The following is a 72,089-nucleotide window of genomic DNA, read 5'->3' on the forward strand; positions in this document are numbered from 1 at the left end:
GTAGACCTGCTCCTGTCTCTGCCATTCCCTCTCTCCTTCCTCCTGTAGCCGTAGCCGTCTTGCAATGACATAGAATGCCGCCATTGTGAAAAAACGTATTGCATTTTGGGTCCTTTTTTATAGGCTGCACCTGGTTACCACCTGATTTCAATCCATGGTAAATACAGACTCTTAAATACCGAATTTCAAGCAAATTCTGTATTTAAGAGCTTACCTACATCTCAATATTCAATTTTACCAGTTCTTATTTACCGATTCGGTATATTTACCGATTCTGTAAATTTACCGATTCGGTAAATTTACCGATTTGCAAACCGTTGCGATTCGGTAAAATTACTGATTCTGTAAATTTTCCGATTCGGAATGTTTACCGATTCGGTAACTTTACCGATTCGGTAACTTTACCGATTCGGACGATTTTCTGGCCCCTACATCCCAAATGCTCAACACCGGTCGGAAACGGGCGAAAATCGGTATTTTAGGCCGTTTCCGACCGGTATTGAGCTACCTACATCTGGCCCAAAGTCGGGTATATCGAAACCTCCCTTATCATATGGTTGGGTCAGCATGGACCACCGTAGTCGCTGGCTCTTACCCCCCCAAAATAAACGACAAAGTTCTGACTTCAATGTTTTGAAGAAGAAGGCACCCGGGTAATAAGGGATATTAAGGAAAAGATAAAGAAAGCGAGGGGGCACCACCATCTTGATAAGTGATGCCCTACCTGCCATGGAAAGAGGAAGGGAAATCCATCGATCCAATAGCGCGACAAGCTTCGTGACTGCGACTTCGTAGTTTAAGCGTAATGTTTCGTCTTTAGCACGCGAGATTTGGATACCCAGGTATCGGAGGTCTGAAGGGCACCATTCCAAAGGATAGTCGAGAGGGAAGTCAGCGACCGCGTCCGTGAGCGGGTACAATTGTGACTTGGTCCAATTTATATGCACACCAGAGAGTCCACCGAAAACAAAAATTCCCTGAGTAATGGATTCAAGTTGCATGCCGGGTCTTTGACGAATAGTGTCATATCGTCAGCATATAACGATACATCAATCTTGCGCCGGAAGCAGCGAATCGCGCTTTCACGGTGCAGCTGACGGAGCCTACCGGCCAGCGGCTCGACGGCAATTGCGAACAATAGGGGGGACAATGGGCATCCCTATCGGGTGCCCCTGGAAATGACAATAGAGGCTGAAAGGCGACCGTTAATCAGGACTTTTGCTGTTGGTTGCGTATACAGCAATTGGACCCAGGAGATGAATAATTTGGGGAATCCCATACGCGCTAGGACGGTGAACAGGTATGGCCATTCGACCGAATAGAAGGCCTTAGTAGCGTCTAGAAATACCGCTGCGACAGGGAGGTCAGGATGCACCGTGTGAAGTAGGGAAAACAGAGTACGCAGGTTATGGGAGGTAGATCGACCCGGGAAGAACCCAGACTGGTCAGGTAATACAATCCGGGTCATCAGAAGAGACAGTCTGGTAGCCAGCACCTTCGCCAAGATTTTAACATCACAATTCAAGAGCGAAAGCGGACGATATGAATCTCGAGCGGTAGGATCCTTGCCAGGCTTTAACAGTGAAGTGATTACGACCTCGCGCATTGAGCTGGGGAGGACCCCGTCAGCCAGTGACTCCTCAAAGACTTCACGGAGGACAGGGGCAATAATGTCTACGTATGTTTTATAAAATTCGGCAGGGATGCCGTCCAGGCCGGGCGCCTTACCGTTTTACAGCGACGTAATAGCATCCCGGATTTTGTCCAACTCAAAAGGGGCGGCTAGGAAGGCCCTGTCACCATCACTAAGCCAGCAGAGAGCCACATCACCAAGAAAGATATCATATGGTACATCGGAGGTCGCGGCTGTGGTGTATAGCGCATGATAATGAGAAACGAAGGCAGCTAGTAGGTCATCAGAGTCTCGGACTGTGTGCCCCTGATCGTTCACAACTTCCAGAATCGTGTTATGATTGTGCTGGGTACGCGTCAGCACTGCCAGTGCCTTGCCCCGTCTGTCTCCCTCACAGTATTTTCTCGCCTGCCAGTTCTTCCCTCTAAACTTTACCTCCCTGTTAGCTTCGTCCTCGTATCGTGTCAGTTTATCCCTAAATTCTGCGTGGATGTCAGCACCATCTCCCTCTACCATCTGAACCTCCAAGGCTTTCAGTTCGCTATCGAGTGTGCAAATTGTGCGTTAATGTCGCGCAGAACCCGAAGCACTTTGATATGCAATATCCCCTGACCGTCACCTTGAATGCCTCCCAAATGTGTTCGACAGAGTCGACGGAACCCTTATTTCTGGGGAAGAAAGCGGCAATTTCCTCACCGAGTTCAGTGCGGAACACAGTGTCCAGTAGGGCCGCTGGCTGTAATCTCCAGTGGGGTCTGGAATTGTCCTATCCAGGCACCTGTAGGTGCATCAGGACCGGGCTATGGTCAGAGTATGTCCTCGGAAGGTGCACCACATCAGCCACCCCTGCGCAAATCTCTCTAGACGTGAAGCTGTAGTCCAGTCTTGCCCATGTACCTGTCAGTGATGTGAAATGTGTGCCCTCCAATCGGAGAGGGTGTAGATAGCGCCATCCATCCACCAGGTCTCCCTCCGAGATCACTCCTCCCAGAGCCTCCCTGGACCTAGGTTTGTAATGCGTCACACCGTCCGCCCTATCTAATTGGGGCACTAGAGCTAAGTTAAAATCCCCACCCCAAATAACATGTCGCGACCCTGCGTCCAGAATTTTGCCCCAGAGTGTAGTAAAAAATAAAGGCATATCTATGTTAGGTGCATAGCAATTTACGAAGGTGATAGTGTCACGGCCTAAACGTCCCCACATCAAGGCAAAGCGGCCCTCTGCGTCCGTTAGTTCACCACACGCTTGAAACGGTACAGTGCGTTTGATTAGGATAGCAACTCCTCTCGCATAGGTAGAATAATAAGAGAAAACACGAGCACCAGCCCATTTGCTTGCAAAGGTAGGACGTGTCTGCGGTGATATGTGTGTTTCCTGCAACAGGGCAATCTGAACGTGATGACGATCTAAGTATGCAATCACATTTCGACACTTTTTGGCATTGTTAAGACCCCTTATATTCCATGACATACAACTCAATCGTGTATTTAGCCCCAGACCCGCCATAAAGTAGGGTACATCATAGAAATGTAGCATGCCATAGTAGATACAAAAAAAATCTGCCCTCAGGCGATACCGACCAGCACAGCGAGCAACCAGCCGCCCTGCCTCCCCGCTGAACCAAACTCCCTCCCCAGAAGAACTCAACCCCCCTCCCACTACTGCATCCCAATCATGCCAGCAGCCATCCATCCCCATGCCTCCCCACAACTTCCAGAACTTGTGCCTACGAGTGGGGTATACCCGTAGGGGAAACAACATCAAGAGCGCACAGCCACTTCTCCCTCCGGTAGCCTCCTGTACTGTACCACCCTCGGTGGAGGCCAGGGTAGGGATAGTGGTCCTTGAAATAATTTACCACTGGAGAAGTCAATTAGTCCCATTCTGCAGCATGGTGTTCAAGCCATTTGGTTCAGCGTCCTGAGGGTCAAGCCCCATGGGACAGAAACCCAAACACACCAGACCTGGAGGGTCACGTCACATTAAGTGCCATCGTCCGCCAGAGGTGGGTCATCCTCGATGTCCACGTTGCCACCCCGATCTTCCCTCTGTGCCCTGCGGAGCGTTTTCAAGTATTCTTCTGCTTTTTGCGGGTTAGTGAAAAATCGCTGCTTTCCTTGGTGTGTCACCCGTAACTTTGCCGGGTAGAGCAGGGCATAGTCCAGCTGGGCCTCTCGCAGTTTCTTTTTGACAGCCAGGAATTTGCGCCTTTCCTCCTGCACTAAGGGAGTGAAGTCAGGATAGATAGAAAAGGTGATGCCATTGTAATACAGGTTTTGTTTGGTCCGAGCTGCTCTCAGCGCAACGTCTCGATCGCGATGATTCAAGAGGCGAGCGATAATCGGCCTATGCGGCATTCCAGGTTTAGGGACGGGGGCCAGCGACCTATGCGCCCTTTCCACGATAAACTGAGGTGAGAAGGCATCTTCTCCCACCGACGCTCTGAGGAGCTTCTCCACATATATTTCCATCCTGCCAGTGTCTGTGGACTCCGGAACGCCCGTAACGCGGATGTTGTTGCGTCTGCTACGGGCTTCCAACTCCTCGTTCTTGGCAGCTATTACTCGTAGTAGATTGTCTATGCGGGCTAGTTGAGATGTATGGGAGGCAGCGATGTCGTCGTTGTCCGAAATACGCTGCTCTGTAGCCGTTATCCTCTCCTCATGCTGGTCTACTTTATGCACCACTGCGTCCATTCTGGAGGACATCCTGTCCACTTTCTCCACCACAGTGGCGAAACCCTGTCGCATCTCCTGAAGCAGACGGTGCATATCCAATTCTTTATAGGGAGAGGCTGCCGCAGTAGGGTCCGCACCGTTAGGACCCGACTCGGTTGGCACCGACTTCGACCCCTTCTTTGCGCCATCAAAGTTTATCTTCGTCTGGCGATTTTCAATGCGCACCATCGTGTTTTTGCGCCTCTCGCGGCCCGCTGCCCTGGGCTTCACTGATGTGATAGGGGGTGACTCTTGGCCAAGCAATGCGTCGCGACTCCCTCTAGCCAGTCTCTGAGCAGGGGGCTTTTCAAAGATTGTGCCTCGTGACCCTTCACACCAATGTGGCCTCGCGAATTAACGAGCTGCACAGCGAGATATCAAGCCAGTTCGCAGGTATAGGGGAAGCGATTCATTGCAAGCAGCACTCCTAGGTCTCAGGCAGAATCCACCAGGGCCCGAGTGCAGTACTGAGCAGTTAGGCACAGCACGTGGATGAAGACACATCAAGCGCGACGTGCTGATAGCGCCCCCGCGGCCGGCCAAGCTGTGTGGTCAGAACCCAGGAGTATTCGGCCTCTCCAGTACCATAGGCCGCAGCGCCATCCGGGGCCAACAGAGCAGAGCCTCGCAGATAGCCCCGCAGTAGGTAGCAGCCGTACGCGGGGCCCACCCGGCGCCCCCACCAGCTCAGGGCAAGCTGTTCTCGATACTCTGTCAGGGGGTCGGAGAGCCTGCACCTCCTGTGATCTCCTCAGCGCCGCGCCGATCACAGCTGCGCAGCAGGCATATGGTCTCTCGCCGTGCACTACCCCTGGTAGGACCGGGAGACTCCTCTCGGCAGGGTCGTCCCTCGCGGCCTCCGGCAGCAACCAGCCCGAGCCGCCGCACCTCCAAAGGGAACAAGGAGACGGTTCCTGCTCCCCGCAGTGCCCAGTACCTGCACTCCACCGGCGGGGGTCGGAACAGTAGAGTCGGCGTCCCCAGTGGCGGCCGCCTCACGCAGTGAACCGCACAGGTGCCTCCCGGTCAGCTTCAGACCTCCTGTCGGGTGTGGGGCCTCAATCACCGCCGGATCTCTGGGAGGGTTCCTAGCGTGCAGGGGAGGGGGCCGATCGCTGGAAGAGTAGCCGGGGGTACAGCAGTCTCCGCAGCTGGGGCCGCGCCCGGGGCCCACCGCCTCGTGGCAAGCGCCGGTCTTGCGTAGCAATCGGCACCCGATCTCGCTGTCCAGTCAGTTCCAGGGGCACTGCCGGTGAATATTGAAAGGATGGTATCTCGGTCCCGGTCACCTCTAGAGACCCAGGAGTTGGACTGAGTATGGGCGATCCCACCCAGCGGCGATGCAGCTACTTTTAGGAGAGTTGACCCTCCAGCAGTTAGGATTATGTAAGGATCAGTGCTTCAGGGAACGGGAGCCACGCAGTTAGGCGGCCATTCCGTGTGTGCGCCTCTAGATATTTCTAGACATGCAGGCACTGTCACCTAGCTCGATGCGGATCCAGGTGTTGGAGGGCAGTTGAATAATGGACTTCGGAAGCTTTGTGGGGAGGCACCATTTCATTAGTTTGGATCAAAGAACCCCCATGGTGCATGGTCAAACGACGCATTAAAATCAGCAAAACAGCAGTGCAGCAGGGCGTGCGCAGACATTGCTTTATCTACTAAAATTGATATTACTAACAGGTTGGATGATGATCCACATTTTGCAGTAAAACCAGTTTTTGGGGGGGGATGAGTCGCTTCGTCTCTACCCACTGCTGTAGGTCCATCAGGAGTAAACTGGTGTAGAATTTAGCTTTGTTATCAAGAGGCACAATTAGTCTGTAATTGCTTGGATCTGATCTGGAACCCTCTTTTTGGGTAGGATGTACTATGGCCAAACGCCATGATTCAGGTATTGTCGAGCTACTCAGGCAGTAGTCAGTCAGTCAGTCAATAAGTCTTTGTTGCGAATTTTCATCATAAAAGACATACTATGCAATGCAAAAATCCATACAAAACATCCAAATTATACAGAGTAACATTGTTTATTCCTAGTATGTAAGTACATAAAAATATAAATTGATAAAATGTTAAAATAGATGCTAAAAAAGTATTAAATGTGCAAATAGCAAAAGACTTTGACAGCTAGACGTTAGCTAATAAAAACTCCAATCAATCAAAACCCCTAACCCATGTGGGGTTCCTACTTCCGCTAGGAACTACCGAAGATGTCATATACACCACATAATTAGGAACTAATCTTTCGGGTCCGGAGTACCCAGGCCCAACTCACAAATTTAGCTCCGCCTATAACCACTGGAGTAGAGGTGTCAGATTTCAAGATTCTACTTGCAGCCTGCGCGGATCTGGTTCCCATTAACCGGCAGACATGTCTTATCCACAACCGTCTGGGTTGTCGATACACCGGGCATACAAAAAGGAAGTGATCAACCGTTTCGACCTGATCCAAATAAAATGGACATTTATCACTTCCTGTGTTATTCCATCTGCTGGTTAGCCAGCGTAGTGGTAGGGTACCTACTCTAAACTGGTGGTACAGTTTACGGTCTAGTTGCTTCGTTATGATGTCCCAATATTGTTCTGTCGTGTATTTCTATAGGTTCTGATTCGATCCCCCTATTCCTGACCCTATTCTGGTTAAACTTACTAGCTAGTTAACTAACAGTCAGCCCATGAGGCAAGAAATCCCCCATGATGCAGATACCGTTATCTGACGCAGTCACACTACGGCACAGGAACGTGTTATCTGATTAGGTCATAACGCTTGAGATCTAATTAGACAAGCAATATTCCTCCAGCCCCTGATAAGGCATACGACGTTCTCATAACAAATCAAACCTATGACAACCTGGATAATCCGTGCGGCCATTGTTTTGATTTCACAGAGAACTTTAGTAAAGAATGTGCTAACGAGCAAGTCGTATGACATCTTTATTGACGTACCTATGTCCATCCTTACGTCAATCTCGGCACCTTTAAGGTATAAATATTGCCGACCTTGCCCTATGCAAACACACGCGTGGTGACAAGACGGAGCAGCCATACTTGCCGAAGCCGAGAGCAGAAGCAGACCCCGCAGGCAGCAGCCCCGCCTTCCTGACGCGCTGAGAGACGCGCTGCTATCTCAAGCCGAGAGACCCAGCACCGGCGCTTCTGGGCAGCCCTCGCAGGCAGCCTGGAATATCGAGAGCAGAGAAAGAGATACCATTCCTCATTCATCCTAAATTCCAGGTACAGAACTGAATAACCCCTCCTAGAGAATTCTTTAGTTATTCACTTGGCAAAAACAAACTTAAACTAAACTGTAACTTTCTATTCCCGCCCACGCATTAGACTTAGGTCAGGTACACGGGGTAGGCGTATTTAGAAACACCAGTTGAGTACGTTTAGTCAAATGTATATGTGTATGTAAATATATTTTAATCATTTTAAACATCATATGGCTCAGAAACCATATCAATGTTTTTACAGTATTATTTTATACTATTGCTTCTAATGTATGCACTTTACTTAACTATAAGTATTGCAATAATATCGATCCATTTCTCTTGTACGAGAAAAGAGACTGATCAATAAATAACATCTTTTATTGAACACGCCCGTCTCTTCCTTTTCTCTACATTCTGATGAGACTAAGAATGCACGTACTGACTGAGTAAAATAATTGCCTTGTGCTCACACGACTCTCGAGATTGACTCTTGATTAGGGGAGAGCAAAGTTGTCATGTTCTATGGTTGTCAGAAACTAAATCCCTTCTTGTCTAATCAGGGGAGTTCATCCTTCCTTGAACATTCGAGAAAGTTTCTAGCGAACTCTGAGCTTAGCTGGCAAACCCAAAAATTAAGTCTAGTTTCGACAGTAGTAGACCTAGTTAACGTCTGGCCTAGGCCTTTACTGCTGTAGGTACTATTCCAATGCGCAGAGCCTATTGGGAAAATAGGAGCTACACTACATGGCGCCCAACGCGTTTGGAAAGGGCGATAAAACTAACGTAAGACATTTAGAGTAACTCAGTCGTGCTTTCTCACTCAGACCCCTTTTCCCAAATACTCCAAAGACGTCTGGAGTGGGTGAAAGGTTATTATATCCTCCAAAACCTCGCAGGAGGGAACTCCTATGTACGGTTCTTGGTCTAGTCAACGTTGAAGGATAAAACAGTTCCAAAATATTGTGCACCTAATCTCTGTTTCCATAAAGAAACCTGATCTGCAAATAAAAATAATACCATCCTGTCAGTAAAATGGGAGACAGTGATGGAGAAAGAGAGGCAATTAGATTAGCTACTGAAATAGCAGATGCTGATGCTACCATGCAAACAGCAGACCCGGATATAATACTCATCCAGGTCGCCAAAAGGAGATCTATAACCTTAAAACTTATAGAAAATGGACTGACACCTAGAGGTGGCACGGTCATATTCGTAATTGAGGCACACGAATATCGGCAGACAAAGGTATACTATACATGGATACATTTTCCAGCAGCAAATGCTGTAACAAAGTACTTCCACTATTACAAAGTAGAGGAACCTCCTGAAACGTACACTCCTTTCGAGGAGGTGGAAGTACCACTCAAATTCCAAGAGCATTTGCTCTTATTTGATGGCGCCCTAAAACATAATAATCACATTACAAGGCTCGGTCCTTTAGGAAGACCAGGAGCAACGTGGCCGGTCTTAGCCGGATACACACCACATCCAGACATCGACGAGATGACTGCACCAGAGCTATTAATACAGCTAAAACAACTACTAAAAATTCACAGACAATTAGTTCAGTATGTAATGCGGACTTCAACAATTCAGCCAGCGATTAAAATTCCACAGCTGACCCCTCACCAGGGGAACACAAATAAAATCACACCACAGAACATCCAATCCTGCCTAGGTAAAGTTCCAGCTAAACGGGAACAGATACCATTCTGGTTGGCACAGAAAATCACCCAAATAGAGGCGGTGTTTCCTGACACCACCCCATTAGAAAAGCACAGGATTCTGACTATATGTCTCCCAATGGGAATCGCACCACACATTGAGGACTGTGACACTTGGGGTACGGTCTTTGCTTCAATCTACACAAAAACGCACGGTGTTCCATCCATTTCGGTAATACCAGATGTGCTAAAACAAATTCAAGATGAATACGGTCCAGAACCTGCTTTAACTCTTGGTATGAAATTACTGAAAGACTTCAAGCAGGTCTCGGCTATATTACTAGCCAACATAAAGGGTGAAGCAGCAAACGTGGCGATCCGCCAGAGGTTAAAAGAGACAGATATAGCAGACCAACCAGCTGAAATTGCCAGAATCATAGAAAAATCCTATGAAGAACTAGGCAGAGATAGTCTAGGTGGAATACCAGTAAAACCGCAACTGACTACAAGTCCAGAAAAAATATTTTTTAATAATAATTCACCAAAAAAGAACTGGGATGGAAATAAACAATCCAATCCTAAAGAAAAGAAATTCCAGTCCAGAGGAAGGTCTCCTAGGCGAAGAGAGAAATCTCCAAACCCGAGACAAAGGTCACCTCAGAGTGAACCCTCTGGGAATAGATATAACCTTAGAAATAGGGATAATATTAAAAAACCTGATAGATATCAAGACATTGATACACGTCCGTCTCAATCTTTTCAGAATTCCTCGCAGAAATCGGAAAGAAGAGGACGATCAGAAGAGCACGCCAAGTCCAAAGACAAGGAACCTGCTCAACTGAAAAAGAAATCACAATTTCCAAAAAAGAAGGTAGCCAGTATCAAGGTAGTTAACAATGCCGAGAATACTGAGGACACAACTGAAAAACGGAGAATGGGCTCAGACAATGCTAGACAGCGCAGCAGAGGTGAGCATAGCTCGTAAAGTCCTTATGAATCATCTGGAGACAGTGGACACGAATGAATACCTTCAAGTGGAAACTGCAGATACCAGAGTTAGCAAGCCCCACAAAATATACGAGATAACATTACGTATAGAGGGAGATAAGACTAGGAAAATAAGGGGACTATTTTGGGATAACCTATCCAAGGGCTATGACATCCTTCTAGCTGAAAAAGACTGGCCACCGGAGTTTGTCAGGGAGTGCCCTCATGGCGAAGAAGTAATTATGCCTGCCTTCTCGAATCAAATACCGATTCATAAAAAATACACACTTGCTAGAAAGTGGGCAGTGGCCTTAGCACCTGCTTTATATAAAAATCACGTAGGATGGGATGAGGATTCTCCTCCTCACAAAGTCCAGTTAAAATCACAACCTACTGCACAAAGCCAGTACCCAATTAAGCAAGAAGCTAAAAAACAAGTAAATGAAATACTAGATCAGCTAGAATACCAGGGGGTGATTGAAACTTGCACCTCACAAATGAACAATCCTTTGTTTCCGGTCTCCAAACCAGACAATTCGTACCGTCTAATTTTGGATTACCGACACCTTAACACATGTTGCAAAACTTTTGCAGTGCAAAACTCACACAGTGCTGCACTAATGAATAACATAGTGCGCAAAAAATACAAAACAACCTTGGACATCTCCAATGGATTCTTTTGTCAAAACATAGCACCAGAGAGCAGATATTTAACTGCATTTTCAGTAAATGGCACTCAAAAACAATTCTGTCGGTTAGCCCAGGGGTACAAGAACAGCCCGGGGGTATTCTCAGCGAGAGTAACAGAATTACTACAACTATATGATGATGAAGCATTATCTTATGTCGATGACATTTACTTAACAGATGATGACTTGGAAACTCACTTGAAAAGAGTGAACACCATAATACTTGGTTTCGCTGCAGAGGGTTACAAATTCAACTTCAAAAAGTCCAGAATTGCCCATCTGACGGTCCTATTCTTAGGATATGAGTTATCAAGTGAAGGCAAAAGCCTGGCAGACAATTTCCTAGAGAAATGTGCCGTAATCCAAGCTCCTAAAACACTAAAAAACCTACAGTCAATTCTAGGCTTCCTAAATTTCGGAAGAACTTACATTGCAAATTACGCAGAAAGGGTCAAACCCCTTTACGATCTAATTAAACCAGACTTTAAAAGATCCAGTTGGACTCAAGCACACACAGAAATTTTGAGATCCTTACAAACAGACATGCTAATTAAAACAAAATTAGAAACCCGTGATAATACACGCAACCTTGTGATCCGAGTCATCCCAGGGAGATGCGGATTCACATACCTAACCTCTAATGAGGGAGATAAGGTACCAATTGCATTTAAATCGCACTTGTACACTAAGGCTGAAATGAAATTTAGCCCAACGGAAAAAATTCTTACAGCAACACAGACAGCTATAGCAAAAGAACGAGCCCTGGCACAAGGTAAACGAATAATAATCGTGACACCAATACCAGCCTTAGAGGCGGTAACAAAGGCAAGCATTCCTAATGCGAAAGCACTCCATCCGAGATGGATACAATGGGCTAACTCTCTTGCTGCAACAGACGTGGTGTACGAATTTGATCCTTACTTAAAAACACAAGAATTTCTACAATATGAATTCGAATGTCCTCTGCCAACCGAAATTCTGCCTCTAGACCAATACGGCTGTATAATATATACAGACGGATCAGCACAACCCGCAGTAGGGGGTAAACAAGCTTACAGTGCTGCGTGCGCGATTGTTAAAGGTCGTTGGCACGAAGGGAAATTTAAACCAACCCTAACTAAGACCCAATCTCTAGGAGATTGCACAGCTCAGCGAGCTGAATTACTAGCATTCAAGATGGCGCTTGAAAATACCGATCGAGAATTCCCCACACTCATAGTGTGCGATTCGTATTATTGCGTTCAATCTTATAATGAATACTTGCAGATCTGGCTTCAAAATGGTTTCAAGGATGCGAAAGGAGGCACAATCAAGCATAAAATGCTATGGGAACAAGTAGCTCTTTTACAAAAAGAACTACCAAAGACTCACGTGATACATACACTGAGTCATCAACGTGATGGCGTTCACGTTGCAGGGAATTCATTGGCTGATGAGGCCGCGAAGGCAGCTGTGCAAACGGCTTCCGTAGCTGCCATCACCCGGTCAAAAACAAAAATAGACAGCGAAATATTACAAGCTGTCAGCGCTTCTGAAAAGGATTCGATAGAACCACTCCCGAAAGGCTTTCCATTAAAGTACTCATACATAACAGATGAAAACAATGTTCCTTTTGCTCAAATCCCTGGAGTGGGGGATAGGGCAATTCCAAACATGGAACACAGATTAGGACTAATAATAGCGGCACACGAAGGGCTTGCTTCTACCCATGCTGGCGTCTCAGCCACAGTATCATTATTAAAACAGAGATACTGGTGGCCGCAAATGAGAAGACAAACAAGGAACTATGTTCTAGCATGTGAAATATGTCAAAAAATGAAAGTATCAACTGTGAGACGTCCAGCACAGACGCCCCTTCTAATCTCGGATAAACCATTAGCCTGTGTTTATCTAGACCACTGTGGTCCCTTACAAAGGGACGGTAACTATAAATATATCTTGGTCGCAGTGGACTCATGCACGAGATTCATATGGATGTGGCCCCAGCGAACGGCTGACGCCAGAACTGTTATAAAAGATTTGCGGGTCTTTATCGGCACATACGCAATTGGCATTCTGCATTCGGCCAATGGTCCTGCTTTTAGCTCTCGGGCTTATAAGGAGGCCATGGTCAGCATGGGCGTGCAATTGCGGTACTCTTGTCCATTTCACCCTGAGGGGAACGGAATTGTTGAAAGAAAAAACCGTGACATAAAGCAATCTATAACGGCAAAGGTATTAGGTTCGGGAGCTGGGTGGGTCAAACATCTAATAAGTGTCCAACGTAGTCTAAATAACTTGCCAAGAAATTCTCTGAAGGGATTCAGTCCGTACGAATTATTATTCGGAACTAGGATGTTGATCTCTGACCTTGATAGTCAGACTTCAGTGGTAACAGAAAAAAGCTTTGATGTCAAAGACCGTTTGGCTATTTTGCAGGACTTAAACAAAACAAGAAAAGACCTGAGCAACATACAGTTGAAAGAACAGCCAACGACCACTGAAGAATCACCACCTGTCCCAGCAAGACCTGTCTGGATTCCAAAAGTCGGGGATCTAGTCAGGGAGAAGATCGCGGTAAAGAAGGAATTTGGGCCTTCTTACAGAAAAGCAGTTCCTGTATTGTCTGTCAACGGGACAAGATCAGTTGTACTACCGCCACTTGCTGGAAAAAAGGAGAACCGAGTTGTATCCATCGACCTGGTAAAACCACAACATGTGGCCGATAACCAACAGTAGGCCAAGTGGACTCCCAATAAGTAGCAGAACACCAAGGTTTGCTACCAGTACAGAGGTCCTATCAAAGAGGCTCATCACATTCGAAACGCCTACAGAAGAACAACAAGGACTATGCAACAATGCAAAGAACTTAGACCTCTGAAAACCCAAATAAAGACATTTAGCAGAGACACACCAATCTATACAGAAGTACCAAGTGAAAATGCAAGAAACAAAAATCCTGAACCAATTGGAACAATTGACAGAACTGCATCCGGTTACTTCATCAACTTCGATGATTCCTCTGAAGGCTTCAGCGAACAAAAGACACAGCCATCATCAAAATCCTTTAAAGGCAAAGCGAAGGAACTTTTGAAACAACTGAAAGAAACATATCTAGTTTCTCCATGGATTGAATTTTGGGTGGGTTTTGGTGCATTTATCCTCATACTTTGGCTCATCATGGTATTTACCTTGGGACGCTTCATTGAGGGAAAATATGCTAAAATGGACACAGCAAGTCAGAACATCAACTTGGTCCTCAAACCACACACATCTTCACATGTCGAGAAACGAGAACTTTCTTCAGAACTTTCTTCAGCCAACTTCACAGCAATTCCAATATCTGGTGGGGTAGCCTGGGACAACACTGACTATGAAATTTATGGTCCGGTCGAGATCCTGAAATATCCACACCAAATCAAGATCTCCTTGAGTGACTTTGCAAAACCAAACTCATTTGCTGATGATTGGGACTTTGAAAGTATAAACAATATGATGTCTGACTTAGTAATGTCTGCTAAATTTACAAAACATGATTATTTGCAGGGTTCTACAAATTATGACAGCATGTACTGCTATAACCATTATGGTAACCATTTCTTGCATAAATCTGCACAACCTAGAAATGTTTTAAATTTTAATCAATGGGAACATTGTGCTACACCTCCAAAAGGGAGCTCTAGAACCGTGTATGGCAAATATTCATATTTTTCAGGTTTTAACATAACTAATGCTGAAACATTTTATTACAAATTGTCAAACAAGACAGGGATGAAAACCATGATAACCAACACAAAATTGATATATTCAGATTCTTTCTTTGAAAAAATGAATACTTTTGGATTTGATTATTGGGACAAACATGTTGATTTGAAAAGTGTTTGGGGTACAAAAGAATGGCAAGTACAGGGTATAGAAGCTTTGTTTAGAGCCTGCATGATCCCAGAACAAATGATATTTTTAAATGACACCGTTCAACAAACCACCTGTCTTGGCTTAGCCAAAATCAAAGATTTAAATAACCTGTCTATTCCAAAGCCAACAATGTTTAGCAATAACTCTGAAACAGATGAAGAAATAGACATAAACCATATACTTAACCAAAACAGAACACATCCTGATTGGAAACAATGGTTGATCTGGCCCACAGATACAAATAACTGTCAAGATAGATTCCTGAATAAAACACAGGGTTTCAAAATGAACAGGCCAGACCCTAGATATCCCCAAAGACATCACCCAGGGATAATAACAACCTACAGTGTGGGCAAATTATGCCTTCAATGGCTACAAACTTCCACACTGCCTGAAATTAAGCAACACCTAACTTTACTTACTGATGGTGCTGACTTGCGTGATTTCATAATGGGACCACGCAAACAGCGTCAAAAGCGTTTCATAGCAGCCTCTGTATATGCAGCATACAATGAGGCCTGGAAGGTTACTCAAATTGAGACAGCAGAAAGAATACGGGAAATTGACCGTATTAATTTGGAAAAATCACTTTCTGTAGTGGACAATGGGTTAATGACTCTGTCCTCCAGAATTTTTTCATTGGACAGCATTGTGTCTTCAGCAATCGATATATTATCGCAAGACTTACTGTTATTACAACATGGTCAGTCACAATTGCGTTCTATTGTACAGCTTGGCTGGACGTTACAAAATCTGCGTTCAGGCTATGTGCCTTGGCGTTTAATCAACACAACGTCACTATTTCAAATCTTTAACCTTACTGATAGACAAATCGGTATGGCGCAGAAGGGTGCTGATTATACAATCTTGAGCATTGAAAAACTAGAAAGATTACCAATGACAATGTCAGAACGACCTGTCAGTGAATGGATAATCCACGGAATCATAAATATTCCAATCTCAACCTTCAGGTTTCAATACTGCCAAAAATATATACAGGCTGGCATGTACGAGAAATTGGGAAAGGGGTACCTTAAAACAACATGGAACCTGCCCTATTCACATGCATGTGTCAGTAACAAAGGACAGAAAGTGTTTCTTAGTGGCATCAATTGTGCTATGTCACTAAGCGGCACGCTTCTGTGTAACGGTATTAGTTTGCACGGAGCCTGTGAAGGGAATTCATACAACCTTTCATGTCACCAGCAAGGCGCACCTGCAACTGAAATAGAACCATTCTTTCAAAGACTCTATAATGGGAGTTACATTCTTATTGTAGACCGCAGATGCTGTAGTCTTATGCCCGGGACTCCTTATCTCGTCACTACGACGGCGAAGGTCAAGTGCTGTGGACGTTCTTTGTTCCCCAGCTCCTTTCCAGACAGGGAGGCGAGGGCATGGCCCAGTTTGAAAATTACTTCTATTCGAATAGACACTTTAAGCAGAATGAAAACAGTGCTTCTTCAGACGCCTACAAGGCTCACGTCATCTAAAGAAACGTATGATCTACAAGTCGCAAGGACGACTGCAGAGATACATACATTATTATCAACTAATTCCCCCGTACATTTCGCAGAAATCCTGAGCGAAATCTTAAATATTTCTGATACCACAGGGGTCTCAAAGGTATTTAAGACAGTATTTTCGATGGCATTAACACCATTCAAAGCCATACTGGGTATTTTTCCAGACTTCGTCCATTCGATTTTTGGCGGACTTCCCCTGATCCTAGGACTAATTGCGGGAATCCTATTCCTAGTCCTTATTTTTCGTTATGGCAACCCATGTCACAGATCAAACTCTCGCGACAATGGAAGATACGATCCTAGCCATTGGATACCGGGACCGGATATCAAAAATCCTGGGACTATCCCGGCTTAGAGACCTAAACATGACTTGGTTTCTATCATTTCGACCAATGTGGCAAAGGTGTGTTTTACCTGTACTAAGGTGTCTGCTATGCGGAGAAGAATGCGTGTTAGACACCTGTCTGACGCTACAATCGGATGCGCCGGTGGATGCAGATACACTGTTGGTTCCTACCAAGGTTCACGCACTGTGCTGCCCTCAAAGGCTGCCAATTCTGATGACGGCATTCCTGGAATCTTCACCACTGCGATTGAAGAGTAGTGAAGTTCAAGATGAAAGCAGCATCGAACAGGTACGACCTTCTGTCAGCAATGCAAATCAGAATGTCAATGGAGACAATCATGCGCATGAATGCATGGTTACCCCTATTTCCGACTTAGAGGAACTTTCCCATGAAGCTGTTGACAGTTTTTTCGAAAGCCTGAATGATATGATGTTCTCTCCGGAACAGAAATAGAGACTTTTGGGTAAACTCGCACACGGCGTTCCCTGAATTCGGCCTTCAACTTTAAAAATAAAGTCACATGAACAATTACAATCCAGTTCACGGACAGCAACTTTTTTCAGCAAGCCCCTAAAATATTTTTCTATATATTTTTTCCCGGGACACTGATTTTCTGCTTAAAGTAAGAGACTATTCCTAGAGAACTAAGATTTCTATTTTAGATACTTTATAGACTTTATAGACTTTAGCTGCCCACTGGTATGTTCGCAATAGATTTTATGTGATGAAATGGTTTCGACTTTTTTTCTGTATAGCCATATTAAGAGCCATTTCATGTGTATTTCTCATATACCAACAATCAATAATGCATAACAATGCGTGTTCACTTTTGCATCTAATTCATAGCTTAAGTGCATACAATATATATGACTGCAATTTTTCAGTATATTTGAAAATTTCGAAATGCATTTATGTATTTTGGGGTGGTAAGGTATACACTATACTCTATAGTATGTTGTACTATGTTATACTATGCATAGATTAGTAGATATGACCATAGTTAGCGTGGAGTGGGTGTCGTGTATTTCTATAGGTTCTGATTCGATCCCCCTATTCCTGACCCTATTCTGGTTAAACTTACTAGCTAGTTAACTAACAGTCAGCCCATGAGGCAAGAAATCCCCCATGATGCAGATACCGTTATCTGACGCAGTCACACTACGGCACAGGAACGTGTTATCTGATTAGGTCATAACGCTTGAGATCTAATTAGACAAGCAATATTCCTCCAGCCCCTGATAAGGCATACGACGTTCTCATAACAAATCAAACCTATGACAACCTGGATAATCCGTGCGGCCATTGTTTTGATTTCACAGAGAACTTTAGTAAAGAATGTGCTAACGAGCAAGTCGTATGACATCTTTATTGACGTACCTATGTCCATCCTTACGTCAATCTCGGCACCTTTAAGGTATAAATATTGCCGACCTTGCCCTATGCAAACACACGCGTGGTGACAAGACGGAGCAGCCATACTTGCCGAAGCCGAGAGCAGAAGCAGACCCCGCAGGCAGCAGCCCCGCCTTCCTGACGCGCTGAGAGACGCGCTGCTATCTCAAGCCGAGAGACCCAGCACCGGCGCTTCTGGGCAGCCCTCGCAGGCAGCCTGGAATATCGAGAGCAGAGAAAGAGATACCATTCCTCATTCATCCTAAATTCCAGGTACAGAACTGAATAACCCCTCCTAGAGAATTCTTTAGTTATTCACTTGGCAAAAACAAACTTAAACTAAACTGTAACTTTCTATTCCCGCCCACGCATTAGACTTAGGTCAGGTACACGGGGTAGGCGTATTTAGAAACACCAGTTGAGTACGTTTAGTCAAATGTATATGTGTATGTAAATATATTTTAATCATTTTAAACATCATATGGCTCAGAAACCATATCAATGTTTTTACAGTATTATTTTATACTATTGCTTCTAATGTATGCACTTTACTTAACTATAAGTATTGCAATAATATCGATCCATTTCTCTTGTACGAGAAAAGAGACTGATCAATAAATAACATCTTTTATTGAACACGCCCGTCTCTTCCTTTTCTCTACATTCTGATGAGACTAAGAATGCACGTACTGACTGAGTAAAATAATTGCCTTGTGCTCACACGACTCTCGAGATTGACTCTTGATTAGGGGAGAGCAAAGTTGTCATGTTCTATGGTTGTCAGAAACTAAATCCCTTCTTGTCTAATCAGGGGAGTTCATCCTTCCTTGAACATTCGAGAAAGTTTCTAGCGAACTCTGAGCTTAGCTGGCAAACCCAAAAATTAAGTCTAGTTTCGACAGTAGTAGACCTAGTTAACGTCTGGCCTAGGCCTTTACTGCTGTAGGTACTATTCCAATGCGCAGAGCCTATTGGGAAAATAGGAGCTACACTACAGTTCCAGGCATGCATCATCCTTAATAACTAGAAACGTTGCAGGCAAGGAGCTACCTATCATGGATGCATGTCTCTTGGCTTTGATCCTTTCCCAATACACGTCCCTAAAAAAATTTGGGGGAGGAAAAACAGCTGTGTCGGGGTTTGCCCATAGTTCCCCCATCCCCATGTCGGTCAGTATTGATTTTATTTCTACCAACCAAGGGATCCTGTGGGAACCACCCAACCCTTTAACTTCCAGTAAGGCCTTGGCATAGAGGGATAGCTCCGGTGTAGTCCACAGACGTCGCCAAAACGCCAGTTGTCTGTACCGTGCTACATCCACAATGGGCTGACAGCCTAGGTCATACAATAAGGGTATATGAGGGGTGGATTGGGGTAGCCCTACAGCAGACGTAAGGAATGTGTTCTGTGCAACCCTTAATGGGGACAGGTTGCTAAAACCCCACTGTTCTGCGCTATACATGACGGCTGGAAGGATCTTGGAGTCATACATTTTAACTAGGGGGGCCATCGGTTTGGTTAGGGAGTGCCTATGTTCTTTGAGCAGGACTCCACCTAGTTGGTTATGTTTCAAGGCAAGCAGATCTATCTGGGGTTTCCAGCTCAGTTTATCGCTGAAGGTAACCCCCAAATATGTAAAGACAGATGTCTGTTCCAGAGTGGCTCCTCCCATGTGTACCCTTGCACTAACTGGTTTTGACCCATGGAGAACCATAAACTTGGTCTTCCCCACGTTTACTTCCAACTCATGTTCGTGGCAAAACAACTCAAAGCGAGACAGTGGCAATTGTAATCCCTGTCTCGTTTGGAAATTAAAAAGGTGTCGTCCACGAACATGAACAGGGGGACTTTCATGCCAGCTAGGGTTGGTGCGTCTGTCAGGTGGTTGGAAAAATACTTAACCACCCCATTAATAAACAAGGAAAACTGGGTAGGGGCCAACATACTCCCTTGTCTTACACCTTTGGACACCTCAAATCTTGCAATTACCTCCCCAGGTTTACCCCAGCGAACCTGTGCATAGGTGTGTTCATGGAGGTTGACCAGAATTGCCACCAACTCCTTAGGCATATCCAACTCCAAGAGAACTTCCCATAATTTAGCCCTACGCACAAGAATAAACGCGGTTCTTAGGTCCACAAAGGCCGCAAAGAGCATGCCTCTTAGGTCCACAAAGGCCGCAAAGAGCATGCCTCCCCAAGAAATACTTCCTTCCAATACAGAAGAACAAATCTGAAAGCTTGGTCCAGGGTCCCTATATGTGACCGAAAACCCGCCTGGAAGGGCGTTAAAATGTCAGTTTCGGACATCCAGCTCTGAATACGACCCAGTACAAGATGTGATATGATTTTTTTTTACTACGTCAATAAGACTAATCGGCCGATAATTGCCTGGGGCAGAGCGATCGCCTTTCTTATAGTTCGGCAATATCTCTGCCCCAAACCAAGAATCAGGAACCGAGGCTCCACTAGCAATGGCGTTGGCTAAGGTGATTAAATAAGGGACCCACAGGGCTTGTTCATCCTTAAATAAATCTGCAGGGATAGTCTGGCCCAGGGGCTTTACCACACGGAATCATTTTTAAAACGAACTCCACCTCACTGGGGACAAATTTCAGGGGCGCTACATAACTAAGGCACGTGTAACTACTACATTCCTATCCATGATCTTAAACTCCTTTTTTTTAAAATAGCTTACCCACTGTTGTGGCTCAACATGAGTAGTGGGAGTCATAAGTTGCAGGCACTTATCCCATTTAAGTTGGTGCCAGAAATGAGTCATGTTCCGACCTTCGCATGCCTGAAGTAACTTCCTCCAACGATCCTCATCCCAGTTTTTCTTGGCTTTGATCTGTGCAGCTTTGTAAGTAGCCCTACAACTTTTGATGGCGTTGGGTAATCTAGATTTAATAGCTGTAACCAGGGCTCGTTGGGCCTGTCTACAACTATTGCCATACCAGGAACATGGTCTCTGCACTTTCTTTTTGTTGGAGTTTGGAAGATTTTTAATAACAAGCGTTTTAAGCCCCAAAAATAATTCATTGTGGATACCCAGCATTCTATCATTAAGCACCTCCTCGGACTCACAGCTACTTAGTTTGTCCATGGTGCATCTAACCATATCTCTTATGGCGGTCCATGATCTATCATTTGTGGCTATCTTTGGCCACCGAATCCTTCTTTGGTCGTTGGTAATGATTGCTTTCTCATGTATAAGGGCATCCTTACCTATTGGGGAACTGGTGAAGCTGTCATCAGTTATTGTCATAATCAGGGGATTATGAACGCTTCCCGGTCTATTCACCACCACCATATTTACGATGGCCGACCACATTTCCACATTAGCTAAGATATAATCAATCCGACTCCCAACTCTGCCATTGTCAAAGGTAATTTCACCTTGGCTGTCAGACATCATTCTAAAGTTAACCGCCCTCATACCCTTGTCTAGGCACAGCCCCTTCAGTTGCAGGGCCGCCCGGGCCCATTTCCTTATCGGTTTTAACTCTAACTGCGGGACACCCCACAATGCGTCCTCGGCTTCGGTACGTTTACCATCATTCTCATCCAGGGGCTCAAAGAATGTATTAAAATCTCCCGCCACTACCCGACAACCAACATTCTCCACTGTGCTGAGAAGGCCCTCCAGAAGTGAGGTGATTGGAGAGCACCTCCCTCCCGGAAGACCCCTTGCATAGATGTTAACAATGAGAATATTGAGGCCCTTCGTGGAACTGACCCTAATAGCCATAATATCGGGGCAGTCAATCGGGACCTCTACCACAGAGACCCCCTCGCTCTGACGTACCAAGATGGTCAAACCACCAACTGGTCTTCCCCTGTGGCCCTTTACTGCAGGTTTGGAGAAATTCAAGTAACCTAAGCGGAATATACCTTCCACCACCCATGTTTCTTGAAAAGTCGAAATGTCTATTTGATCAATGAAACCAGTCCAGCCCAGTCAGGTAAATATAGCTTTGACTCTAACCCCACTATATTCCACGAGGAAACCAAAGTAGAGGAGCTGTTTATACGTGGACTTGCCACCAGACAAGCCACGTTACTGGCAGTGTTAGAATGCTGAGCTGGGGGCACTCCGGGGGAGCCTGCATTGATGGAGGTTGTTGCCTGTACAGAATTATCTCCTAGGCCGTGCAATGCAACAGTGTCCCAGCCTAGTGTTGCCGAAAATCGATTACTAGTCATGATGGGCTGGTCTCTGAGGTGCCTACCCCACTGGGGTGTTATCTCTCTACTGCGATGGTTGAATGCCCCCCCCCCCGCCCCATATCTCCCAAGTATCGGCTGTGGGCAAAACCAATCTCCTCCTCCTAACTCCACAGACCCTCCCCTGTACATCGCACCTCGCACCCCCCCTCTTATTGTTCCTTGGTGGTCAGTCCTATCTTCACCAATCTGTAAATTACACCAGTTACCCGCAGAGATTTTGGGTCTATAAAAGTAGCCCAGGTCTTGAACCTGGATGCGAGTTCCCTGTTGTGACCAGTTACCTCTGCAAATGTGATCTGCTATCTTAGGATCACTGAAGTTGATAACAATGCAGTCACCATCTATGTCTTTTGTGCTCCCACCTATCCAGTCCACTCTCCTTACATGAAGAATTTTGCATTTTCCGTCTCTGGTCTGTTAATATTTAACCAGAAGGTTACCTTATTTTTCAACTGGTCATAGGTTTCAATTTTACCATTCTCCAGTGCTGGGACACCAGTCAAGACCACCACATACGGTGTGCAATCTGGAGGGAGGTCTAAGATTTGGTGCAAATTCTTATCTGCACCTCTAAGCCTTACCCTGTCGTTACTGCTTCTGGCCACACCCTCGGGTAGTGGTACATTCCTACCATTTCCTTTCCCGCCCCTAGAACCTTCTGGGCGTTCTCGAGATACTTGGGGCACAGATGGAGTTGTGCTTGTTGATGTGGTAACAACAGATATGGGGCATGCAAGCAAATCCCTCCCCACCTCACTCCTTTCATCATTTAACAAACCAGGGATCACTATTTTGTTTTCAATCCCCCCCAAGGCAGACATCACCCGGCTTTCAATTTCTGCAAGTGTGTTTTCAACAACTAACAGACTTGTCATTAGGGGTTCCAATGAGGCGGTTATTAGGGCCCCTAGTTTCTGCCAGTATGAGTCCTCCATTATCGGTGGGCACCTAATGGTGCTATCCTCATTTGTAGTAATTATTGCACTGACAGACCCGAGTGACTCTTCCCCCATGGTGGGCGCTGCTTGAGATAGTTCTTTATTTCCTCCCAGCTCAACAGTCTTGGGCTTCTTGCCCTTTTGCTGGTTGCCTCCTCGCGTCCCTCCTCGTTTCCTTTTATTAGTAGCCCCTCCCTGCATGGGAGTATGTAAGTTGGGGGGATCAGCAGGCTGCACATGAATATCTACTACAGTCTCACCCGCTCTCTTTAATTGATGTGACTTGCTGCCATCTTGTAAATTAGCTCCCTCTGCGCGTTCGCCCGAGTCCATTAGTGTTGGCGAGGTTGGGTGTATAATTGTTGCGGTTTGAGTAGAGTCCATATCAGGAGTAAGGGGACGGATTCTTTCCGGTGTGCGTGCCTTTGAGAGGGCCCCCATAGACGACCGTTTTGCAAACAGCGGCTCCAGTGAGAGACGCCGCTCTGTGACAGCGATCTCGCGGGCAAGCACTGATGTCGCCCTTGTTATGAACTGGTCAAGTGTACCAGCCACATAATCAACACCCGTTACTTTCCTTCCCCTTCCTCCCCGTGCCACCATTATGGCTATATACTGTAGGAAACAGGCAAATAAAAAGATCAAAGTGGCTCACCCTCTTGTGCAGTTCAACAGTCCATTAGCAGGGCGATAATCTGGCCTGTAAGGGGGGTGGCCCAGCCCGGCCTCTCCGGTCTTGAACGGGCTCAAACTGGCCAGCCCTTTGCCCGGGCTTAGCCCGGCAACGCCTACGCGCGTCCCGCGCCATCGGAGCCCGCGGCAAAATTTTAACTCCTGCCCCCCTCCTCCTATCGTGAGACCGCGCGGCACTGCCTCCTGGGTAGTGTAGTTTTGGCAGGCGTCGGTCCACGAAACTCAAGGGGGCAAGGTGGTGCTGAGGGGCCAGTGGTGAAGAACAAGTCCATGGAGCAGGGCACAACAGAAGTCCTCTCTTCGGTGACGGAAGGCACAAACAACAGGTCCCACACAACTAGTAAGGGCGTCCAGGCAGTAGTCAAAAAGTGACGAAAGCCTGCCTGCCAAGAAGAGAATGTCCTGTTTGAACAGGGCCTGGGGAGACCATTGGGCCGAGTGGCATTCGTTCTTGCCTTCAACATTACTTGTTCCAGCCGGCTCGTCAGGGATGGCAAGTCCGCGACGGAGAGGACGGGCGATCTTAGTCTTGGGACAAGGCTAAGATGGTGATTGCATATGAGCTATGGGGGCCCTTCTTATTTGCAGACTACATCCCCACTTGATGAGAAGTGCCTGGAGTGGAAAGATGACCATTCTGGTTCATAATGTCCACACAGTCAGGCCTACCAGGTCCGTTCACATTCCTATTCACCAAGGCCCAAAAGTTCCTGGAGTTAGCTTTCTTACTCTCACATAAGAGGATCGCCCAGAAATGGTTCTTAACTTCTCTGCATTACCTGCTTGCATGTAGTTTTTCTGCACAAACTTGAAATCTATGATTAGCTCTTTCATCCTAGGGTTTTTATGAACACCCCTCACAGTGTTGTTGCGGACAATCTTTAGGTGCTGAATCATTGTCGAGGTGATAACGGCTTGATAAGGCTGCTTTTTTTTATTCTTGGTTCTCAAAAGAGACAAGAGGCTGGGAGTTATATTCTTGCAAAGACAATTGGATACCTTGTTTCGGGCACCAATTCCTGTATATTGCCCATTCAACATTTAAGAGTTTATTAAGGTTATCTCTGTACTTCTCCCTTCATAGATTTTTGTCCTAATCCTTGGACCTCTGATATTTGCCATTAATACATTCTGTAGAAATATCTTACACCTATTTGTTCACTGATACCGTGCAACAAATGGTTCGCATATCATAATCTGTTGTCGTGACCCATTAGTGCAATCTAACTTACATATAAGTTGTGCAGTTCTGTACCAATCAGTGCAGTCTGGTGGGACTGGGGTACCCACTTCAATCATATTTCCCTCCCCGCAATTACAATTAGTATAAAAAGTAATTGTGCTTGTGACTTCTTCAGTCTACGATCACTCCCATCCCTCTCTAGGATGCCAAATATGGCCAGAGTCAGGCATACCTTTATTTCTCTATTCATTGTGTTCATTAAAATCGTACCTTCTTCCTGACAATAAATGTGAACATCCGGACACTGTCAGAACATGTGAAAATTGTCTGTATTCTCTAGGCCGCATTTAGGGAAACACCTCTTCTTTAGTCCTCCCTTCTTCGCAAGTTTCTTCGGGGACCACTATGCCCGGTGCAATGTAAATAAGTGGTTTTTCTCAGAAAAAGAAGTGCGGATTTAGCAGTCGCCCAAAGTGTAGACATTGAGACTTGCCATTAGTTTATTAGCTCCATTGAGGGCAGATCCATTTTCCACAGTGCTTCTGGCAGAGTAAGGGCCCATACTCTCTTAACTCTATCATCCAGTACCATTTTGACACTTCTTTTTTCTGATGAAGTGTGCCTTGTGGCTTCTCTTCCCATTCTGTTTTCCCTTCCATGAAGTCCCTTTGTGCACTTGCCCAACTTGCTAGATGATCGAATTTGAACATAGAAAGTTTGTTGTCCATGAACCGCAACAGTGTTTCCCATGTTAGCAGAGTGCCATTTTCTATCAATTGCCCCCACTTCATAATTCCTGCTGCTTTTAGGGGCCTAGCTAGTCTATCCTGCAAACAGTCTGGTGTTCCCGGAGAATTCTATATAGAGGTAAACTCAATGTAATATGGGTCTCCCAGCACTCGCTTAACTAGAATCCGCACCTTACATGCGGCCTTTAGGTCGTTAGTCTGATCTTCCTAAACAATTTTGGGTGACCAAACTTTAATAAGAAATAGTCCTCATCTTCCTGTAGATTTCTGGTAAGTGCTTGCTGTAACAGGCGAGAATGCTGTAAGCCACCCCTTAGAAGTCCTTTTATATTTTTCAATTGTAAGGCCCCTTAATATAGTTTGTTACGCTTACCTAGCTTTTTCCAAGTAATTCTTGTACTTTTGTGGGGCCATATGAAGCTACCCAGTTAACCTTGTAATTTCTTTAACCCGTCCGTGCTAAGTTCTAGGGGGTATTGCATTAAATATAAAAGTAAACTTCAGCAGTAATATCACTTGTATTAAGTTTGTTATAATTAAAATTGATAGGAGGAGATATGCCCAGGATTTCAGAAGTTTGTTAGATTCTGACCTAGTTTTGTTGAAATTCACCTGAGCCATCATATCCAAATCCTGTACTACATGGATTCCCAAGTACCTGATTTCCTTTTTATCTAGGAGCTGACAGTTTTTGCCGGCTCACTAAAAAGGCTTGATAAGGTTATGTGACTGAGCAGAGTTTGGGGCTGATCGTGAAAATTTAGCAAAGAGTTGGTGATAAGGTTTGTCTACTCAATGATCGGCGGCACGTCTCCTAGGTCCACCTGTGCAGCAAATTTTGTGGAGTCAGCCTTGTTACCCCTGGTAGTAGTGCTCCACTTAAGGTGCTTGAGGTTTTCGGTGTGTAAAGCTTGGAGCCATAGCCTACAAATCTCCCTTCTTGCCAAAAGAATTAGGAACAATACCAACTTACTTTGAAGCCCCGGGAGCCCCAGCACCCCTTCAGGCTTCAATATAATACCAAAAAGAATAAGAGAGGGGCTTACCTCAACCTCCATGCCCAGCACATCAGACAAGGTCTTACCCACACTGCCCCGAAATTCCTTGATGATGGGGCAAGCCACAAAAATGTGAACGTCATCCGCTTTCGGGACTCCGCATCTTGTACACTTAGCCTCTCTATTACCCCTTATTTTGGCAAGCTTCACAGGCGACCAGTATATCCTGTGAAGTGTGAAAACATGATTCTTCCTGAGTGCAGCAGATTTAATCAATGGATATAAAATTTCTAAGCATACTTGGCATACATTTTCCAGATCTTCACCCGGCAAGCACCTCTCCCAGACCAGGTATGGACGCTCCATTTTTCTATCCGCTGCCACAAGAAGATGATGGTACCACCGTCCTAATTCCTTTTTCTTAACAGTTGGGTCTTGCAACTCATCCTCCATGGAGGTATCCTCGGACATTAACCAACGTTGGCTCTTACACCATGAAGAAATTTGGTAAAATTTAAATCTGGAGAGGGCTCCACTAGTGAGGTTTCACCAAACTTCCCAGGGGTAACAGTTATTGCCATCCATTATATCCTTCCAGTGTGAGACTCCAGCCTCCTTTAAGGACTGAGCTAGAGCGTCTATGAGACATTCTGGTGTTCCTGGAGAATTCCACACTGAAGCCCATTCGCTGTAATAGGACAGTCCCAAACATGTCCGACACTCCGTCGGTAGCTTAGCCGCCATAGATAGTCTTCAACTTAATTTTTTTTAAATATTTAGGGGCTCCAAATTTCTACATAAAACCTACCTCATCTAGATCTAAAAGCATAGCTTTAAACATACTGCCAATAAGGGAGCTATCTGGTTTCAAAAGTAGCATCCTGCAGTTTTTTAATTGATATGCCCAGCAGTACAACTGAAGGTCCGGCAAACCCAAACCTCCCTTAGATAGTTTCCGCCTTAGTTTCTTCCAGGACAACCTGATCCATTTAGCTGCCCGGAAAAATGAGGAGATCTTATCTTGTATTTTAAGAAGGTCAGTTTTATCAAATTCCAAGGGAATATTATTAAAAAGGTAGGCGTACTTAGGAAGGACACACATATTAGTCAGATTGACTCTCCCGTAATGGGATAACGGTAAGCTCTGCCATCTCTTCAAAAAAATCTCCACCTCCCACGAAACTTTCTCTAAGTTTTTTTTGGGGATCTTTCCTATGTCCTGGGTTATTATTACTCTCAAGTATCTTAGCTCTTTAGCCAGCCTCACCCCCTCTGCTGGGGTGTTCAAAATCATAATCTCGTTCTTATCACTATTTACTTGATGCCCCGACACTTTACCAAAAACCTGCACTTCAACCAATAGCTCAGATAACGTGGGGTTGACATTAGAGGAAAATAAAATAAGATCGTCCGCATACAATGCTACCTTCCTAGTAAACCCATTAACTTTAAAAGGGGAAATGTTGTCATTCTGCCTTAAACTTTGGGCCAAAAGCTCGATGTACAAATTGAAAAGAATGGGGGATAATGGACACCCTTGCCTTGTGCCTCGCTGAATTGTAACTGCTGCAGTGAGATTACCATTAACCAAGATCTGAGCCCGAGGGGAATGGTATTTTTTTAAGGACCCCCCTAAAATTATCTCAAAAAGCAAAAGCCTTTAGGGTGTTATTTAAATAGTGCCAATTAACTTGGTTGAAGGCTTTTGCAGCATCAACAGTAATGATGGAGAGGTGAACCCCTTGCGTTGTTGCCAGATCGACCAAACCAATTAAGGAATAAACCAAGTCCAGCATTTGCCTGCCCGGTATAAAAACCCTTTTGATATTGATTAATTATTGACCCCACTATCTTACTAATCCAAGCATTTAATATACCTGCAAAGATCTTATAATCACAATTTAGTAGTGATATGGGGCGACAGGATTGAGACTGAGATGGGTCCTTCCCGGGCTTCAAAATAAGGGTGATAACAGCCTCACTCCATGAATCCGGCAGAGATGAACTCCCTCTAAGGATCTGATTAAACAATCTCAGCCAGATCGGAATGATTTCCTCAGATATTAGCGTATAGACCTCTATTGGAATTGCATAGGGTCCTGCTGCTTTTCCTTTCTTAGCTTTATTTAAAATTGCATGTATTTCACTCTCCTCTATATCTGGGTGAGATTTGTTTGACTAGCCAAATCCAGTTTTGGTAATTGTTTCTTAGACATCCACTGATCTATGACCTCATACTCGACCGTTAACTGCTCGCTATACAAGTCTTGAAAGAATTGCACAAAAGCTTTCTCAATGGCCCTTTTTTCCTCCACCATTTGGGAGCCTACCACAATCTTGTTGATGAAATTATGTAATCTATCAACTCTGCTTTTTAGGTGAGTAGTTTGCCTCAATTCTCCCCCTGGTCAAAATCACTCATCTTACTTGACTTCCACTCTTGAAGCATAATTGCTTCAGTTTTAAGCCTAAACATCATCTGTAAATCCTCAACCCTGGCTAGTAGAGTTTCTTTCTCTTCTTCAGCCACCTGCCCCCTTTTTAGGGCTGTCTCTGCGAGTGCTAGTTGCTTTTCTAAATCTACAGTTTCGCTTTTTTCTGATCTGGCCCGACCAGCAACTGCACCCTTTAAGGTCCCCCTAAGCCAAGCCTTAAAGGCATCCCACACTGTATGCAAAGGGGCCGAGTCTAGGTTGTATTGAAAAAAGGTAGCTGTTTCTCTCTTTAGTAGATCAGGGATCGAAGGTTGCAAAAGAAATCTCCTATTCAGGGTCCACCATCTCAAGATTGGCTCAGAGGGGAGTTCTAATTTTAAAATAATAGCACCATGATCCAAATGTGAAACGTTAGATATTCAATCAACCTTACTGATTCTAACTCTGAGAGATCAATAAATACATAATCAATTGTGGAATAATGGCGGTTCTTTTTACTATAGAAAGAATATTCGCTCACCTCACCCATTTTTTTCCGCCAAACGTCACAAGATTGAATTTTATTTACATTGTAACTAAATAAACTTTAACACGTGGTACCACAATCTGAGTTCTGGGGGAGGATCTGTCTAATTTATTATTGAGCAGAACAATAAAATCACCACCTAGAATCAGGGGGGCTTCAAAATCCACCAAGGATAAACATAGATTGTTCAGAGGATCGGTATCATCCTCATTAGGGCTGTAATAATTGGCTAAAGTATAGCTGGTACCGTGGCATCTCACCTCAGCTATTACCCACCTTCCTTTATCATCTATCTGTGAATTAATAAGCTCCACTCCTGCCTTTGATTTAATAATTATGACCACTCACTTTGAACAACATTGTGTGTCAGAAGCTACAACCTTCTCAACCCATTTTAGCTTCCCAAACAAATCCTTACACTCTGATTGCAGCAAATGTGTCTCTTGAAGCAATAGAAACTTAGCCGCATTATCCGTAAGATGTGCAAGACCAATCGCTGCCTTCTCTTAACTCTCAGACCGTTCACATTCCAGCATAACATCTCAAGGAATTCATCTCCCCCTAACCCGGGTCTACCCCCTTTCATATTCCTTATTCTTCCCCAAACTATAGCTACAGATAAATATTAAGTCACATGAGGTCATATTTAGGATATTTTTTTTTTCCCAATGCTCCCCATCCGCACACGTGAAACACCCCTCTACCCTCCCCCCCACCTTTGGGAACCATCCCTGACAGTTCCTTGGCAAGTACATTTTGCCATTTTGGGCCCAATCCCACTAACCTAAAAAAAAAAGTAAGAAAAATATAACAGCTGAACTCCCTTCACTAACCAAATACTTCAATTTCAGCTTGCTTCTGATTTCTTATGTGTCAAAAAATTGTCCAGCTCTTCTGGTGAACTACAGTTATGCATCTTGTTTTCCAGCATGACCTTTAGGAGTGCCGGGATCCTTAACTGAACTTGCGCACCTAGTTCTTTTAAGGAATCTAACCGCTTGCCTAGTTCCCACCTTCTATCCTTTGTAATGCGAGAAATATCAGCTCTTATTCTGCAAGTCGAACATTGTAGCTGGATAGTTTTGAGATTCAGAGCAGCCCCAAGTAGTTGTTCCTTAAGAGAATATGATTGGATACACACCAAGATGTTCCTAGGATTTTTCCGTCCCGAGTTTAGCTTAAATGGGTCCTTGTGGAACTGTTGAATCTCAGCTTCCCAGACGGACGCTGAGGCAACCTGGGGGAATGCTTTAGTCAGAATTTCAATATCAAAGGTCTTGATGTTATCCCCCTCCATTCATTCTGTTAAATCCAGAATCCTGATATTATTCCTTCTGGAATTATTTTCAAATCTCTCCAGTCTTTCCGAGAGGTCTCTCTCCTTTTCCTTTACCCTATTTACTTCTTGAGCGTTATCCTTCACATCTAAACTAAGCTCGCTCACTTTATTCTCAAGCTCCTCCAAACAATACATTAGTGCAGAGATGCTTTCCTCTAGATTAGTACATGTATCCTGAATCTTTTTCTGGTTTACTTCAGAGATAGAAAAACATTCCTTAATCTCTAGGGACAGCTGGGACAGCATCTCCTGTATGGAATCTGAGCCCTGTGTTGTTATCCCCTGTCCCCTATCTGTGTTTTCATTCCTTATATCAGGACCACTCTGATGAGGATTTCCCTCGGCTGAAGTGCTTGCCTCAGTGAGAACAGCGTATCTATTTGGTGAAATGATGGCAGCATCTGGTGGCGTGATGTTCTGAGCCGAGGCTGTACCCTGCTTTACAGTTTCCCTATTACTCTGCATTTCCAATTTAAAGTAAGACCTAAGGGATGGAGTCACCCTTGCTGGCGGCAAGGTGGATTTCTTCTACCGCTCCTTAATGGGAGTCCATTTCCCGGCCTTGTCGACTCGAATCCTAAGTCTGTGCTTGTTAGGTGCGACTTCTAAGACTTGACTAGGGAATGTGGTTTGGCGTGGGGGGAGCTCTTTACCTAAAAAAGTGCTTGATCTCACTGTCAAGGGTTAAACTAGCAGGGAGACTGGAGGTGAAATTCTGTTGCCCATGGGGGTCCCCTTTATATGGTTGATTCTTCTCCCCACTGTGCTGAGGGACTAACTCCATGGACCTAGATCTACTCCTGGAGACTGGGTCATACCTAAGCTCGTCCTCCTTAACCTCAATAGGGTGGTGATATACGTCTGAGCAACAAAGTTTCCAAATAACCAGGGGGCCAGAGTATTCCTCTGTCAGGGACCAGCTTGCCCTCTGCACACTTACTGATAGACAACATGCATAGTGTGTGCAGGCCCCTCCTGGGGTGATCCGATAACAGGGGGTCAACTTGGTCAACTCGGAATGGCGGGACCGGGCTCGGCATGGCTCACCAAGCACTCCGGCAGCCCTAAGACAAGCAAAAGCTAGTCCACCACACATCCGGTACTGGGGCCAAAAGAATAAAATAACTGGGTAACACAGGGTAACAAAGCTATATGAAACACCACCCCTCCTGTCGTAATAGTAAACTTATTTCCTCCTATAGACATGGGGGAACGGCACCCTAAAACTCCTACAAAAGCTTTCCTATAACTGCTCAGGGACAGTCCCAAGTCCAAGGTCCAGAGTCCAAACTATTTTAAAAGGTCCCAACAGTCCTGATAATCCGGCAGTCCAGCTGTTAGAAATGGTGATTTCCGGTTGGCTAAAGCTTGCGCCAAAGCCAGGCAGAAATGACCATTCTAGTCAGGGCAAGGAAGTCACCCGCCAAGATAACCCTTGCTCACCCCCTTGGTAGCTTGGCACAAGCAGTCAGGCTTATCTCGGAGGCAAGGTGTAAAGCGTTTGCGCGCGCACCTAGCAACAACACCCAAGTCACATACCAAAGCAAAAAGTTTAGGGGTGAACCTGCCAGAAGGGCCAAGTCCAACACCAGCAGTCTGAGAAAATTCCACCGAGTTGCAGCTAACTAACTGCATCGCATGAGCAGGAGATCAGCTTTCCAGGTGAGGTCAATGGAGCTCGACCCGCGACCGGCAACCTAGCTGGCCACCATGTTCCATCAGGTCTTGACCAGTTTGGTGGAATGCCCTGTGGGAGCCGAACATTTAGTACCTTACAGCCCACACTGTTGAGTTGGAGGACCAGAAATTCCCCTGACGGTGTTCTAGGGCAGCTCTTTGGCTTTGTTTGTTTAACAACATTCTGGGGGCTCCTAGGGGGAGTCTAATCAGAATCCTCATAATGATCTTGGAAGAGGTGTGTGTTGAAGTCTCCTGTTATCATACAATCGGCTAGAGGATGCTCCCTGGTCAGATCGCACAGGACCAGTATTAGATAGTTACGTTTTGACCACTTCTCACTTGTACTTAGATTGACATAGATGTTAATCAGCCGGAGCGAGCGCTGCGATCTCCAGTTGCTATTTTGAACTCCTTGCAAACAGCTCTCTTTGAATGTTATTATGTCAATAGTCCCTTGAAGTTTTACTGAAATGCAAAAGGACAGCCCTCCCTTTGATCTGCCATACTTGTGCTTGCTGGAAACCAGCTTCCTCTGCTCAATTAAGCCCATTATCGGACGGCTTTACTCAGCCAATGTTTCCTGCAAGGAAAGGATATCAAAGCCATTCAAGAAGGCTATTTGATCAAGAGACTGGAATTTCTGCGAGAGGCCGTTGATGTTCCAGGAGCACAAAGATAGCAATAATAGCTTAGAGCGCAGACGCGCCATAGAATTGATTCAGGCAGAACGTCTGCAGGACAGAGCTGATGGCGACCAGTTCCAGTCGTTTCTTGAGAGGTTGTTGGTTGCCACTCTTTGGTCGCTGGTGGTTGTGATAGTACGACCCAGGTAGTTTTTTTTAATTGAATAAGGCTCCTTCCTGGGTTGCCCTGAAGGTGTCTGGGGTTTTGTTAGGACCACTAGGTAGCCGGTTATTTTGAGGGGACTGATCCTAATGCCCCATGCATTAAATGTCTCAGATCTGGATATACTTAACTTGACAAGAGTCAGCGAGGAGCAAGTTGCCAGTGTGGCTTCTAAGATTCGATTTGTGTTGAGTTTTAACTGATTGCTATTCATCCAGTCTCTTGTATATAACATGGCATTCTGGAAGAACTCCATTGGGTCTGATGTATCATAGATGTTAAAGATCCACTGGGTATCTTTAGTGTAAATGCATATTTTCACCTTCTTCTGCTGAAGAGTGTTTAGGAGAGGATGGATATAAAGATTGTAGAGATGGGAGGGATTGAGAGGATCCCTGGGGCACTCCACAGTTTAAATTAACTTTAGCTCAACAGTAAGGAAAGAGGCGAACTTACTAGGTGCAGTCTTTAAAGAAGGATTTTATCCAGTCTAGGGCAGTCCCTTTTAAGTCTGGTGCTTCGATTCGGTCGGTCAGAATCCTATGATCCACTGTGTCAAATGCCGCAAATAGATCTAGTATAACCAATGCCTTAGTACTACCTTCGTCTGCTTTACCTCTCATGTCGTCCACCACCGAGAGGATGACTGATTTGGTTGAGTGAGAGGGGCAGAAGCCTGCCTAGTGTGGATTGAGGTATTTTGTCTCCTACAAAAATAAGCATAGGTGTTTTGCTACATGAGCCTCTAAGATTTTAGCTGGGTAGGGAAGAAGGGAGATTGGCCTATAGTTTTTTAGCAGCCGCGGATCCTCGCCAGGTTTTTTTGTAGCGGGATTACCACCGCTTTTTTAAACAATTGAGGGGCACTGCCTTACGTAAGAGATTGATTCATGAGTAATAAGACAATTTAATTTGTGGGGGGCATGCATCTTTCGGGAAGCCAGTTTTTACTTTTGTTATTAGTTTCACTAGGTAGTCTTGGCTAATGTGGGGAAGGTTGAGATGGAGATGTAATTTCTGTTTTCTGGTGCAGTCTTTGTGTCTAACATACTGGTGGGATAATGTCTTGTATGTCCTTCATTTTGTCCACAAAGAAAGAGTTTAGATTATTGCATAATTTTTATGTTGGGGTGCCTGGTGATATAACTCAATATCGTTTGATATTTTGCCCACTATATCTAAAATGTCTTCGGTTTTATTATTGGAGTTCATGACTTTGTTTGAAAAGTATGTTATTTTAGCCTCCTGTACAATAGTTTTTTTAATAATCTTTCATGCTTTGTACAAAGAGCTCCATATTTTCCGTCAGATACGTTCTTTGCCATTTCCGTTCTGCATGACGTGTTTTTATTTTGCCTGTCTCTAACTCTTCTGAGAACCATTTGGACACCTCATGGCGGCAAATGTATCAAATTTTGTGGACGGTGCATGTATATTACTGGCCGTCCTTTGCCAATTTGAGATTGCTTCCTCTAATTCAGCCTTTTTCTCTGTGATGGGGGGGGCAGATTGGATGTCAGATGGACAAGGAGAGCTCAACAGTATGAATTGGTTTTGACTGACGACTTGGGGAGCTCCAGGTCCCGTCACTTGGAGGGAATCGTCTGTGACGTGGGCAAGATCACTGTTAACCGGGACAGAAAGCCCAGGTTGGTCAACAGGACAGTCTGGGTTTGTCGTCAGCTCAAGCCCACACGAGCCAACATGGGTGGCCCTCGATGTTATGTCTTCTGGATATGAGCGGGATTGTCTTGATGGTTGATATAGCCTGTTGCCGGTGGGCCCTGCCATTGCATTTGCCTCAGCGGACACTGGGCCTTCTGTTTGGGTCGAAAATTAGACATGTGTTTGCCTGGTGTGGGCCATTTTCTTTGCTGTTAGGCATGGGGGCTTTCTTATTTTACTTGGGAACAGCGGGAACAGACTGCGAGTGGCAGAGGAAGAGTTGCTACTGGTTTTATTTAGCTGCTTCTGAAGTCTCATCCATTCCCTCATGCTGAGAGGATGTGATGGCTGAGTTCCTTCTAAGTCAGTGATCCCGGTGGCTGGCTGGAGCAGAGCGCTATAGGTCGCTGCTGAGGGAGGCTGGTGTGGTGCACCTGTCTGCTCGGGACTCAAACTTATTGACTGAGCATGTCCGTTTGTTGGGGGACAATGGACATGGAAATGTAGTCAATCCTGGAAAGGCTATAGTGTGCACCCGAGTGGAACGTGTATTGATTCTGAGCCAGATGCAGCAATCTCCAACAGTCCACCAATCCCAGTGTATGGGCAACCAGCTTATACCCTTTCCGGTTCATAGATCGACAAGTGTTACCGATCAAATGCGTTTCCTGCAACAATACAACATCAGGGGAAAGCCTTTTCAACAGTTGTAACACAACCCCTCCTTTTATCCTGTCCCTCAACCCATTCACATTCCAACTCATTAGTCTAAATCCCCTACCCCCCATCCCGAAAGTAAAAGCAGATCCAACCACCCTTGGAGCTCAGCATCCAATTCAATGACAGAACAATATGTTGCCTTGTACAAAAAACCAAACATACCCAAAAGAACACCCTCCCACCCCCAAACCATAAACCCGTGACAAACCCCCCCACCCTACACCTCTGCTGACTAATTAGCCACCCCAACTTGCAGTGTGCCTGTCGCCCTGGCATCAAACTAATCTACAAAAAGAGCCCCAGAGGAGGAAAGAGTCTCATCGAGCGCCCGCGACCCCCGGGTATGACACATCAAATCACACAATAAAAATCATCGAACCACAGTCAGGGCTATCAGCAAAGTTCAGAGTCCGGAAATCATACTCCTATTCCTGCTCCATTGGGCCGCCCTCCGCTCCTCCAGAATGTTCCTCCCGGCCACGCTGATGAGGCAAAGTGGCGAGCCAGTCTCCCACCACCTCTGGACGATCAAAGAAATGTGTCCGTTCCTCGAATTCAACGCGCAACTTGGCTGGAAAAAGCATTGCGTATTTCAGTCCCATCTCCCTCAGTCGCCGCTTGACACCCAGAAATCCTAGCCTTTGCTTTTGGACTGTCTGTGTAAAGTCCGGGTAGAAACTTACAGTAGTGTTTTCGTATTTCATGTGTCCACACACCCGCGAGGCCTGCAGGATAGCGTCTCTACCTCTGAAACGAAATATTCTGGCAATGATGGGCCGCGGCGGGGCACCCAACTTCGGTGTACCACCCGGTACTCTGTGGGCGCGTTCAGCTGCGAAGAACTTGCTCAGTCCTTTTGGTGCGAGGTGCTTGATTATAATATCTTCAACAAAAAGATCAGCCGCCGGATCCTCCGACTTCTCCGGGACCCCAATAATGCGTACATTATTATGCCGGGCCTTACCTTCAATATCCTCCAACCGGCGAGCAAAAAAATCATTGGAGGTCCGCCGGTTACGGACCACCGTCTGCAAGTCGGACACATCACCCGTCAGGCTCGAAGTCTTCAGATCCAAAGATTTGACCCTCTTGTTAGTCTTTGATAAATCCGTGAGGATCAAATTGACATCAATCGAAACAGTGTCCAGTTTGTGGGCAAGAATCTCAAATTGTTGGCTGATGTGTAGTGTGTTTATCTAGGAACCTGAATCGATATTTCTATTTTGTGCCCTTGTCCGGTTATAAATCAATAATATCCATACAACGGCATAAAAACTATATTCATAATTCAGTCGTAGCACATGCTGTCACATTAAGCAAGCCTACTCCTCCAGCCCCCTAGAAAGCAGACCGAGTTCTCTAAACAAACCAAGCCTTCAGCAACCTGGGAAATCCCAATTGCCTTTGTTTTGATTTCGTCCGAGAACTCCTGTAAAGCACTGTAAGAACGACCAGTTCTTAGTGACATCTTTATTGACGTCTTATGTCAAGCCTTACGTCAAACCCGGCACCTTTCAGTTATAAATATACCAACGCTGCCTTAAGCAAACACACGGTGGTGATTCTGGAGCAGCTATCTACTTGCCCGAGAGCCCAGCTGATGCGAGAGCCCACGGACGCTGCCCCTCCTTTTGACGCGCTGAGAAAGACGCTGTCTTTTCTCCTGCCGAGAAAATCCAGCTCCGGCGTTTCCAGCCTAACCTTGCGGGTGACTGGGATATCGAGTCCTGAGAGAGAGATACCAGCCCTCCTGCTTTCTATTACCCAGGTACTGAGCTGACTAAACCCTAACAGATAATTCTTGAGTCAGATTCTTGGCAAAACAAACTTAACTTAAACTGCTACTTACTAACTCCTTCCCACGTATTAGGCTTAGGTCAGGTACACCGGGGTAGGCGTATTTAGAAGCGCCAGTTGAGTACGATTAGTCAATGTATATATGTATGTATATATTTTATCCATTTTAAAGTATCATATGGCTAAGAAACCATATCAATGCTTTTACAGTATTATTTTATAATCCTGCTTTTACTGTACGCACTTTACTTTACTATAAGTATTGCAATTGTAGTAATTCATTTCTCTTGCATGAGGAAGGAGACTGCTCAATAAATAATACCTTTTATTGAAAATGCCCGTCTCTCTTTTCTCTGCAATCTGGTGAAACTAAGTACGCACCTCTGACTGAGTGAAATAGCTGTCTTTTGTTTTCACACGACTCTAGAGATATACTCTTAATCAGGGAGAGCAAAGTTGTCATGTTTTATGGTTGTCAGAAACTAAATCCCTTCCTGTCTATCCAGGGAGGTTAAACTCCTCCTCGCTTATTCGAGAACGTTTCTAGTGACCTCTGAGCTAGCTGGCAAAAACTTAAGTCTAATATAGTCAGTAGAGACCTAGTTAACCTCAGTCCTACGTCTACACTGCTGAATATATTATTCCAATGCGCAGAGCCTATTGGGACTATAGGAACTACACTACATGGCGCCCAACGATTGGTAAGGTGATAAATCTAACGCAAGACGTTAGAGTAACTCAGTCGTGCTTTTTCACACAGACCCTTTCTCCCGTAAATACTCCAAAGACGTCTGGAGTGGGTCAAAGGTTAAAATTCGCCGGAACTTAGTAGGAAGAGATTCCTATGTATGGTTTTTGGTTTATTCAACGTTGAAGGATACAGTGTTCCAAAATATTGTGCACCTAATCTTTGTTTCCTTGAAACTTGATCTGCAAACAAAAACCTTTCTGCCAGTAAAATGGGGGAAAGTGAAGAAGAAAGGGAGACAGCTAGAATAGCAGCTCGTCTCCTAGAGGATGACACAAGTCTCCTACAGAGTGACCCGAATGCTATACTCATTCCGGTCAACATAAGAAAAACTATAACTCTTAAACTTATAGAAAATGGACTGACATCGAGAGGTGGTACAGTCATATTCGTAATTGAGGCACATGAATATCGGCAGACAGAGGTATTCTATTCATGGATAAACTTTCCAGCAGCAAACGCTTTCACACACGAGTTCCACTATTACAAAATAGAGGAACCTCCGGATGAGTACACTCCTTTCGAGGAGGTAGATATCCCATTAAAATACCAAGAGCACCTGCTCTGGTTTAAAGGCGCCCTAAAACATAATAATCACATCACCAGGCTCGGTCCACTAGGTAGACCAGGAGCAACGTGGCCGGTTCTAGCCAGCTACACACCACAACCTGACATTGATAAAATGTCTAGCGAAGAACTCTTAGTTAAAATAAAAGAATTAACAAAGGCATATAGAGAGTTGGTTCAATTGCCAATGGAGGATATAACTTTCCTCCAGAAATTGAAAGAAACAGATATAGCAGAACAGCCATTTGAACTTGCCAGAATCATAGAAAAATCCTATGAAGAACTAGGAAGAGATAGTTTGGGTGGGAAACCAGTAAAACCCCAACTAACTGAAAATCCTGAAAAAATATTTATTAAAAATAATCTAAATACTCTAAAAAAGAGCTGGGATGGAAATAAACAATCCACTCCCAAAGAAAAAAGATTCCAGTCCAGAGGAAGGTCTCCTCGGCGAAGAGAAAGATCTCCGGACCAAGGACACAAGTCTCCCCAGAGGGAGCCCTCTGAGAAAAGATACAACCTTAGAAATAGGGATAATCTAAAGAAACCTGATAGATATGAAGATATTGATACACGTCCCTCTCGATCTTTTCAGACTTTCTCGCTGAAATTGGAAAGAAGAGGACGGTCAGAACACAGGGAAGAGCACGTCAAGTCCAAAGACAAGGAACCTGCTCATCAAAGTAAAAAATTACAATTTCTAAAAAAGAAGGTAGCCAGTATAAAAGTAATCAAACATGCCGAGGATCCTGAGGACACAGCTGAAAAACGGAGAGTGGGCTCAGACAATGCTAGACAGCGCAGCAGAAGTGAGCATAGCTCGCAAGATCCTGATGAATCATCTGGAGACAGTGGACACGAATGAATACATTCAGGTGGAAACTGCAGATACCAGAGTTAGCAAACCTCATAAAATATACGAAATAACATTACGTAGAGAGGGAGATATGACTAGGAAAATAAGGGGTCTATTTTGGGATAACCTTTCCAAAGGCTATGATATCCTTTTAGCTGAAAAAGACTGGCCACCAGAGTTTGTCAGGGAGTGCCCTCATGGCGAAGAAATGATTATGCCTGCCTTCTTAAATCACATTCCAATTCATAAAAAATATACACTTGCAAGAAAGTGGGCAGTAGCCCAAGCTCCTGCATTATATAAAAATCATGTAGGATGGGATGAGGACTCTCCTCCTCACAAAATCCAACTAAAATGTCAACCAACTGCACAAAGGCAGTACCCAATTAAGCAAGAAGCTAAAAAACAGGTCAGGGAGATCTTAGATCAACTTGAATACCAGGGGGTGATTGAAACTTGCACCTCACAAATGAACAATCCTTTGTTTCCTGTCTCCAAGCCAGACGATTCATATCGACTAGTTTTGGACTACAGACACCTAAACTCATGTTGCAAAACTTTTGCAGTACAAAACTCACACAGTGCAGCACTAATGATTAACATCGTGCGTAAAAAATACAAAACAACATTAGACATTTCTAATGGATTCTTTTGCCAAAACATTGCACCTGAAAGCAGGTATTTGACCGCTTTCTCAATAATAGGCTCGCAGAAAAAATTCTGTCGACTCCCACAGGGGTTCAAGAACAGCCCAGGATTATTCTCAGCAAGAGTAACAGAGTTACTACAAATGTATGATGATGAGGCATTATCTTATGTCGATGACATCTATCTAACAGATGATGACTTGGATACTCACTTGAAAAGAGTGAACACCATAATACTTGGGTTCGCAGCAGAGGGTTACAAATTCAACTTTAAAAAGTCACTAATTGCCCATCTAACTGTCCTGTTTTTAGGATATGAATTATCAAGTGAAGGCAAAAGCCTGGCAGACAATTTCTTAGAAACATGCGCTGTAATCCAAGCACCAAAAACGCTGAAAAACTTACAATCAATTCTAGGTTTCCTGAATTTCGGAAGAACTTACATTCTAAATTATGCAGAGAGGGTTAAACCTCTCTACGAACTAATAAAACCAGATTTTAAACCAATCAATTGGACTCAAAAACACACAGAAATTTTGAGATCATTGCAAACAGACATGTTAGCTAAAACAAAATTGCAAACCCGCGATAACACACGCAACCTTGTAATCCGAGTCATCCCAGGAACATGAGGATTCACGTACCTGACCTCTAATGAGGGAGAAAAGGTACCAATAGCACACAAATCACACTTGTACTCACAAGCTGAAAAAACATTCAGTCTCGCGAAAAATGTTGTAAATGCGGTTCAAACAGCTGTAGCAAAAGAAAGAGCCCAAGCCCAAGGCAGACGGATTACTGTTTTAACAGCAGAATCAGCCTTCGAGGCATTAACAAGCCCATGTAATTTAACTACCGTGGCATTAGATCCGAAATGGATACAATGGGAAAATTCTCCTGCTACAGACAAAGTGAAATACTATTTTGACCCGGAAATGAAAAAATTGAAATTTCTAACATATGAAAAAGAATATCCTCTGCCTAACGACATTCTGCCTATACAACAGTACGCCTGTGTAATATATATAGACGGATATGCACAACCCTCAGTTTGGGGAAAAAAAAGCTTATAACGCTACGTGCGAGGTTGTCAAATGCCGGTGGCGCGGAGGTAAATTGATGCCACTGGTAACAATATCACAATCTGTAAAAGACAATTCAGGTCAACAAACTGAATTAATAGCTTTAAAAATGGCGCTCGACATTGCCGATCGTGAATTCCCGACACTAATAGTGTGCGAATCGCATTCTTGCGTCAAATCATACAATAATGACTTGCAGAAATGGGTTCAAAACGGTTACAAAGATGACACAGGTGCCACAATCAAGCAAAAATCGCTTTGGGAACAAGTAGTTCTTTTACAGAAAGAACTACAAAAGACTCATGTGATACATACACTGAGTCATCAGCGTGATGGCGTTCACGCTGCAGGGAATTCATTGGCTGAGACAGCCACAGCGGAAGCAACTAATCCGGCTTCCGTAGCCACAAAAAAGCGTTCAGAAAAATACGTAGACGGGGAAACCGTGCTGGCGGTAAAAACGTCTTCAAAAGGCGACTGTGCAACACTACCCGGGACTTTTCCACTCAATACACATACATAATCGATGCAAACTCCGTTCCTTTTGCACGAATCCCTGGAGTGGGGGATAGAGTGATTCCAAACACGACCAGGAGAAACCTATTAATAGCAGACGCACACATGGGTGAAGGTCTAGGGCATCGAGGGATCTTGAAATCGCTGGGAGAATTACAATCAGAATACTGGTGGCCAGGAATAAGCCTGCAAAACTACAAATTTGCATTTAACTGTCAGAACTGCAACAGAGATCGCAGTGGCGAACTGCCCAGAGTATTGCCAGGACCCTTCTTTTAGATAGCATAAGAATATCAATACGAAATACCCAGAAAAAATGCGTCCCATTAATATTATTTAAGACTAGATTCACTTAAAATGTAGACACCAGCGCTCGGCTGACGCCAGAACTGTTATAAAAGATTTGCGAGTCTATATCGGCACATACGCAATTGGCATGCTACATTCTGACCCGGGTCCCGCTTTTAGCTCTCGAGCTTATAAAGAGGCCATGACCAGCATGGGCATTGCGTTGCGGTAATCTTGTCACTTCCTTCCTGAGGGAAACGGGATTGCGGAAAGAAAAAACCGAGACATAAAGCAATCTATAACGGCAAAGGTATTAGGTTCGGGGGATGGGTGGGTCAAACATTTAACAAGTGTCCAACGTAGTCTTAACAATCTGCTAAGAAATTCTCTAAAAGGTTTCAGTCCGTACGAACTATTGTTCGGGACTAGAATGCATATCCAGGACCTTGATAGTCAGACTTCAGTGGTAGAAGAAAAATGCTTTGATAATAAAGATCGTTTGGCTATTTTACAGGACTTAAATGAAACAAGAAAAGACCTGAGCAACATAAAGCTAAAACAGCAGCCAACAGCCACTGAAGAGAAACCACCTGTCCCAGCAAGGCCTGTCTGGATTCCAAAGATTGGGGATCTGGTCAGAGAGAAAATCGCGGTGAAGAAGGAATTTGGGCCTTCTTACAGAAAAGCAGTACCTGTCTTAGCTGTCAACGGAACAAGATCAGTTGTACTACCGCCCCTTGCTGGTAAAAAGGAGAACTGAGTTGTATCCATCGACCTGTTTAAACCACAATCATGTGGTCAATAATAAGTAGGCCAAGTGGACTCCCAAGAAATAGCAGAGCGCCAAAGTTTGCTACAAAACAAGAGGTTCAAACTGAGAGACTAATCACATTTGATAAACCTACAGTGAATAAACAAGGACTATGCAACAAAGCCATGGTGTAGTGTAGTTCCTATATTCCCAATAGGCTCTGCGCATTGGAATAATATCTTCAATAGTATAGACGTAGGACAGAGGTTAACTAGGTCTTCTACTGACTATATTAGACTTAAGTTTTGTGTGCCAGCTAGCTCAGAGTTCACTAGAAACTTTCTCGAATAGGCGAGGAGGAGTTTAACCTCCCTGGATAGACAAGAAGGGATTTAGTTTCTGACAACCATAGAACATGACAACTTTGCTCTCCCTGATCAAGAGTATATCTCTAGAGTTGTGTGAAAACAAAAGACAGCTATTTTACTCAGTCAATACGTGCATACTTAGTTTCACCAGATTGTAGAGAAAAGAAGAGACGGGCGTTTTCAATAAAAGGTGTTATTTATTGAAATGTCTCTTTTCTCATACAAGAGAAATGAATCGCTACAATTGCAATACTTAGGGTTAAGTAGAATGCATATAGTAAAAGCAGGATTATAAAATAATACTGTAAAAGCATTGATATGGTTTCTTAGCCATATGATACTTTAAAATGGATAAAAGATATACATACATATATACATTGACTAATCATACTCAACTGGTGCTTCTAACTATGCCTACCCCGGTGTACCTGACCTAAGCCTAATACATGGGAGGGAGTAAGTAAGTAGCAGTTTAAGTTAAGTTTGTTTTGCCAAGAATCTGACTCAAGAATTCTCTACTAGGGTTTAGTCAGTTCAGTACCTGGGATTTAGAAGGCAGGAGGGCTGGTATCTCTTTCTCAGGACTCGGTATCCCAGTCACCAGCGAAGGTGGGCTGGAAACGCTGGAAGCTGGATTTCTCGGCAAGAGAAAAGACAGCGTCTTCCTCAGCGCGTCAAAAGGGGAGGGGCAGCATCCGTGGGCTCTCGCATCAGCTGGGCTCTCCGGCAAGTAGTCGCTGCTCCAGGTTCATCACCACCGTGTCTCTGCTTAGGGCAGCATTGGTATATTTATACCTGAGAGGTGCTGGGTTTGACGTAAGGATGGACATAAGACGTCAATAAAGATGTCACTAAGATCTTTCCTATGTCCTGGGTTATTATTACTCTCAAGTATCTTAGCTCTTTAGCCAGTCTCACCCCCTCTGCTGGGGTGTTCAAAATCATAATCTCGTTCTTATCACTATTTACTTGATACCCCGACACTTTACCAAAAACCTGTACTTCAACCAATAGCTCAGATAACGTGGGGTTGACATTAGAGGAAAATAAAATAAGATCGTCCGCATACAATGCTACCTTCCTAGTAAATAAATGGGGAAGGGAGTTAGAGGGTTAATTAGCTAGGCTCGCCCTCCAATAATTTAAGTCAAACAAAAAAGGTTTCTGTTTCCAGATCCCTTAGAGCCTTGCTAGAAGAAAACACAGCCAGCACTCACTGGGGTTGACTGTAGGGATTGTGTATAATGTATATAAAAAAGGAAAAGTTGTTCCTTTTTTAGGTGTCCCCTCACTCACCGGGGTTGCCCCACAGTGACATGCTTCATCATTGGGGCCATCCCAGTCCTCTACGGGCTGGGGCGTGCTACGACTTGCGAAGTTACGTAGGAGCACTTTTAAGGACTATGTGTGGTCCATGTGTATTTGTGGGGAGTGGACTATGTGATGTGGGTTAAAAATACCTGTCCAGTAGGTTTTCAATAAACTTTATTCTGACCTCTAGGTGGTAATATTAAAAACGGGGTGGGGAGATAGGCTGCCCTAAACTTAATGTGTCCAGATGTGCCTATCAACTCCTAAGTCGACATGTTTCGTGCATACCCCAAGCACTTCTTCGGGACTACACAGGGACCAGCCCTGTGTTCGCCACTCCTTAGCTCTTTCACTGAGATATTTATAGAAAAAGACTTTCAACTGCAGCAAACTCTACTAAGTGCATGCATTAATACCTACGTATTTTGTTCCAAAAAACACGTGGTTCCTGAAAGATAAAAAACAACTTGAAAGGTCACGGGGTGATTAGCCCCATATGTTATCACACACAGTGTTTATGCAGAAAATGTGATGGTTTTCTGTGATCCGAAGGCGGACTTATTGGCCGTGGTTGTTTTCATGCACAAAAACGTGATTCATTTCGTGCATTTTTGAACGTGATTTAAAAACACCTCGCTCAGTGACACACCCAAGCATTCCTCAGTCATACACACTCATACATACTTTTCACGAGACCTAACTGGGCCCCATTGCGTGATCCCTGATGAAATATCAGGTTTTTCTGCCAGTCATAGCTAATTAATTAATGGATGTGAGAGATTATAAGTAACCCAGAGGGCACCTGGTGTGTCAGATAAATTCTTAATAATTTTCTGACAACTTTTTCGAATTTATTTCCCAAAAATAACCTGGCCAATTTATACCCTGATAATACGCTGAATTTTATATACAACACCCCAAATTACTTTTGAGGTGTGCTTATGCCCATAAAAGTCCCAACTGAACACTTTTTATAACAGAGGACGAAATCGGTACCCCCCAAGATGGCCGCCACGTAGGCGTGAAACAGGAATGGAACCACACGCTCTAGTTTGCGTAAGGGCGTTCCCACGCCAGCATTAACAAACCGCGAACGGCATCTCCTTATAAACACCACTGAAACCCCTAGTCCGATAACATCCGGACCGGAGGGAGACAAGTAGGTGCCTGAATGTAGGAGGTAACCAGAGCACAAGTAAGTGAAAACAGGGCACCAAGGACCGCCAATGGGTTTTTCGTAACATCGCCAAGAAACGCGCATTGCTGGTTGATTTAACAACTCGATTTCTCTCCCATTAGAGTTGCTAGGATACCGATACCCCTCCGACTCCATGGGGCCCAGTTAGGTCTCGTGAAAAGTATGTATGTGTGTGTATGACTGAGGAATGCTTGGGTGTGTCACTGAGCGAGGTGTTTTTAAATCACGTTCAAAAATGCACGAAATGAATCACGTTTTTGTGCATGAAAACAACCACGGCCAATAAGTCCGCCTTCGGATCACAGAAAACCATCACATTTTCTGCATAAACACTGTGTGTGATAACATATGGGGCTAATCACCCCGTGACCTTTCAAGTTGTTTTTTATCTTTCAGGAACCACGTGTTTTTTGGAACAAAATACGTAGGTATTAATGCATGCACTTAGTAGAGTTTGCTGCAGTTGAAAGTCTTTTTCTATAAATATCTCAGTGAAAGAGCTAAGGAGTGGCGAACACAGGGCTGGTCCCTGTGTAGTCCCGAAGAAGTGCTTGGGGTATGCACGAAACATGTCGACTTAGGAGTTGATAGGCACATCTGGACACATTAAGTTTAGGGCAGCCTATCTCCCCACCCCGTTTTTAATATTACCACCTAGAGGTCAGAATAAAGTTTATTGAAAACCTACTGTACAGGTATTTTTAACCCACATCACATAGTCCACTCCCCACAAATACACATGCACCACACATAGTCCTTAAAAGTGCTCCTACGTAACTTCGCAAGTCGTAGCACGCCCCAGCCCGTAGAGGACTGGGATGGCCCCAATGATGAAGCATGTCACTGTGGGGCAACCCCGGTGAGTGAGGGGACACCTAAAAAAGGAACAACTTTTCCTTTTTTATATACATTATACACAATCCCTACAGTCAACCCCAGTGAGTGCTGGCTGTGTTTTCTTCTAGCAAGGCTCTAAGGGATCTGGAAATAGAAACCTTTTTTGTTTGACCTTCCTAGTAAACCCATTAATTTTAAAAGGGGAAATGTTGTCATTCTGCCTTAAACTTTGGGCCAAAAGCTCGATGTACAAATTGAAAAGAATGGGGGATAATGGACACCCTTGCCTTGTGCCTCGCTGAATTGTAACTGCTGCAGTGAGATTACCATTAACCAAGATCTGAGCCCGAGGGGAATGGTATTTTTTTAAGGGCCCCCCTAAAATTATCTCAAAAAGCAAAAGCCTTTAGGGTGTTATTTAAATGGTGCCAATTAACTTGGTTGAAGGCTTTTGCAGCATCAACAGTAATGATGGAGAGGTGAACCCCTTGCGTTGTTGCCAGATCGACCAAACCTATTAAGGAATAAACCAAGTCCAGCATTTGCCTGCCCGGTATAAAAACCCTTTTGATATTGATTAATTATTGACCCCACTATCTTACTAATCCAAGCATTTAATATACCTGCAAAGATCTTATAATCACAATTTAGTAGTGATATGGGGCGACAGGATTGAGACTGAGATGGGTCCTTCCCGGGCTTCAAAATAAGGGTGATAACAGCCTCACTCCATGAATCCGGCAGAGATGAACTCCCTCTAAGGATCTGATTAAACAATCTCAGCCAGATCGGAATGATTTCCTCAGATATTAGCGTATAGACCTCTATTGGAATTGCATAGGGTCCTGCTGCTTTTCCTTTCTTAGCTTTATTTAAAATTGCATGTATTTCACTCTCCTCTATATCTGGGTGAGATTTGTTTGACTAGCCAAATCCAGTTTTGGTAATTGTTTCTTAGACATCCACTGATCTATAACCTCATACTCGACTGTTAACTCCTCGCTATACAAGTCTTGAAAGAATTGCACAAAAGCTTTCTCAATGGCCCTTTTTTCCTCCACCATTTGGGAGCCTACCACAATCTTGTTGATGAAATTATGGGATCTATCAACTCTGCTTTTTAGGTGAGTAGTTTGCCTCAATTCTCCCCCTGGTCAAAATCACTCATCTTACTTGCCTTCCACTCTTGAAGCATAATTGCTTCAGTTTTAAGCCTAAACATCATCTGTAAATCCTCAACCCTGGCTAGTAGAGTTTCTTTCTCTTCATCAGCCACCTGCCCCCTTTTTAGGGCTGTCTCTGCGAGTGCTAGTTGCTTTTCTAAATCTACAGTTTCACTTTTTTCTGATCTGGCCCGACCAGCAACTGCACCCTTTAAGGTCCCCCTAAGCCAAGCCTTGAAGGCATCCCACACTGTATGCAAAGGGGCCGAGTCTAGGTTGTTTTGAAAAAAGGTAGCTGTTTCTCTCTTTAGTAGATCAGGGATCGAAGGTTGCAAAAGAAATCTCCTATTCAGGGTCCACCATCTCAAGATTGGCTCAGAGGGGAGTTCTAATTTTAAAATATTAGCACCATGATCCAAATGTGAAACGGTAGATATTCAATCAACCTTACTGATTCTAACTCTGAGAGATCAATAAATACATAATCAATTGTGGAATAATGGCGGTTCTTTTTACTATAGAAAGAATATTCGCTCACCTCACCCATTTTTTTCCGCCAAACGTCACAAGATTGAATTTTATTTACATTGTAACTAAATAAACTTTAACACGTGGTACCACAATCTGAGTTCTGGGGGAGGATCTGTCTAATTTATTATTGAGAAGAACAATAAAATCACCACCTAGAATCAGGGGGGCTTCAAAATCCACCAAGGATAAACATAGATTGTTCAGAGGATCGGTATCATCCTCATTAGGGCTCTAATAATTGGCTAAAGTATAGCTGGTACCGTGGCATCTCACCTCAGCTATTACCCACCTTCCTTTATCATCTATCTGTGAATTAATAAGCTCCACTCCTGCCTTTGATTTAATAATTATGACCACTCACTTTGAACAACATTGTGTGTCAGAAGCTACAACCTTCTCAACCCATTTTAGCTTCCCAAACAAAGCCTTACACTCTGACTGCAGCAAATGTGTCTCTTGAAGCAATAGAAACTTAGCCGCATTATCCGTAAGATGTGCAAGACCAATCGCTGCCTTCTCTTAACTCTCAGACCGTTCACATTCCAGCATAAAATCTCAAGGAATTCATGTCCCCCTAACCCGGGTCTACCCCCTTTCATATTCCTTATTCTTCCCCAAACTATAGCTACAGATAAATATAAAGTCACATGAGGTCATATTTAGGATTTTTGTTTTTTTATTTTTTCCCAATGCTCCCCATCCGCACACGTGAAACACCCCTCTACCCTCCCCCCCACCCTTGGGAACCATCCCTGACAGTTCCTTGGCAAGTACATTTTGCCATTTTGGGCCCAATCCCACTAACCTAAAAAAAAAGTAAGAAAAATATAACAGCTGAACTCCCTTCACTAACCAAATACTTCAATTTCAGCTCGCTTCTGATTTCTTATGTGTCAAAAAATTGTCCAGCTCTTCTGGTGAACTACAGTTATGCATCTTGTTTTCCAGCATGACCTTTAGGAGTGCCGGGATCCTTAACTGAACTTGCGCACCTAGTTCTTTTAAGGAATATAACCGCTTGCCTAGTTCCCACCTTCTATCCTTTGTAATGTGAGAAATATCAGCTCTTATTCTGCAAGTCGAACCTTGTAGCTGGATAGTTTTGAGATTCAGAGCAGCCCCAAGTAGTTGTTCCTTAAGAGAATATGATTGGATACACACCAAGATGTTCCTAGGATTTTTCCGTCCCGAGTTTAGCTTAAATGGGTCCTTGTGGAACTGTTGAATCTCAGCTTCCCAGACGGACGCTGAGGCAACCTGGGGGAATGCTTTAGTCAGAATTTCAATATCAAAGGTCTTGATGTTATCCCCCTCCATTCATTCTGTTAAATCCAGAATCCTGATATTATTCCTTCTGGAATTATTTCCAAATCTCTCCAGTCTTTCCGAGAGGTCTCTCTCCTTTTCCTTTACCCTACTTACTTCTTGAGCGTTCTCCTTCACATCTAAACTAAGCTCGCCCACTTTATTCTCAAGCTCCTCCAAACAATACATTAGTGCAGAGATGCTTTCCTCTAGATTAGTACATGTATCCTGAATCTTTTTCTGGTTTACTTCAGAGATAGAAAAACGTTCCTTAATCTCTAGGGACAGCTGGGACAGCATCTCCTGTATGGAATCTGAGCCCTGTGTTGTTATCCCCTGTCCCCTATCTGTGGTTTCATTCCTTATATCAAGACTACTCTGATGAGGATTTCCCTCGGCTGAAGTGCTTGCCTCAGTGAGAACAGCGTATCTATTTGGCGAAATGATGGCAGCATCTGGTGGCGTGATGTTCTGAGCCGAGGCTGTACCCTGCTTTACAGTTTCCCTATTACTCTGCATTTCCAATTTAAAGTAAGACCTAAGGGATGGAGTCACCCTTGCTGGCGGCAAGGTGGATTTCTTCTACCGCTCCTTAATGGGAGTCCATTTCCCGGCCTTGTCGACTCGAATCCTAAGTCTGTGCTTGTTAGGTGCGACTTCTAAGACTTGACTAGGAAATGTGGTTTGGTGTGGGGGGAGCTCTTTACCTAAAAAGGTGCTTGATCTCACTGTCAAGGGTTAAACTAGCAGGGAGACTGGAGGTGAAATTCTGTTGCCCATGGGGGTCCCCTTTATATGGTTGATTCTTCTCCCCACTGTGCTGAGGGACTAACTCCATGGACCTAGACCTACTCCTGGAGACTGGGTCATACCTAAGCTCGTCCTCCTTAACCTCAATAGGGTGGTGACATACGTCTGAGCAACAAAGTTTCCAAATAACCAGGGGGCCAGAGTATTCCTCTGTGAGGGACCAGCTTGCCCTCTGCACACTTACTGATAGACAACATGCATAGTGTGTGCAGGCCCTTCCTGGGGTGATCCGATAACAGGGGGTCAACTTGGTCAACTCGGAATGGCGGGACCGGGCTCGGCGTGGCTCACCAAGCACTCCGGCAGCCCTAAGACAAGCAAAAGCTAGTCCACCACACATCCGGTACTGGGGCCAAAAGAATAAAATAACTGGGTAACACAGGGTAACAAAGCTATATGAAACACCACCCCTCCTGTCGTAATAGTAAACTTATTTCCTCCTACAGACATGGGGGAACGGCACCCTAAAACTCCTACAAAAGCTTTCCTATAACTGCTCAGGGACAGTCCCAAGACCAAGGTCCAGAGTCCAAACTATTTTAAAAGGTCCCAACAGTCCTGATAATCCGGCAGTCCAGCTGTTAGAAATGGTGATTTCCGGTTGGCTACGGCATGCGCCAAAGCCAGGCAGAAATGACCATTCTAGTCAGGGCAAGGAAGTCACCCGCCAAGATAACCCTTGCTCACCCCCTTGGTAGCTTGGCACAAGCAGTCAGGCTTATCTCGGAGGCAAGGTGTAAAGCGTTTGTGCGCGCACCTAGCAACAACACCCAAGTCACATACCAAAGCAAAAAGTTTAGGGGTGAACCTGCCAGAAGGGCCAAGTCCAACACCAGCAGTCTGAGAAAATTCCACCGAGTTGCAGCTAACTAACTGCATCGCATGAGCAGGAGATCAGCTTTCCAGGTGAGGTCAATGGAGCTTGACCCGCGACCGGCAACCTAGCTGGCCACCATGTTCCATCAGGTCTTGACCAGTTTGGTGGAATGCCCTGTGGGAGCCGAACATTTAGTACCTTACAGCCCACACTGTTGAGTTGGAGGACCAGAAATTCCCCTGACGGGGTTCTAGGGCAGCTCTTTGGCTTTGTTTGTTTAACAACATTCTGGGGGCTCCTAGGGGGAGTCTAATCAGAATCCTCATAATGATCTTGGAAGAGGTGTGTGTTGAAGTCTCCTGTTATCATACAATCGGCTAGGGGATGCTCCCTGGTCAGATCGCACAGGACCAGTATTAGATGGTTACGTTTTGACCACTTCTCACTTGCACTTAGATTGACATAGATGTTAATCAGCCGGAGCGAGCGCTGCGATCTCCAGTTGCTATTTTGAACTCCTTGCAAACAGCTCTCTTTGAATGTTATTGTGTCAATAGTCCCTTGAAGTTTTACTGAAATGCAAAAGGACAGCCCTCCCTTTGATCTGCCATACTTGTGCTTGCTGGAAACCAGCTTCCTCTGCTCAATTAAGCCCATTATCGGACGGCTTTACTCAGCCAATGTTTCCTGCAAGGAAAGGATATCAAGGCCATTCAAGAAGGCTATTTGATCAAGAGACTGGAATTTCTGCGAGAGGCAGTTGATGTTCCAGGAGCACAAAGATAGCAATAATGGCTTAGAGCGCAGACGCGCCATAGAATTGATTCAGGCAGAACGTCTGCAGGACAGAGCTGATGGCGACCAGTTCCAGTCGTTTCTTGAGAGGTTGTTGGTTGCCACTCTTTGGTCGCTGGTGGTTGTGATAGTACGACCCAGGTAGTTTTTTTGAATTGAATAAGGCTCCTTCCTGGGTTGCCCTGAAGGTGTCTGGGGTTTTGTTAGGACCACTAGGTAGCCGGTTATTTTGAGGGGACTGATCCTAATGCCCCATGCATTAAATGTCTCAGATCTGGATATACTTAACTTGACAAGAGTCGGCGAGGAGCAAGTTGCCAGTGTGGCTTCTAAGATTCCATTTGTGTTGAGTTTTAACTGATTGCTATTCATCCAGTCTCTTGTATATAACATGGCATTCTGGAAGAACTCCATTGGGTCTGATGTATCATAGATGTTAAAGATCCACTGCGTATCTTTAGTGTAAATGCATATTTTCACCTTCTTCTGCTGAAGAGTGTTTAGGAGAGGATGGATATAAAGATTGTAGAGATGGGAGGGATTGAGAGGATCCCTGGGGCACTCCACAGTTTAAATTAACTTTAGCTGAACAGTAAGGAAAGAGGCGAACTTACTAGGTGCAGTCTTTAAAGAAGGATTTTATCCAGTCTAGGGCAGTCCCTTTTAAGTCTGGTGCTTCAATTCGGTCGGTCAGAATCCTATGATCCACTGTGTCAAATGCCGCAAATAGATCTAGTATAACCAATGCCTTAGTACTACCTTCGTCTGCTTTACCTCTCATGTCGTCCACCACCGAGAGGATGACTGATTTGGTTGAGTGAGAGGGGCAGAAGCCTGCCTAGTGTGGATTGAGGTATTTTGTCTCCTACAAAAATAAGCATAGGTGTTTTGCTACATGAGCCGCTAAGATTTTAGCTGGGTAGGGAAGAAGGGAGATTGGCCTATAGTTTTTTAGCAGCCGCGGATCCTCGCCAGGTTTTTTTGTAGCGGGATTACCACCGCTTTTTTAAACAATTGAGGGACACAGCCTTACGTAAGAGATTGATTCATGAGTAATAAGACAATTTAATTTGTGGGGGGCATGCATCTTTCGGGAAGCCAGTTTTTACTTTTGTTATTAGTTTCACTACGTAGTCTTGGCTAATGTGGGGAAGGTTGAGATGGAGATGTAATTTCTGTTTTCTGGTGCAGTCTTTGTGTCTAACATACTGGTGGGGATAATGTCTTGTATGTCCTTCATTTTGTCCACAAAGAAAGAGTTTAGATTATTGCATAATTTTTATGTTGGGGTGCCTGGTGATATAACTCAATATCGTTTGATATTTTGCCCACTATATCTAACATGTCTTCGGTTTTATTATTGGAGTTCATGACTTTGTTTGAAAAGTATGTTATTTTAGCCTCCTGTACAATAGTTTTTTTTATAATCTTTCATGCTTTGTACAAAGAGCTCCATATTTTCCGTCAGATACGTTCTTTGCCATTTCCGTTCTGCATGACGTGTTTTTATTTTGCCTGTCTCTAACTCTTCTGAGAACCATTTGGACACCTCATGGCGGCAAATGTATCAAATTTTGTAGACGGTGCATGTATATTACTGGCCGTCCTTTGCCAATTTGAGATTGCTTCCTCTAATTCAGCCTTTTTCTCTGTGATGGGGGGGCAGATTGGATGTCAGATGGACAAGGAGAGCTCAACAGTATGAATTGGTTTTGACTGACGACTTGGGGAGCACCAGGTCCCGTCACTCGGAGGGAATCGTCTGTGACGTGGGCAAGATCACTGTTAACCGAGACAGAAAGCCCAGGTTGGTCAACAGGACAGTCTGGGTTTGTCGTCAGCTCAAGCCCACACGAGCCAACATGGGTGGCCCTCGATGTTACGTCTTCTGGATATGAGCGGGATTGTCTTGATGGTTGATATAGCCTGTTGCCGGTGGGCCCTGCCATTGCATTTGCCTCAGCGGGCACTGGGCCTTCTGTTTGGGTCAAAAATTAGACATGTGTTTGCCTGGTGTGGGCCATTTTCTTTGCTGTTAGGCATGGGGGCTTTCTTATTTTACTTGTGAACAGCGGGAACAGACTGCGAGTGGCAGAGGAAGAGTTGCTACTGGTTTTATTTAGCTGCTTCTGAAGTCTCATCCATTCCCTCATGCTGAGAGGATGTGATGGCTGAGTTCCTTCTAAGTCAGTGATCCCGGTGGCTGGCTGGAGCAGAGCGCTATAGGTCGCTGCTGAGGGAGGCTGGTGTGGTGCACCTGCCTGCTCGGGACTCAAACTTATTGACTGAGCATGTCCGTTTGTTGGGGGACAATGGACATGGAAATGTAGTCAATCCTGGAAAGGCTATCGTGTGCACCCGAGTGGAACGTGTATTGATTCTGAGCCAGATGCAGCAATCTCCAACAGTCCACCAATCCCAGTGTATGGGCAACCAGCTTATACCCTTTCCGGTTCATAGATCGACAAGTGTTACCGATCAAATGCGTTTCCTGCAACAATACAACATCAGGGGAAAGCCTTTTCAATAGTTGTAACACAACCCCTCCTTTTATCCTGTCCCTCAACCCATTCACATTCCAACTCATTAGTCTCAATCCCCTACCCCCCATCCCGAAAGTAAAAGCAGATCCAACCACCCTTGGAGCTCAGCATCCAATTCAATGACAGAACAATATGTTGCCTTGTACAAAAAACCAAACATACCCAAAAGAACACCCTCCCACCCCCAAACCAGAAACCTGTTGCAAACCCCCCCACCCTGCACCTCTGCTGACTAATTAGCCACCCCAACTTGCAGTGTGCCTGTCGCCCTGGCATCAAACTAATCTGCAAAAAGAGCCCCAGAGGAGGAAAGAGTGTCATCGAGCCCCCCGCGACCCCCGGGTATGACACATCAAATCACACAATAAAAATCATCGAACCACAGTCAGGGCTATCAGCAAAGTTCAGAGTCCGGAAATCATACTCCTATTCCTGCTCCATTGGGCCGCCCTCCGCTCCACCAGAATGTTCCTCCCGGCCACGCTGATGAGGCAAAGTGGCGAGCCAGTCTCCCACCACCTCTGGACGATCAAAGAAATGTGTCCGTTCCTCGAATTCAACGCGCAACTTGGCTGGAAAAAGCATTGCGTATTTCAGTCCCATCTCCCTCAGTCGCCGCTTGACACCCAGAAATCCTAGCCTTTGCTTTTGGACTGTCTGTGTAAAGTCCGGGTAGAAACTTACAGTAGTGTTTTCGTATTTCATGTGTCCACACACCCGCGAGGCCTGCAGGCTAGCGTCTCTACCTCTGAAATTAAATATTCTGGCAATGATTGGCCGCGGCCGGGCACCCAACTTCGGTGTACCACCCGGTACTCTGTGGGCGCGTTCAGCTGCGAAGAACTTGCTCAGTCCTTTTGGTGCGAGGTGCTTGATTATAATATCTTCAACAAAAAGATCAGCCGCCGGATCCTCCGACTTCTCCGGGACCCCAATAATGCGTACATTATTACGCCGGGCCCTACCTTCAATATCCTCCAACCGGCGAGCAAAAAAATCATTGGAGGTCCGCGGGTTACGGACCACCGTCTGCAAGTCGGACACATCACCCGTCAGGCTGGAAGTCTTCAGATCCAAAGATTTGACCCTCTTGTTAGTCTTTGATAAATCCGTGAGGATCAAATTGACATCAATCGAAACAGTGTCCAGTTTGTGGGCAAGAATCTCAAATTGTTGGCTGATGTGTAGTGTGTTTATCTAGGAACCTGAATCGATATTTCTATTTTGTGCCCTTGTCCGGTTATAAATCAATAATATCCATACAACGGCATAAAAACTATATTCATAATTCAGTCGTAGCACATGCTGTCACATTAAGCAAGCCTACTCCTCCAGCCCCCTAGAAAGCAGACCGAGTTCTCTAAACAAACCAAGCCTTCAGCAACCTGGGAAATCCCCATTGCCTTTGTTTTGATTTCATCCGAGAACTCCTGTAAAGCACTGTAAGAACGACCAGTTCTTAGTGACATCTTTATTGACGTCTTATGTCCAGCCTTACGTCAAACCCGGCACCATTCAGTTATAAATATACCAACGCTGCCTTAAGCAAACACACGGTGGTGATTCTGGAGCAGCTATCTACTTGCCCGAGAGCCCAGCTGATGTGAGAGCCCACGGACGCTGCCCCTCCCTTTTAACGCGCTGAGAAAGACGCTGTCTTTTCTCCTGCCGAGAAAATCCAGCTCCGGCGTTTCCAGCCTAACCTTGCGGGTAACTGGGATATCGAGTCCTGAGAGAGAGATACCAGCCCTCCTGCTTTCTATTACCCAGGTACTGAGCTGACTAAACCCTAACAGATAATTCTTGAGTCAGATTCTTGGCAAAACAAACTTAACTTAAACTGCTACTTACTTACTCCTTCCCACGTATTAGGCTTAGGTCAGGTACACCGGGGTAGGCGTATTTAGAAGCGCCAGTTGAGTACGATTAGTCAATGTATATATGTATGTATATATTTTATCTATTTTAAAGTATCATATGGCTAAGAAACCATATCAATGCTTTTACAGTATTATTTTATAATCTTGCTTTTACTATATGCATTCTACTTAACCCTAAGTATTGCAATTGTAGCAATTCATTTCTCTTGTATGAGAAAAGAGACATTTCAATAAATAACACCTTTTTTTGAAAACGCCCGTCTCTTCTTTTCTCTACAATCTGGTGAAACTAAGTATGCACGTATTGACTGAGTAAAATAGCTGTCTTTTGTTTTCACACAACTCTAGAGATATACTCTTGATCAGGGAGAGCAAAGTTGTCATGTTCTATGGTTGTCAGAAACTAAATCCCTTCTTGTCTATCCAGGGAGGTTAAACTCCTCCTCGCCTATTCGAGAAAGTTTCTAGTGAACTCTGAGCTAGCTGGCACACAAAACGTAAGTCTAATATAGTCAGTAGTAGACCTAGTTAACCTCTGTCCTACGTCTATACTATTGAAGATATTATTCCAATGCGCAGAGCCTATTGGGAATATAGGAACTACACTACACCATGGCTTTGTTGCATAGTCCTTGTTGATTCACTGTCCTTGTAAGACACAGTTCTGCCATATGGGTCTGAATGAAAGAAACCAGGTCATATTCAGATCTCGTAGCCGGGCTAATCCAAGGACTTTAGTTATGCGGTCCCGATAGCGTATAGCTAGGATCGTTTCTTCCATTGTTACTTATCTGTGACATGGCTTGCCATAACGAAGCAGGAGTAGCAAAAATAAGATGCCTGCTACGAGTCCCAACAGGAGTGGAAGTCCGCCAAAGACAGAATGGACAAAATTAAGAAAAATACCCACGAATGCTTTGAATGGTGTCAGTAGTCCCGAAAAAATTGGCTTAAATACACTCGTGATACCATTCGTATCAGAAATGTTTAAGATTTCATTTAGCATTTCTGCGAAGTGTAGGGGGCAATTTGTTGATAATAATGCATGTATCTCTGCCGTTGTCCTTGCAACTTGGAGATCATACGTTTCTTTTGATGACGTCAAGTGTACTGTCGTCTGTAGAAGCACAGTCTTCATTCTGCTTAAAGTATCAATTCAAATAGAAGAGATATTCAAACTTGGCCAAATTTTTCCTTCCCTGTCTAGAGTGTCATTTGGAAACAATACTCGCTCACAGCAAGTGACCATGGAACTCACGCTTACCAGATAAGGTTTTTCTGGCAGCAAGCCACAACATCTGTGCTCCACAATTAGAATGTAGCTCCCGTTAGAAAGCCGTCTAAAGAATGGCTCTATTCGAGTTGCAGGTGTGCCGAGCTGGTGACATGAAAGGTTATTTGAAGTCCCCTCACAGGCCCCATGCAAATTAATACCCTGACACAGAAGTATACCACTTAGTGATTTTTCACAATTATTTCCACTAAGGAATACACTCTGTCCTTTTTTACTATAACATGTGTCTGTATAAGGTAGGTTCCATGTTGACTTAATGTATCCTTTACCCAACCTTTCATACTGGCCTGCCTGTATATACTTTTGGCAGTATCGAAATTGGAAAGTCGTATCGGAATAGTTATGATTCCGTGTATTATCCATTCAATGACAGGTCGTTCTGACATTGTTAATGGTAATCTCTCAAGTTGTTCAATGCTCAGAATTGTATATTCTGCTCCCTTTTGTGCCAAGCTGATTTGTGTATCAGTAAGGTTAAAGATAGTGAATAATGACGTTGTGTTGATTTAACGCCAAGGCACATAGCCTGAACGCAGATTTTGTAACGTCCAGCCAAGCTGTACAATAGAACGCAATTGAGACTGACCATGTTGTAACATTAGTAAGTCCTGCTCTATTATATCGATTGCAGATGATTCAATACTGTCCAGTGAATTTATTCTGGAAGACAGAGTCATTAACCCATTGTCCACAACAGAAAGTGATTTTTCCAAATTAACACGATCAATTTCCCGTATTTTCTCTGCTGTCTCAATTTGAGTTTCTTTCCAAGCTTCGTTGTAAGCTGCTTATACAGAGGCCGCTATGAAACGTTTTTGACGCTGTTTGCGTGGTCCCATAATGAAATCACGCAAGTCAGCACCCTCTTTAAGTAAAGTCAAGTGTTGCTCAATTTCTGCCAGTGTGGATGTTCGTAGCCATTCGAGGCAGAGTTTTCCTACACTGTATGTTGTTACAATCCCTGGATGTTGTCGCTGGGAGTATCTAGGGTCTGGCTTTATCAATTTGAACCCCTGTATTTTGTTCAGGAATCTATCTTGACAGTTATTTGTGTCTGTGGGCCAGATCAACCATTTCTTCCAATCAGGATGAGTTCTGTTTTGGTTTAAAATATGGGATACGTCTATCTCAACATCTGTAGTGCTATTACTTTCATGTGTTGGCTTTGGAATAGACGGTTTGTTCAAGTCTTTTATTTTGGCTAGGCCTAGACATGTTGTCTGTTGAATTGTGTCATTCAAAAATATAATTTGTTCCGGGATCATGCAGGCTCTAAATAATGATTCTATACCTTGGACCTGCCAATCTTTTGTACCCCAGATTGTTTTCGTTTCAATATTATTGTTCCAGAAATCAAAACCGAACGTATTCATTTTTTCAAAAAAAAATTCTGAATAGATTAATTTTGTATTTGTAAGCATGGTTTTCATTCCTGTCTTATTTAACATTCTAAAATAAAATGTTTCTGCATTGCTTGTGTTAAACCCTGAGAAGTATGAAAATTTATCATAAAATGTTTTTGAACTGCCTTTTGGCGGAGTTGCACAATGTTCCCATTGATTATAATTAAAAACATTTCTAGGTTGAGCAGATTTATGCAGATAATGGTTACCATAGTGGTTGTAACAGTACATCTGGTCATAATTAGATGAACCCTGTAAATAATCATGTTCTGTAAATTTAGCTGACATAACTAGGTCTGACATCATATCATTAATACTTTCAAAGTCCCAATCATCAGAAAATGCGCTCGATTTTACAAAGTCACTTAATGAAACCTTAAATTGATGAGGATACTTCAAGAGTTCGACCGGACCATATATGTCGGAATCAGTTTTGTCCCATGCTACCCCACCGGGTATCGGATTGGCTGTGAAGTTTACTGAAGAAAGTTCTCTTTTCTCGATGTGTGAAGACTTGTGTGGTTTTAGGACCAAGTTGATTTTCTGACTTGCTGTGTCCATTGTAACATATTTTTCCTCAATGAAATGTCCCAAGCATAGTACCATGATGAGCCAAAGTATGAGGACAAATACACCTTGTGCCACCCAAAATTCAATCCATGGAGAAATCAGATAGGTTTCTGGTAGTTGATGAAAGAGTTCTTTTGCTTTGTCTTTAAAAGTCTTTGATGCTGTCGGCTGTTCCTCAGGTTCGCTCGGATCCTCAGAAAAGTCATCGAAGTTGATGAAGTAGCCTGATGCAGTTCTGTCAATTGTTTCAATTGCTTCTGGATTTCTTTTTGCTTTTGGAATTTTCTTTGTTTCATTAGCATAGTCAGTGGTTACATCATTGTAGACTGGTGTTTCTTGATGCATTATTGCGATTTGGGTTTCAAGAGGTTTAAGTTCCATTGCTTTGTTGCATAGTCCTTGTTGATTCACTGTAGGTTTATCAAATGTGATTAGTCTCTCAGTTTGAACCTCTGTGTTTGTAGCAAACTTTGGTGTTCTGCTATTTCTTGGGAGTCCACTTGACCTACTACTTATTATTGGCCACATGATTGTGGTTTAACCAGGTCGATGGATACAACTCGGTTCTCCTTTTTACCAGCAAGGGGCGGTAGTACAACTGATCTTGTTCCGTTGATAGCAAAGACAGGTACTGTTTTTCTGTAAGAAGGCCCAAATTCCTTCTTCACCGCGATTTTCTCTCTGACCAGATCCCCAATCTTTGAAATCCAGACAGGCCTTGCTGGGACAGGTGGTTTCTCTTCAGTGGCTGTTGGCTGTTGTTTCAACTTTATGTTGCTCAGCTCTTTTCTTGTTTCATTTAAGTCCTGTAAAATAGCCAAACGATCTTTGATATCAAAGCATTTTTCTTTCACCACTGAAGTTTGACTATCGAGGTCCTGGATTAGCATTCTAGTCCCGAACAATAGTTCATACAGACTGAGACTTTTTAGAGAATTTCTTGGCAGATTATTAAGACTACGTTAAGACTAATTATTAAAGAACGCATTTTTCGTGGGTATTTTTCATTGTTATTCTTATGATATTTTAAAGAAGGGCATTGGTACTACTCCGGGCATTTCGCCACTGCGGTCTCTGTTGCAGTTTTGACAGTAAAATGCAAATTTGTAGTTTTGCAGGCTCATTCCCGGCCACCAGTATATTGATTGTAATTCTTTCAGAGATTCCAAGATCTTAAGGTGTCTTAGACCCTCACCCATATGTGCGTCTGCCACTAATAAGTTTCTCCTGTTCGTGTTTGGAATTACTCTATCCCCCACTCCAAGGATTTGAGCAAAAGGAACAGAGTTTGCATCTATTATGTATGTATAATTGAGTGGATAGTTGATGGGTAGTGCTGAGCAGTCGCCTTTCGATGACGTTTTCACCACCAGCAATGTTTCCCCGTCAATGTATTTTTCCGAACACTTTTTTGTAGCTACTGAAGCCGATTTAGTTGCTTCCGCTGTGGCTGTCTCAGCCAATGAATTCCCTGAAACGTGAACGCCATCACGTTCATGACTCAGTGAATGTATCACGTGAGTCTTTGGTAGTTCTTTCTGTGAGAGAACTACTTGTTCCCAAAGCAATTTTTGCTTTATCGTGGCACCGGTGTCATCTTTGTAACCGTTTTGAACCCATTTCTGCAAGTCGTTATTGTATGATTTGACGCAGTAATATGAATCGCACACTATTAGTGTCGGGAATTCACGATCCGCATTATCCAGCGCCATTTTTAACGCTATTATTTCAGTTTGTTGTTCTGAATTATTTTCCACTGAATGTGTTTTAGTTACCAGAGGTCTCAATTTACCTCCGCGCCACACGTATTTAACAATTTTGCATGTGGCGTTATAGGCATGTTTTCCCCAAACTGAGGGTTGTGCATGTCCGTCTGTATATATTACACAGGCGTACTGTCGTATGGGCCGAATGTCGATTGGCAGAGGATATTCTCTTTCATATTCTAGATTTTTTAATTTTTTCATTTCCGGGTCAAAATAGTATTTCACTTTGTCTGTAGCAAGAGAATTTTCCCATTGTATCCATTTTGGATTTAGTGCCACAGTAGGTAAATTACATGGGCTTGTTAATGCCTCAAAGGCTGATTCTGCTGTTAACACAGTAATCCGTCTGCCTTGGGCCTGGGCTCTTTCTTTTGCTATAGCTGTTTGAACCGCATGTACAATGTTTTCCTTAATACTAAATGTTTTTTCAGCTTCTGTGTACAAATGTGATTTGTATGCTATTGGTACCTTTTCTCCCTCATTAGAGGTCAGGTATGTGAATCCGCATCTTCCTGGGATGACCCGAATCACAAGGTTGCGTGTGTTATCGCGTGTTTGCAATTTTGTTTTAGCTAACATGTCTGTTTGCAATGATCTCAAAATCTCTGTGTGTTTTTGAGTCCAATTGATTGTTTTAAAATCTGGTTTTATTAGGTCATAGAGAGGTTTAACCCTCTCTGCATAATTTATAATGTAAGTTCTTCCGAAATTCAGGAAACCTAGAGCCGATTGTAAGTTTTTCAGCGTTCTTGGTGCTTGGATTACAGCACATTTCTCTAAGAAATGGTCAGCCAGGCTTTTGCCTTCACTTGATAATTCATATCCTAAAAACAGGACAGTTAGATGGGCAATTCTTGACTTTTTGAAGTTGAATTTGTAACCCTCTACTGCGAACCCAAGTATTATGGTGTTCACCCTTTTCAAGTGAGTATCCAAGTCATCATCTGTTAGATAGATGTCATCGACATAAGATAATGCCTCATCATCATACATTTGAAGTAACTCTGTTACTCTTGCTGAGAATAATCCTGGGCTGTTCTTGAACCCCTGTGGCAAACGACAGAAATTTCTGCGAGTCATTTATTGAGAAAGCGGTCAAATATCTGCTTTCAGGTGCTATATTTTGACAAAAGAATCCATTAGAGATGTCTAATGTTGTTTTGTAATTTTTGCGCACGATGTTATTCATTAGTGCTGCACTGTGTGAGTTTGGTACTGCAAATGTTTTGCAGCAGGAGTTAAGGGGTCTGTAGTCCAAAACTAGACAATATGAATCGTCTGGCTTGGAGACAGGAAACAAAGGATTGTTCATTTGTGAGGTGCATGTTTCAATCACCCCTTGGTGTTCAAGTTGATCTAAGATCTCCTTGACTTGTTTTTTAGCTTCTTGCTTAATTGGGTACTGCCTTTGTGCAATTGGTTGAGATTTTAACTGGATTTTGTGAGGAAAAGAGTCCTCATCCCATCCCACATGGTTTTTATATAATGCAGGAGCCTGGGCTACTGCCCACTTTCTTGCAAGTGTATATTTTTTATGAATTGGAATGTGATTTGAGAAGGCAGGCATAATCATTTCTTCGCTATGAGGGCACTCCCTGACAAACTCCGGTGGCCAGTCTTTTTCAGCTAGAAGGATGTCATAGCCTTTGGAGAGGTTATCCCAAAATAGACCCCTTATTTTCCTATCTTCCTCTATACGTAATGTTATTTGGTATATTTTATGAGGTTTGCTAAATCTGGTATCTGCAGTTTCCACCTGAATGTATTAATTCGTGTCCACTGTCTCCAGATGATTCATCAGGATCTTGCGAGCTATGCTCACTTCTGCTGCGCTGTCTAGCATTGTCTGAGCCCACTCTCCGTTTTTCAGCTGTGTACTCAGTATCCTCGGCATGTTTGATTTCTTTAATACTGGCTACCTTCTTCTTTGGAAATTGTAACTTTTTACTTTGATGAGCAGGTTCCTTGTCTTTGGACTTGACGTGCTCTTCCCTGTGTTCTGACCGCCCTCTTCTTTCCGATTTCTGCGAGGAAGTCTGAAAAGATCGAGAGGGACGTGTATCAATATCTTGATATCTATCAGGTTTCTTTAGATTATCCCTATTTCTAAGGTTATATCTTTTCTCAGAGGGTTCCCTCTGGGGAGACTGATGTCCTTGGTCCGGAGATCTTTCTCTCCGCCAAGGAGACCTTCCTCTGGACTGGAATCTTTTTTCTTTTGGAGTGGATTGTTTATTTCCATCCCAGCTCTTTTTTGGAGTGTTTAGATTATTTTTAATAAATATCTTTTCAGGATTTTCAGTTAGTTGGGTTTTACTGGTTTCCCACCCAAACTATCTCTACCTAGTTCTTCATAGGATTTTTCTATGATTCTGGCAAGTTCAAATGGTTGTTCTGCTATATCTGTTTCTTTCAACTTCTGGCGGATCACCACAGATGCTGCTTCCCCTTTTATGTTTGATAATAATAAAGCTGAGACCTGCTTGAAGTCCTTCAGTAATTTCATACCCAGAGTTAAAGCAGGTTCTGGACCGTATTCATTTGAAATCTGTCTTAGTACATCTGGTATTACCGCCATGGACGGAACACCATGTGTTTTTGTGTAAATGGAAGCAAAGACTGTGCCCCAAGTGTCTCAGTCCTCCACATGTGGTGCGATCCCCATTGGAAGACAGATAGTCAGAATTCTGTGTTTCTCAAAAGGTGTAGTATCCGGAAATACTGCTTCTATTTGAGTGATTTTTTGTGCTAACCAGAATGGAATTTGTTTCCGTTTTGCGGGTACTTTACCCAGACATGACTGTATGTTCTGTGGTGTTATTTTGTTTGTGTTCCCCTGGTGTGGGGTCAGCCGTGGAATGTTAACAGCTGGTTGGACTGTTGAAGTCCGCATTACATATTGAACTAATTGTCTATGAATTTTAATCAGTTGTTTTAGCTGTGCTAAAAGTTCTGGTATTGACATCTTTTCAATGTCTGGATGTGGTGTGCAGCCGGCTAGAACCGGCCACGTTGCTCCTGGTCTTCCTAGTGGACCGAGCCTGGTGATGTGATCATTATGTTTTAGGGCGCCTTTAAACCAGAGCAGGTGCTCTTGGTATTTTAATGGGATTTCCACCTCCTCGAAAGGAGTGTACGCATCCGGAGGTTTCTCTATTTTATAATAGTGGAATTCTTTTGTGACAGCGTTTGCTGCTGGAAAGTTTATCCATGAATAGAATACCTCTGTCTGCCGATATTCATGTGCCTCAATTACGAATATGACTGTACCACCTCTTGGTGTTAGTCCATTCTCTATAAGTTTAAGTGTTATACTTTTTCTTATGTTGACCGGGATGAGTATTGCATCCGGGTCAGTCTGCAGGAGACTTGTGTCATCCGCTAGGAGTTGAGCTGCTATTCTAGCTGCCTCCCTTTCTTCTTCGTTGTCTGACATTTTACTGACAGGAAGTTTTTTTGTTGCAGATCAGGTTTCCAAGGAAACAAAGATTGGGTGCACAATATTTTGGAACACTGTATCCTTCAACGTTGAATAAACCAAAAACTATACATAGAAATCTCTTTCTACTAAGTTCCGGCGGATTTTAACCTTTTACCCACTCCAGACGTCTTTGGAGTATTTACGGGAGAAAGGGTCTGTGTGAAAAAGCACGACTGAGTTGTTCTAATGCCTTGCGTTACATTTATCGCCTTACCAAACCGTTCGGCGCCATGTAGTGTAGTTCCTATATTCCCAATAGGCTCTGCGCATTGGAATAATATCTTCAATAGTATAGACGTAGGACAGAGGTTAACTAGGTCTTCTACTGACTATATTAGACTTAAGTTTTGTGTGCCAGCTAGCTCAGAGTCCACTAGAAACTTTCTCGAATAGGCGAGGAGGAGTTTAACCTCCCTGGATAGACAAGAAGGGATTTAGTTTCTGACAACCATAGAACATGACAACTTTGCTCTCCCTGATTAAGAGTATATATCTAGAGTCGTGTGAAAACAAAAGACAGCTATTTTACTCAGTCAATAGGTGCATACTTAGTTTCACCAGATTGTAGAGAAAAGAGACGGGCGTTTTCAATAAAAGGTGTTATTTATTGATCAGTCTCTTTTCTCATACAAGAGAAATGAATCGCTACAATTGCAATACTTAGGGTTAAGTAGAATGCATATAGTAAAAGCAGGATTATAAAATAATACTGTAAAAGCATTGATATGGTTTCTTAGCCATATGATAGTTTTAAAATGGATAAAAGATATACATACATATATACATTGACTAATCGTACTCAACTGGTGCTTCTAACTATGCCTACCCCGGTGTACCTGACCTAAGCCTAATACATGGGAGGGAGTAAGTAAGTAGCAGTTTAAGTTAAGTTTGTTTTGCCAAGAATCTGACTCAAGAATTCTCTACTAGGGTTTAGTCAGTTCAGTACCTGGGATTTAGAAGGCAGGAGGGCTGGTATCTCTTTCTCAGGACTCAGTATCCCAGTCACCCGCGAAGGTGGTCTGGAAACGCTGGAAGCTGGATTTCTCGGCAAGAGAAAAGACAGCGTCTTCCTCAGCGCGTCAAAAGGGGAGGGGCAGCGTCCGTGGGCTCTCGCATCAGCTGGACTCTCTGGCAAGTAGTCACTGCTCCAGGTTCATCACCACCGTGTCTCTGCTTAGGGCAGCGTTGGTATATTTATACCCGAGAGGTGCTGGGTTTGACGTAACGATGGACATAAGACGTCAATAAAGATGTCACTAAGAACTGATCGTTCTTGCAGTGCTTTACAGGAGTCCTCGGACTAAATGAAAACATAGCAGGCGGGGATTTCCCAGGTTGCTCGAGGCTTGGATTTGTTTAAGAACTCGGTGTGCTTTCTAGGGTGCTGGAGGAATAGTGCTTGCTTAATGTGACAGCATGCGCTATGACTAATTTATGAAACGGGTTTCTGTGCCGTTGTAGGGATATTAGTGATTTATAACCGGACAAGGGTCAGAAATAGGAGTATTGATACAGGTCCTAGATAAACATTCTTCAATGGAACTTATGCCTCTTAAAACGCAAATTGCAACAGCTCGTCAAGAAACACCTGTCTACAACGATGTAGCCTCAGACTATGCTAATGAAACAAAGAAAATTCCAAAAACAAACAAAAGTCCGGAAGCAATTCCAACAATTGACAGAACTGCATCAGGCTACTTCATCAATTTCGATGACTTTTCTGAGGATCCAAGCGAACCTGAAGAACAGCCAACTACAAAGACTTTTAAAGACAAAGCAAAAGAACTCTTTCATCAACTCAAAGAAACCTATCTGATTTCTCCATGCATTGAATTTTGGTTTGTGCTAGGTGTACTTTTCTTCCTGCTTTGGCTCATCATGGTACTGTGCTTGGTACATTTAATTGAGGGAAAATATAGTACAATGGACACAGCAAGTCAGAACATCAACTTGGTCCTAAAGCCACACAAGTCATCCCACATCGGGAAAAGAGAACTATCATCAGTAAATTTCACAGCCAATCCAATACCCGGTGGGGTAGCTTGGGACAAAACAGATTACGAAATTTATGGCCCGGTCGAGCTCTTGAAGTATCCACATCAATTCAAGGTTTCATTAAGTGACTTTGTAAAACCAAGCACATTCTCTGATGATTGGGACTTTGAAAGTATTAATGATATGATGTCAGATTTGGTTATGTCAGCAAAATTTACAGAACATGATCATTTTCAGGGTTCATCAAATTATGTAACCAAAGAAGGATACTGAGTTCCCCGGGGATCCAAAGGGGGGGTGTGGGAGGAAGGAGACAGAACTAAACTATAGTCAGGGAACTGGGAGTTCCCTTGTTGGAACTAAGGGACCTCACACACCCAGTAAACTAGGTGTCAAGCTTCATCACTGGTCCCCTGCTCCTCGTCAGACTGGCGCTGCAATGTCTGACGGGCGCCGTAGGCGGGCTTTGTTGGAGATCTTTTGTTCCAGCCAAAAGTTTGTATGCGTGTGAGGGGTCTGGTGGTGGTGTAGTCGTGAAGGGAAAGTGAGGTTTAAAAGAAGGTGAGGCAGTCCACAACGGATTTTATTCGGGTGGCTGACTCCCTTATTAAAAGGGTGAGAGGGGAGAAAGAAACTGTATGATTGACAGCGGACTGACTCAACCCTCTAGAAGGTCGACATGTTTCATGCCTGTATGGCAATTCTTCAGGACCTCAAACAAATGTACTACACAGTGCAAAATAATAAGGAAAAATTAAAAAGATACAACCTCACTGGGTCAATCAGGGAGCAAGCCAACAGGTCCTACTCTATGGGGGAACCCTACAAAATAACCCTGGAGGGCCCCGCAGTCTGTTCCCGTGGGGCTGTTCGAGGAGGTTAATACCTTGGCGTCGGACAGCAGAGGTGGAAAGACCTACCCCCCACGCACGGCGCTCCGACCGGTAGCGCGAAAAAGATCTCCAACAAAGCGCGCCTACGGCGCCCGTCAGACATTGCAGCGCCAGTCTGACGAGGAGCAGGGGACCAGTGATGAAGCTTGACACCTAGTTTACTGGGTGTGTGAGGTCCCTTAGTTCCAACAAGGGAACTCCCAGTTCCCTGACTATAGTTTAGTTCTGTCTCCTTCCTCCCACACCCCCCCTTTGGATCCCCGGGGAACTCAGTATCCTTCTTTGGTTACAAGTTATCTGGACACATACTCTGGACCCCGTAAAAAACTGTCCACACTAGTTCCTTCCTTTGTATTAATTTCATCAAATTATGAACAGACGTACTGCTACAATCACTATGCTAACCGTTATTTGCATAAATCTGCTCAACCTAGAAATGTTTTTAATTATAATCAACGGGAACATTGTGTAACTCCACCAAAAGGCAGTTCATAAACATTTTATGATAAATTCCCATACTTCTCAGGGTTTAACACAAGTGATGCAGAAACATTTTATTTCAAACTGTTAAATAGGACAGGAATGAAAACCATGCTGACAAAAACTAAATTAATCTATTCAGAAACATTTTTTGAAAAAATGAATACATTTGGTTTTGATTTCTGGAAAAATAACATTGAAACAAAAGCCATCTGGGGTACCAGAGATTGGCAAGTCCAAGGTATAGAATCATTATTTAGAGCCTGCATGATCCCAGAACAAATTATATTCTTGAATGACACAATTCAACAGACAACCTGTCTTGGCCTAGCCAAAATTAAAGACCTAAATAAACCGTCTATTCCAAAGCCAACACCTGACAGTAATAGCACTACAGATGTTGAGATAGACGTATCCCATATTTTTAACCAAAACAGAACACATCCTGATTGGAAAAAATGGTTGATCTGGCCCACAGACACAAATAACTGTCAAGATAGATTCCTGAACAAAATACAGGGGTTCAAATTGACCAGGCCAGACCCTAGATACTCCCAGAGACAACATCCAGGGATAATTACAACATACAGTGTAGGAAAACTCTGCCTCGAATGGCTACAGACATCCACACTGGCAGAAATTAAGCAACACTTGACTTTACTTAAAGAAGGTGCTGACTTGCGTGCTTTCATAATGGGACCACGCAAACAGCGTCAAAAATGTTTCATAGCGGCCAGTATATATGCGGCATACAACGAAGCTTGGAAAGAAACACAAATTGAAACAGCAGAAAAAATACGGGAAATTGGCCGTATTAATTTGGAAAAATCACTTTCTGTTGTGGACAATGGGTTAATGACTCTGTCTTCCAGAATATATTCACTGGACAGTATTGTATCATCTGCAATTGATATAATAGAGCAGGACTTACTAATGTTACAACACAGTCAGTTCCAACTACGTTCTATTGTATAGCTTGGCTGGACGTTACAAAATCTGTGTTCAGGCTACGTGCCTTGGCGTTTAATCAACACAACGTCATTATTTTCTATCTTTAACCTTACTGATACACAAATCAGCTTGGCACAAAAAGGAGCGGAATATACAATTCTGAGCATTGAAAAACTTGAGAGATTACCATTGACAATGTCAGAACGACCTGTCATTGAATGGATAATACACGGAATCATAACTATTCCAATAACAACTTTCCAATTTAAATAGTGCCAAGAGTATATACGAGCAGGCCAGTATGAAAGGTTGGGTAAAGAATACATTAAGTCATCATGGAAATTACCTTACACACACACATGTTATAGTGAAAAAGGACAGAATGTATTTCTTAGTGGTGATAATTGTAAAAGGTCACTAAGTGATATAAATCTGTGTCAGGGTATAAACCTACATGGGGCCTGTGAGGGGACTTCAAATAACCTTTTATGCCACCAGCATGGCACACCTGCAACTCGAATAGAGCCATTTTTTAGACGGCTTTCTAACGGGAGCTACATTCTAATAGTGGACCACAGATGTTGTGGCTTGGTGCCAGGAAAAGCTTATCTAGTAAGCGTTTCTTCCATGGTCACTTGTTGTATGCAAGTATTGTATCCGAATAACACTCCAGACAGGGAGGGAAAAATTTGGCCCATTTTGAATATCTCTTCTATTCGAATTGATACTTTAAGCAGAATGAAGTCTGTTCTTCTACAGACGACTGTGCCCTTGACGTCATCAAAAGAAACGTATGATCTTCAAGTTGCAAGGACAACGGCAGAGATACATAAACTTTTATCAACAAATTGCCCCTCACATTTTGCGGAAATGCTAAGCCAAATCCTAAACATGTCCGATACGAATGGTATCCCACATGTATTTAAGACAATTTTTTCGGGACTGTTAACACCCTTCAAAGCAGTCCTGGGCATCTTTCCTAATTTTGTCCATTCGGTTTTTGGTGGCCTACCACTCCTGTTGGGACTCGTAGCAGGCATTTTATTTTTGATTCTCCTGCTTCGTTATGGCAAGCCAAAACGCAGACAAGACTGCAGCAACAATGGAAGAAACGATCCTAGCTATACGCTATCGGGACCGCATAACTAAAGTCCTTGGATTAGCCCGGCTAAGAGATCTGAATATGACCTGGTTTCTTTCATTCAGACCAGTCTGGCAGAATCGTATCTTACCTGTGTTAAGATGTATGCTGTGCGGAGAAGAATGCGTGTTAGACGTCTGTCTCACACTACAATCAGAAGTACCATTGGATACAGTTACTTTGCTAAGTCCTGTAACGGCTCATGCATCGTGTTGTCCCCAGCGGTTAACTATCCTGATGACGGCATTCGTGGAAACTTCACCACTGCGATTAAAGGGTAGTGAAGTGCAAGATGAGAGCAGCATCAACCAGGTACAACCTTCTGTGAGCAATGCTGATCAATACATCGATGATAGCAATCATTCTCACGACTGCACAGTTGCGGCATTTTCCAACTTGGTCGAACTTTCACCTGAAGCGGTAAACTGCTTTTTTGAAAGTCTGTCTGAAATGATGTTTTCCCCCGAACAAAAAGAATAACTTTTAAGCAAACTAGTACACAGCGTTCCCTGAACTCTGAATTCGGCCTTCGGCTTTGATAAACAAAAGCTACTGAACATATTTGGAACTATATATTTTTTTCTCTCTCCCCTGGAAGCGAAATTATTTTTTCCCGATTCCAAAATATTTACCTTTTTTTTTTGGCACAAGTACTCTGCTTGAAGTAGAACTATTCTTAGAGAACAGAGCTTCTATTTTAGGACCTCTAAAGACAATATATCACGTCTAGCACATTTACAGAAACTGTATTTATATGTGATGGAATGGTCTCGCACCTTTTTTCTGTATTAAGAGCCATTTCATGTGTAAATGTCGCAAATCATTTATGCCGATATATATATGCATCCTTTTTAATGAATGATTACACTGCTTGAAAAACGTACAGTACCTATACTCATTTTCATGTTTTTCGCATACACCAATTCAAATGCAAAAAAGGTATTTTGGGGTGGATCGGTATACACGTGCACCTTTAGATATATTTACTATTGCTTAGTTTTTAGTAATGATGGACATTAATTTGTGGAGTGGGTGTAGTGTGTTTATCTAGGAACCTGAATCGATATTTCTATTTTGTGCCCTTGTCCGGTTATAAATCAATATTATCCATACAACGGCATAAAAACCCTATTCATAATTCAGTCGTAGCACATCCTGTCACATTAAGCAAGCCTACTCCTCCAGCCTCCTAGAAAGCACACCGAGTTCTCTAAACAAACCAAGCCTTCAGCAACCTGG

This window comes from Lissotriton helveticus, chromosome 1_2 (assembly GCF_964261635.1).
Source record: "Lissotriton helveticus chromosome 1_2, aLisHel1.1, whole genome shotgun sequence".
NCBI lineage: Eukaryota > Metazoa > Chordata > Amphibia > Caudata > Salamandridae > Lissotriton > Lissotriton helveticus.